Source organism: Amphiprion ocellaris, chromosome 6, assembly GCF_022539595.1.
Source record: "Amphiprion ocellaris isolate individual 3 ecotype Okinawa chromosome 6, ASM2253959v1, whole genome shotgun sequence".
NCBI lineage: Eukaryota > Metazoa > Chordata > Actinopteri > Pomacentridae > Amphiprion > Amphiprion ocellaris.
The window spans coordinates 11503986-11572131 of NC_072771.1; the positions used below are offsets into that span (position 1 = coordinate 11503986).

The window sequence follows — 68146 nt, forward strand, 5'->3', positions numbered from 1 at the left end:
GAAGTTTTTCAATTCAAATAAAATTGTGGTTGACAGTTGAATCAATGAATAGACATATACGTGTTTATAATTTAAAATTTATTTTTAAAAAGGAAAATGGGACATATAGAAAAAGGAGATTTTAATGACTTAAAGCCTGAATTTAGTTGTTTTTTCCACTGTATGGCACATAAAATCAGCATAAGTATAAGCATAACTGTACGACAGTTCAAGGAGCTTCAGAAAGTTGAAAATCCAGAGATTCATTCTGTTTTCATCTTTTCTGGGTCTGATAAATGGTCTAATTTTGATGGTTCTTTTTATAGGAATATCAATTTTTATTTATGTATTTTTTTATAAACAAAAAGTTCATAATTAAGTTATTAAAAGAGATATTATTGTTGTTTAGGTTATTCCTCCTCCAAGGAGGCAGAGCTTCAACGGAGTAAAAACTTAAACCACAAAAATGTTTCATTTCTATTTATCTGCATTTTTCATCTGTCTGCTACATTCACAGATTACTGTAAATCTAAGTGCAATTATTTTATTCAACATTTTAAGACTTTCTGTAAACTCAAACACTTTCTATAAAAGTGGTCTATTATGGGATGGCTACACCGTTAGCCGTTAGCATGACTCGTAGCTAACGTTAGCTCTGGGGCTAACAGCAACATATTTTACATTGAGGTGATACTGTCGGCTTGAAGTGCTGCAGTGATCAGAAAACTCTTTGTTGTACAATTTGCACACAACCAGGCTTTTATCCAAGCTGCCATCAGGAAGATTTTTTTTTGTCTGCATTTATTCTCATTGTTTAACTCCGCAAAAGAGGTGTCAACATTATGAGATTGATGCATATTTTAGTCTTGCAGCCAAATATTTTGTGTGACCATCACCAGCCCTCCCTGAAAGCTAAGCAGATATTCTTTATTAGAATTCCCTATTATGAGCCAGGGAGGGCAGTGCTACACCTCAGTGATGTGTGGGGGAAACAAAGACTGGACAGGACGAACAGGACGAACAGGGATAGAAACTAACAGGCGGTGCTATTGCAATTAAAAATTGTGAGGTAGTGTGTTATTCCCAACTACTAACTGCCCATCAATAAAACAGAAAAAAACCCAAACCCCCCCCCAAAAAAAACAACACAAAAAAAAGAGATTCAATAAATAAATAATTAAACAAACGGTACTGAGCACCATAATTGTGGATGTTTTGACAGTATAGAATAGAATAGAATAGAACAGAATAGGCCGGAAGAGGATACTAGTGAAAGAGAGAATGAATTTAGGGTAGAGACTCTGGAGAGATTCTCAGCACATTCTGGCGGGTCCGATCATTCGCTGACAATTCGCTGACTCGGCAGGAGCTGGCGAAACCTGATCGAACATGCAAGTGTGAAGGACCCCGAAACCCAGAACAGGGGGGAACTATCGACAAATACATTATGAAACATACAAGCACAATGAACATGGGGTAGAGAGAGAGGAAAGAGAGAGAAAGAGAGAGAGAGAGAGAGAGCGAGAGAGAGAGAGCGATACATACATCCATATATATAACCCTTTGGTACTCACAGAGAACACAATGACCACTGACACAGTATAAAGCATGTGACCATTTTACCAGCTTCAGCAGTAAAGGGCTGCCCAGACAATGTGCTAAACCATTAATTACAATAACAATATGAAATGTTTTGATGCCAATATATGTGTATTTTTACTTGTGCTCAATTAACGTATTTGTCAGAAAAATATCTACATTGTAGTTTAGCTACTTTTACTTAAGTAAAGCGACATAAAGATGCATTATTTTATTTTATGTCATGTAGGCCTAAGTCGATACAGAAAATATCCTCACGTCTCCTCACATGTGGACTCTTACATGTCCACATGTCTATAACAAAGGTTTTGATGAATAATGCATCTACATCGTGTGATGTAATTAACATTATAACATATCCTGCTTGTAACATTATAAGCAGGATAACACATTGCAGCTGGAAAATCTCATGTTGAGGCATCTTCTGTAAGGTCCAAGGCTATTGCGTGGTTTCAGTTACAGGAATTTTTGGTCTCTTCTTCTGGGATCTGGTCTCTCACTTATATGCACAACATTGGTATCCATTCAGCCTTAAAGTGCTTGTAATGCAGATCAAATGCAGACCATCTCTGGAGATATTTGCTCTTTAAAAGTAACAGCTAAAAGATTACATCTGGAATCTAGTAGAGTAACACCTGTCACGTGTGAGAGCGGATTGGAACCTGTTCCACTCTTACTGATGTGATATGGATCTTAGCCTGCAGGAAAATTGGAAAAATCTGCAGCCTGGTTCATCTGTGACGATCAAGGTCATATCAACAGTGTGGAAGAGACCACGGCGTCCTTGGCAGGACTCCATCAACAACACAGTTGTCATACTTTTTTGTGTGTGCAATCAATAAAGTCCCATTTTTGCACAGAGGTCTGTTCATGCAAGGCAGCTGTCTTCCCATGCTGCATCCTCGCCACAAACCCTGAGGGCCAGCAGTTGGCAGTCAGACATGCAAGAAAGATACTGTACACAAAAACCAAACTTAGATGTGGGGGTTAAGCGGTATATAGATGATGGATAGAGTGAATCCACCAGGCTGTTAGAGGCAATCTTGATTGGTTAGGGTCTTATTTTTAAGTTATGTTAAATCATGTGGTGTATAGACGATGGATGGATGTTTTCAAGAAACTGTAATCTTTGATGCTGTGCTTGAGTCCACTGCAGGCAGTTCAGGCTCACTACAGCTGTGTGGTTTTGATAGGAGGAGGCTGCTCTCTGCTGGTAATGCTGTAAAGTGCAAACCAGAGGTCAGAAAGATTTCACGCTTGGAGGTAAGATAATTCATATTTGGGCTCTGACTGAGATTTGGTGGCAGTCTAAATTAAACTGCAATAAAAGTGTTAGATGAATGAACTTTTTAATAATAGATGCTACTGAAATCAGAGTGACTGAAAAAATGTCACTGTCACTTAGCTCAGTCTGTTTTTGCAAAGTAGAGTAGGCAAATATTGCCAAGTAAAGATGTGTCATGCTGATAGACCCCTACCCAAAAAGACTGAGTGTTGTAAAACAATCAAAAGGTGCTTCAACAAACTATTTGTTAGTGTGAATATTTTTGCAACCACATAATTTTATTTTCATATTTTTACTTGCTCCCCATTAAAAGATTTCAGTTTATTTTTCAGTTGAGTTGTACAGGTTATAGGTCATGTTAAAGGCGGAAAAAGTTCTGAAATGATTTATCTTGTTCTCATTTATTTACATCACAATAACCTGCCATTTTAACAGGGGTGTGTAGACTTTTTCTATCCACTGTATAGGAGATTTTCGTCTGAGTTTATTATATTTCCTGCAGCATCATCGAGCAGCAGGATTGGGTGTCTCAGCGCCGGCAACTTTTTAAAATATGTATAATCGTAAATTACCCTGTAACATACAGAGTCGCCATTGATAATGTGCAGTTAGATCGTTTGTTACACAACAGCTCTCCTCAGGTTGAGTCCTGAGCTCCATCACAGTTCTTGGAATGTTTTGTTTTGTTTGTTTTGTTGGTAAAGCAGTGGGTAGATTCTTATCACACATGGAAAGAATTTACTATGATTTGAAAATCATAAATAGACTGTAAAAAGACTAGACTGTTAGTTATTTGGACTTAGTTATAAGCTGTTTAGTAATACGCTGCATTAGTTTAATTAGTTAGGCTTGTGTTTCCTTGTGCATTATTATTATTATATCATATATATATATATATATATATATATATATATATATATATATATATATATATATATATATATATATATATATATATATATATATATATGATATAATAATAATTTTAAATATTTATTATTATATCATTATTATACATTATTATATCATTATTATACACTACCAGTCAAAAAGTTTGGACACTTCTAATCCAAGTCCTTTTATTATTTTGTATTATTTTCTACATTGTAGATCAACACTGAAGATTAACACTGAAGATTAACACTTTTTTAATTACAACATAATCCCATATGTATTGTTTCATAGTTTTGATGTCCAGTATTAATCTACAATGTATAAAATAATTAGATAAAAACCAATGAATGAGAAGGTGTGTCCAAATTTTTGACTAGTAGTGTATATTATATATATTATCCATTACTTATGTACTGTTCAATCATATGGTAAATAGAGCACATGCAACGTGGGTTTGTTTGAATGTGTCTGAATGAAACCATGAGAAACATTAATGTGAACTGACCTGTCTGAATGTCAGAATCATTTTTAACAGACTGATGAAGCAGCAAAGTTACTTATCCCATGTCTTTAAAAGAAAGCTTCTGTTTTTCTGCTGCTTCTCATCAAGCCTGCACTGAAAAAAATAACTAATAACATTTACTTAGAAAAATCCTCGTAAGTTTTTGCACGAACAGATTCTTATTAAATTTTACTACTCTAACTCAAGTAAAACTCTCTTCCCTTTATGAAGGAAAATCTAAAAGTGATTTGTAAGTAAATCTTATCCAACATAATGGATTTTTATATATTTGGTTATATGAAATAATGAAGTAGGGTTTATGTGATTTTTTTTAGTATTTCTATGTGTGTGTCATAGAAATACTGAGTAAATTTTATGTGTGCTGATCACTTACAATAACGAATTAATTTAAAAAATGTTATTTATATTTTATTTGTTGTATCACTATATTTATTCTTATTACAAAATAATTTTTAAGCACTACATTTGAGTAATAACTACTAGTTTTGCTAAAGTCTATACAGAAAATATGAAAAATCAATAATATACAAATGACAATATTTAACAACTTTGTTTTATTGACAGCCTTTTTTGTCCAAGTTTTACACTTGAAAAAAAACAAACAAATCAGCAATTCTTGTTGTCATACTATTATAAACTTAAAGTCCTTTCTGAAGGCACAGCTGTGAGAAATGGCTGCATAGGTTTTGCAACTGTATTAACATTCATGAACAATTAACGACTTTGAAGCATGTGCAAGACTTACACAATAACAATACAACTTTATAGCATAAACTGCTATAATGGCAATGGCATACCAAGCTGAACAAAGCTGAATAATATGTCATCTTTTAAGTTTTGGACAGCAACTTCATTTTCAGAGTTTGTACTTTGGGGGATAGCTTTATTGCATCTAAATCTAAGAAAAGCTTCTGGAACACTTCAAAAGTGTAACGCAGTGTTGGAGGATAAGCAAGATTGAGGGAATATATCAGACCCATTAGCAGTGTACATGCCTTTGCAGTATTTCCACATCTAGTATAATCTAAATAATCTGTGCAGCAGCTGAATCTGTCCTCGTTTTAGGTCACAGACGCCTAGATTAGAAGTTTGAGGACAGTTTCACGATGCGTGGAATCCCCGCACGCTGCATCCAATTTGCATAAAGTAGAAGTCCAGTCTACTTTATGCAAATGAGCTGCAGCCCTCTCCAGGTAAACACACTCTGGTGTGCTGGAAACGCACCGCAACCGGACCAGCATGCCACATGCGGCGCATTTCCAGCTGCAGTCTGGTGTGTTTACCTGGAGAGGGCTGCAGCTCATTTGCATTAAGTAGACTGGACTCCAGCGTGTAGAGGGTAACAAAAATCGGATAAATCGTGAATCGGGATTTTTTGTGAAATAATCGGAGATTTTTTTTTAGGCCATATCGCCCAGCCCTAATTGATGCTTGACTGACTGAAAGTATCAGAAGTATTTTAGTGATGTCAGTCCCACGACTTTTCTGCTCTCCCCTTTCCTGAAAGACATGTTTTAGACCATTTCAAAATTGCTGAAATTACATTATTGTGATTGTCCGAAGTAACTGATAAACAATAATTAATATGAGTCGACATAAAGGTTTTGGAATTTATTCGTGCTGTTGAACAGAGACAGGATTCACTGCTTCAAAAAGCCACATTTAGAGTTTACAAAAAACATAAGACAGACGTAGCATTAATGTGTTATTTTTATTAAGCAATAGTCATATGCATCAGTTGCAATTACGGAAGAATTTTTTTTTGTTTAGAATAGTTACGAGAAAGTGAGACAGTCGTATTGAAAGGCATAAAAAACGAGCGTTGTGTTAATGCAGAAATTCAAACAAACCGGGGCACGAAGGGCCTAACGGGAGCACGCGGTCTTCTGTTCACCGCCCAGAGATAAGTTTTAGAAAAGAGAGCAAGCTCGTTACAGACCAAAATAAAGTCATTCTCGTGCAGTCTCAACACACCCGCCATCGTTGTTATGGTTAAGGACACGTGACACGGCAAAGCATGATGGGAACTGTAGTATTTACCGCAACAGTTGCGACACTTGCTAAAAGCGTATGGATTTGGACTTCGCGTTATAGAACACCAGCTATTCGTGAAAGCAGACAAGTGCAAGTTCCACATCCAGACAGTGATGTCCAAGAGGGATGTGAAAATGAACAGTGAGAAGCTGAGAGCAGTTGGGTGCAGAGGTTTTTGGGCTTTGCCAATTTCTATCACAAGTTTAAAGATAGTTTTAGCTGCATTTCTGCCCCACTGCCCTCAAAAGGGACTGCAGAAATTAGGCTTTCATATGTTCTCAGACTGTATGAACACCTAGAGACGTGTAAGATCAAGGTCACCAGTTCATCTCCCGGTTCTGGAAGGCATCTCCTGCACTGTTTGGTTCATCGGTGAATCTCTCTAGATATCACCCCTAATCCAAGGGACAGCCAGAGAGGTTCAGTCAGGAGTTGCTGCTGTCCGGCCTTCCATGACACTTACTCCTGGAGCAAACAGCTCATCCAACACTCTGCCCTGCCCCTCCGCCTGCTTCTCTACATTGCCAACCACCTCTGTCTCTGACCTGGATAAAGCGATGGAGGCTCCTTCTGCCGTAACCATGGTTAGGCATTGTAAGCACACCTGGACATGTGCCTGACAGATCCTCAAGAATGTTGCATCTCTACAAGTGGGCAGCAGACCACCATCAGACAGTTACCTCCCAGTCCAAGATGGGCAACAAGGTGTGGTGAGCTACCCAGAGCCTTCCTCTGGGCACTCATTCCCATAAGTTGATACCTTGTTTTGTTGGACCTCTTTCTGTGTGAAAGATTATTAATCCCTCTGCTGTGAGGTCAAAACTCCCCAGATCAATGAGGATCAATCCCACATCACATGTCAAAAGTATCAAGCTTGTTAAAGACAGTTCCCTGGTGCTGGCCCCTCAGTGTATATGAAGGGTTTGGAACAGAGTGGTCTAACCCACTTTCTGTAGTTGTTGAGAAAAATGGGTTCAAAGTTTTGTGTTTTCAAGAATGGTCTAACATTCAAAGTACCATTGTGATGCTATATTTGGGCTGTGGGTTAACTCAGGGTAAAGTCAGTTTGGATTTTTTGTGGGTTAGGCCACTCTGCTTCTAACCCTATATGCTCACCCTTTCCCTATAGTCAGCATCCCAGCCTTTTCCAACATGCAACACTTGGAGAGTTTCCAAGTGTTGCATGTGTTTTGTGATCCCGCCTGGTTTGACTACTGAGCTTGTGCTTGTCTGCCTCCAAGACTGTTTGACTACTAGACCTGTTTTTTGTGATTTGGATATCTCTGCCTGATTATTATGCTTTTGTACAAAAAACTCATTGGACTTTCTGTGTATCTTTGGAGTCATGCATTTGATTGTACTGTTTACTTGTCCAAATATGTCAAAAAGCCATCGATTTCCATGGAATGTAGTTATTTTTACATATGACTATACAACCACACATTGTGTCGTAGGACATGATCCTATTGGGTAACTCACCAGCAAATGTCGGTCGATAACAAAAGAAGGACATGTAGTTCTTAGGTATATTTCTTGATGGTTTCACAATTTGCTTCCTCTGCTCAAAAAGTTGCATCACAGTACTCAAAGTTGCATTTCTTCCATTTCTCATTTAAATAGAAAGATGTTTGAGTTGATATTAGGAAATGTGTTGTTCTCCAGAATTTCACCGGTCAGGAGAGTTCAGACTCAGAGATCTATGAGATACATTGGAGGGAAAAATACTGCTCTTATGATGAGGAAGTCATGTTACAAATACATTTTGATTCATAAAATGACAGAAGAGGAAATAGATGCTGACTCTGGCAATGGTTAAAAGGGTTGAATCATGACCAGTACATGTCTCGCAATGTAAAATATCAAAGCTGGAAAAGGGAGTGTAACACCTGCTTTCAAATTGCAAAGCATGCCTTTTTAAAGCTTTGAATAGTGCTTAAATTGTATCTTGTGTGAACAGAACCTACCATTGTTACACAGTAACTGCCAATATTATGATATACAATTAGTACATTTGTTAAACTAGATCTTAATCTAATACACTTTCTAAAATTTGATGGCAAAATTTAGGAGCACATAACATTACTATCAGCTCCATTAGATATACAACTGTACCATTATACTCTTGAACACCACTACACCTAATCTAACTCACAATCATACTCTCTCAAACATACTCTCTCAAACAGACAAAATCCTAATTTCTTTCACACACAACGGTTTCTCCATCCATCCATCCATTATCTATACACCGTTTAATCCTCAAGGTCATGGGGGGCTGGAGTCTACCCCAGCTGACTGAGGGTGAAGGCAGGGGACACCTGGACAGGTCACTAGTCTATAACAGGGTTACACAGGCAAACAATCACACTCACATTTCACATCTATGGAAACTTTAGAATCACCAGTTAACCTCAGCATGTTTTTGGACTGTGGGAGGAAGCAGGAGAACCTGGAGAAAACCCATGCATGCACAGGGAGAACATGCAAATTCCATGCAAAAAAATCCCAGGCCGAGACACGAACCACGGATCTTCTAAAAATGCAGCATGTGATATTTTATTATTTTTTATCTGCTTTTGAACAGATAAAGATTGGGATCATAGACTAGAAATCACAAATCATTAGTGAATTATTGCAGGTTAATAAAGGTTGTCGATGCTGCTTGTGGTCATACAGTCATACATCCAGCGCATCATGTGACAGGTCATCTGTCCTACACTGCTGTTTGAAATGGTTTCTTAGATGACAGGTGGTGGGGTTGTGGACATTCAAGTGCCTGGCTACAGTCCTAACAGACAAGTCAGCATCATACAAACAGCTCATTCTTGTCTTTCTTTTATCATCTGTGTCATTGTGTCATTTGAATAAAGCTGCATTTTAAGGTGACCTTTTTCTAGTCACTGGACAAAAGAGAGTCTGCGTGCTGGTCACAGTATCTGATCATTGTCCTTTAAAGTCACACCTGATTAGAGTGTACCGGTAGTTAAATTCAGTGGTCGAGAATTTGTCACAGGTTGTGTGACTCAAAAATTTTTGTGAACAATTGGCTAAATTGAAACCTTTCCTCAGCGGAAGGAGACAATATGCATGCTGTTTTCAAATTTTTGTGCATATTTGGATAAAAACTCAGAAATCCCTGTAACAATCAGAGCTTCTCTTCCTGAACATACAACACACTGCAACACCATGCGATTATGCATTAGCATTTGCATTAGATGGACTGACCCATGACTTTCCTGTCTTGAAGCAGAGCTCATAATGTAGTCTGAGGGTGGAGTTAAACGACAGGTCAGGAAATATTCATCCTATGCATATCTGACTGTCACAAAGTTAGGGTTATTGGAATTATTCTGTACTGTGGTACAGAGTGTTGACCCTCCGTCAAAAATACACAGTGGCCAACACATGGAGAACACAGGGATTGTTCTTTATATATAGTAGAAAAGGAAGTGAAACACATGCAGTATCATCACTAGGCCCAGTGTTTAAAACTACAAGATAAAACCACTGTGATAAGAGCTAACTAGAGTTGGATCATTCTACTCTAGCAACCTCTTCATCTTCATGAAAACTGAGGGCAGATTGGATTGCACAAATGATGTAGTGTTATTTTCCATTGTCTGGATGTACTTACTTTTTCATATGATTTCACTTGTCAACAATTCAAAAGGCAACAGCAGAATTATGAAATCATTTGAACAGTCATATAGTAATGGAGCTCAAATTTGTCCACTGATGACATATTTGTAGGAATTAGGATCTTTGGAAACAATGACAACAAACCTCTTTTGTTAAGAGTCTAAAAAAGAAACTAGTATTTATCAGTCAACCAATAAAAGCAGATGATACATTGATGTACTGGTATTGACATATATATTGTCCTATATGGACAAAACAACAACTTTGTATTTTACAGAATATAATGGAGAACTTTTTGGGTAATTAAGATATGGTGTCACCACAACATGTACAATGTTAACAACTCTCCCAGCACTGTCTGCAGCACATGTAGCAGAGCAACACCACAGCTAAACACACAGCGTTGTTGTGGAGTCAAGCGGTCTCTTAAAGGTAAGCTGCTTACTATTGCTGCTATACTACATTTTCTGTTTTCATTAGAGAAACACAAACAAAGAATATGGGCAAATATTAAGAACTTTTTACTGCCCCAAAAATCTAGTAACCTGTCAATGTTTTAATCCTGTGATAGACTGGTGACCTGTCCATAAAGTACCCCTCCCCCATGACCCTCAACATATGCTATGCTATACTCCATTGTATAGCTAATACATGAATGGATGGATGAGTGGATAAACTGGTTGCAAAATACCACTGCATTCATTCAGAGAAGCAGCATCTCGGGGTGCCATGTATTTCTCATTTACGCAACTTTCTTATAGCCTCTACACCAAATGAGTATGCGAATCTGTTCTGGTGTAGTCGGCAACATTGTAATACATCACTCTAATTGCAGTTATTATGACCCTGTTTAATTGCATTTACTGTAATCACTAAAGCATGTCATACTACTCAGTCATTAATGCATGGCTCACAAGGCCAACTGCAATAGTCTGGTTTCATTTCTCACCATTCACAAAAAAGATCTGAGAAGAAACTGGTTACGATGGCGCAAATCAGAGAGTCAGAAGCAAGTCAACAGAGACACGACAGACTTGGCATACAAGTAAAACACTTTTTTATTACAAAGTTTACAAAAATTACTACAGAATGTGACACTAGAGGGTCACCAAGTAGGAAGTACAAACTCAGGAAGATCTTAGGTTAACTGTAATCAGGCTTAATACACTAAACAGAACTGACCCAAAATTTGGTAACACCAAGGCAGGAAAGCTAAGCCTGTGTACACAGGATACAGAGTAACATTATTGCCGAGAGTTCGCCGCACGGCAACAAAAGCAAGAAGCTCTAGGAGCAGCACAAACTCGGGAACTAACCAGGAACTCTAAGAACTGGAATACACTAACTGAACTGACCCATTGAAAGAGCTGGGGACTTAACTGTCCAAGGCGGGGAAGGTAGGGCAGGAGAGGTATCGTGTGGCCATGTAGTGGTTGGTGTCCAGACAGGTGTTGCAGTGATCTGTGTGACATGAGTGGAAGGGCTGGCGTCTTCGCTGGTGCTGTGATAGAGGACGAATATCGATGGTGGTTCAGAGGAATCTGGACTGGCAGGGTGACTGAAAGGGAATCCAGGCAGGAAGGGTGAGCAGGCAGGAATCCACCTCGAACAGAAGGAACTATGAGCACAAGTACAACAAAAGGGAGCTAGACTGAACCAGGGCCAATACCGACTGGAGTAGTTCACGAACCGGCGACAAGTAGTGGCAGAGTCTGACTTTTATGGAGGGAGGATGATGCGTGGAGGATGATGCGTGGTGATCACTCCCGCCACTTCCACTGATTGTGATTGGCAACATCTGTCTGCATGCCACAAGCCACCTAGGAGAGGGAGAGATGGGGGAAGGGAAGGAGAGAATCTCTGCTGAGGTGGAGGGTGTGACAAAACAGATAACTGACAGATAGGCAGCACAGACATCATTGCTGCCTGATGAAGTCTGGCTCAATGTGGAAACACTATGAACAGTAGTAGTCTGGTTACCTGTGGTCATGGTGTCACTGGATCACACAGTCACTGTCTGACTGGCAGCGGTAGTTGTGCAGTCAGTGGATGCCAATGTAGCATCAACCTCCATATAACTGTGCTGTCAAACTAAAAGGAAGTCCAAAGTAAGGCAACAGTTAAAATAAAACACACACCTATGGCAAACGTGTGGGCTTGTCCCAGGGCCAACCAAGAGAGGGGTGTGTTCCAAATTAAGTACCAAGTGTTGCATCACATTATTTTTAACATACATACAGAAACCTGATGACCTGTTTTTGATGTGAATACTTGTGAATCATAAAGTCATTCAGTTTCTGGCCCTGACTCAACTCTGGTGAAATCAGCTTGAAATCCTTGTCTTGCTACATCAGGCTTCCGAAAAAGAAAAAAAATTCCCATCAGTCATAAACATGTCTGCTCAACCAAGTTAGATAGATGAATGAATGATGAATGAAGTATGACACAGATTTGAACCTGCTAAGTTGTGTTGCTGTGAAATATTCTTTCAGGCTGCTGCAGTTCATTCATAATCATATATTAGACAGTGTTGTGCTGACAGACTTGCTGCAGCGGTGAGATCAAACAGCCATTGATGATAAGTTGCTCCTGCTTTAGTGGCACAGGCTGATTCCTACAGTGATGTGAAGTTTCTCTGTGGTGGTCGCTCATTGGCATTGATTGTATATAACAGAAAAATTAATGCCGAAGTGGTTTAAACTTTCCATTCTTTCTAACAGCCAGTAGGAAGCAACTCCTCTGGTTGGAAACAGAAGTCTGACTTTGTAGAACTCTTTGAGACAACAACATTATTTCTCATTTGATCTGTTCGCTCAGTAAATACTTTTCTAATGTGTTTATAGTCTTACTTCTTAGCGTCAGGTGTCCTTCAATACTGTATGATGTTCATTTAGTAAAATATGGTCCCATTTAGAGTAAAATAGACAAAACAGAGTATATTTAGGTTAGAGCTGTATTGTGATGGATTGGTTGCCATCCTATGGGTGTGCATAATTTCCTTGAGTTCGCTGTCAGTTCCATGTCTTGCTCATTACATCTGGATTCAAAACAATAAGATGGCGATGGCCAAATTTCATTCTTGAGGCTTTAAAATGCTAGTCCACAAACAAGTGGCTAATATCACAGTTGCTATGTTCATTTTTATATACAGTCTATGATCACTGGCATTCCAGCAAAATAACTTTTCAAGAGCAGGTGCCAGTTGACACTGGTAGGCCACGAGCTGCGATTACATTGTCACATCAATATTACTAGAAAAGCACTCAGAGAGCGCAGTACTCCGCCAAGGCTGCTCAGTTGATGTATTTCTAATGGATGAAATCTTTAATAAAAAAATGACCTTGTGCTGAGCACAGGCATGAGTTATGCATGTGCATGTTGTGTATGGATACCGAATTGTGTGCAAATTACTCTTATCAAGGTCTGTTGACCAGTTCATCACTTTTGGCAAGCCTTTGTTTTGCTAGTGTTGAAATAACCATTCCCTCCAGGCTTTTATTTTACGTTTTGTTGCAGTGACAATGACATGAAATTGCTCTTGCTATATTCAGATGTGAGCTGCACAATGGATTGGTGGTTAGCACTGTCACCTTGCAGCTACATTTCACTCAGTTCTGCATGTGTACACCAACACCAAAAGGTCTTAATCTTTGGAGCAGATGTTCTGAGTTCTGTTTCAGTCAAACTCTCTCACACAAACAGCTATTCTCATTCATTTGTCAGATAATCAAACCAACTAGGAAGTTTCATTTTTTATTGTCAGTGTGCTTGCGTAGTTTGGTTCTTGGACTAAAAATAATGAGAACACATCAGAAAGTTTGTGGCACCAGAGGAGTGGAGGAATGTCACCAGACAGAAACTGTCAAAATAATATCATGTCTCTTTTAAGCACAGCAGACCCTTGCTCTTGTAAATAATAAATGTACAGCTCCTCTTATTTGCTCGATAAATAATCTGAGTTTTAAAGTGTCACGGACTGTCTAAGCAACAGGTTTTCCTAATTATTTAAGTGGGTACCTGTTCTGTGGTTGTGATGGACATTTGAATACTGTAGCAGTAGCGGAAAATGCGTCACACGAGTATCCACATGACTGCTGGTAAATACCGTAAGTGTGGCTAAAGGGACAGACCCGTTGACAGTATGTTATCATGCTAGTGTTATTACAGCCTCTTTGGGATGTGGATTTTGTCCTCCATTGCTGCACTGCAATTTTTTCAGAAAAGGGGCTCTGAGAAATTATTACAGAACTGAGTAGTTCCTTAAATGTACAAGGCTGTCCTCTTATCAAAAACATCTCATAGCATATTTTAGCTATCAGCTTATCACGACCAATAGCTACATTTCATCAATGCAAGGTCTGCACACGGATGAGGTTAGATTAAATTTAGTCATAATATTCCATAACTAACATGCTATTAATTATTAATGATGAAGGTCCTCTATTTTAATATTTCCCTCAATTTCTTGATTCTGATATTAGGGGTGAGTGCAGAGTGGTCACCACAGTCACAGTCAACATAGCAGCTTTTCAGTTAAGGTCCTTCATGAATGGAGCTTTGTGAAATGAATGAGTATCATAAATTTAAAATCAGGATTTACATGAACCAGGCAGGTTTCTATAGGCGACGGACAAATCCAGCTATCTTGTCTTTATTCCATACTACAGACTCTCTGTGAGTGTTCAGTAATTACATCTTTTTCCTCAGAATTTCTGTTGAGATTCTGTGGATGGAAATCCTTTCTTTGTCTATTGACCCACCCGTGTGGGATACAACTGCTAACAGTGCAGTTCTTACACTGATCATTCAAGATGTAACATGTAATTGTTGCGTGTCCTTGGCTTTTACACAGGAAAACCTCTAGACACTTTGTGCTAAAAAATAAAGAATCCTGGTTTGGCTTTTAAGTTGACTGTTGTGTTTTATGAAAGATTAGAAAGCAAAATTGCCTCTTTGTCTCTTTTATTGTATTGCTCAGTGTTGCTTTAACTTAAATGCTCCACCTACTGAGAAACACAAACTAACCCCGTGTCCTGAATTGTCCCAGTCTGTTGACCAGCGTGCACATTGGCCTTATTGTTTTCAGATGCTTTGTGCTTGCAGTGACTCCAAGCATGTATCCAGTGGGTGAGTGTCAGAGAGGCAGAGGAAAAAAGCATCCCAGCTGCTGCAGATGGAGCTCACTTTTAGTGTCTATATTTGGCAAACATTGTGAAACTATGATAGGTGATGGCAGCCTGACAAGTGCGGAAGTTACCATATGGCTCAAGTACTAATAGTGAGTCAGTCACAACGCTAAATGAGTCAAACTGCTGATTTATGGCTTTTAAAAAAGGCAAAGAAGAAGCAGCTAAAATTTCATCTGGCAGCAAAAGGTAGGAGATTTTAAACTATTCTAAGAAAATTTCTTTGGTCTGCCTGTTTAAATTACTTCTGAAAAGACCTGAAAGTATGTCATGAAACTTATTGTAGAAGAATGGAAGTTCAGTACTTCCTGCAATACTCGGTGGTATTCTTCCTGCATTCCTTAAAAGAAGAAGGGGCGTGTTGGGGCTGGTTTGGGAGCCTGGTGTAAGTTTGTTGTCAATGAGGAAGTGGCTGTGACAGGTCCAGGAGGGCCGGTGAAGGTGTGGCTTCACAAGAACAGCAGCACAGCATGCAGGTAGACAGCATAAAGACTGAGAAGAGCACTATCTGCTCTGTTACAGTGACTGTCTACACTTGGACAATGACACGAACACTCCTATTGTGGGTCCTCATCCTAAATGCCTCGCTCAAGCCCTCAGGTAAGTCACTGGATACTGTTACCTGCACTCAGCTCAGTGGCTAATTAATAACTAAAGCCTGGCTTAATCCTGTTCTATTTATTCAAAGCACTTTAAATTGCAGGCTGCTGTTCCTGAGCATCACGTAGTGCTTTAAAGTACCAGACTAAACAGGTCATATTGCATTTTATCAGAAGTAAAATGAATGTAGATGTTTTTACAATACTTGAATACTATAAAGATGTTTTCTGCTCATGAATGATATCTGCGTCCAGTTCGATGACTTTACAACTGTGCCCAGTGCAATGGCTTGTACAACATATGATTAGAAAGAAAATTCTCAAGTGTCCTGTTATTCTGCCTGGTGTAACATCCTCAACTTGTTACCTTCCAGTAATCCTTCATACCACAAACAAATAGAGGGAAATACTTTTGGTGCATTGTTGACACTGTGACACAATGTCAGAGCTGAACTTTGGATCACAACAAAGTCACCTCCCACTCTTCAGGTGCTACTGCGTACCAGGTAGCTGTGATTCAGGGAGTCTTACTCATTTCCTCTCAGTCAGTTTGTCTGATGGGGTAGTACAGTCAAAAAGTGTTTTTACTTTGGTGGGACAATGTTTAATAAAGATGAGGCAGAGGATGTGTTTGAACAAATTTGGTTCGTCGATGCTTCAGCAACTTGTGACATTGTTTGAGGTTTGTCAGAGAAAAATTCTGTTGAAAAGATTGTCAAAACAGGAACTGATGAAATATACATAGAAGACAAAAGATGAAGCAGGACTTCTGTTTTATTAATACGGCAAGCAAGGGCCAGTTTGAGTCCCCTGCAATTGTGAAACTGTGAAGATTGAAAAGTTCTCATGTACAAGTTTCTTCTGACTCATTCTGTGAAGTAACACTGTTAACCCTCTGAACTCCAAAAAGTTGCTTGGTATTTTTTTGCTCCCGTCACATTTTTACTCACCATGGACTCGGCTAACACTGCAATATAAAGTCCTGCACCTCTATGGAAAAACACAGCTCTGGCCAAATGGCAAAAAAAAATGGAAAGGCCCCACAGTCATCAAAAAAAGAAAATTTGACTCTATGGAGCATAGGTATTTAATGTTCATATTTTTACAACCGCTACAAACCCTGCGTTTTTACACTATTTTGCACATTCACTAGAAAGACATTTCATCGTGCTGAATGCATCTTCCAACAACTTACTGACAGCTTGGACCTCTGTATGCCTTTAAGAATCATACAACATATATTTTACTGATGATGTATGTTTATACTTCTCTCTCTCTCTCTCTCTCTCTTGTCAAATATTTGAATAACAAATGTAGAACAAAGTGATTTTGATGAAATGCCACAATTTTAAGCTTAATTTTGGTTATTTTTCCTGACAAACCCGTACATCATACATTCATGGACCTTTGAAAAAATTCAAATCCTTTTATCTGTTTTTAGTCTCTGGCTCTATTAACTGGTGTAATTTTGGTAATTTAAAAAACAAAACAAAACATGCCTTTCTAACTTGGGGTTCAAAGGGGATAATGTAGCAAACACATTTTAAACATACTATAAAGACAGTTCAGTTTTCTATTCCATTTTTCATATTATTCACAGTGAAATTAAATTTTAAAATAAAATCAATGTCAACCTCTACTGCTGTATTGCTAATGCTCATGTAGTGTCACTGACCGACATGATGTTACATTTGGATCATGCCTTATCCTTGCCACATTGTGTTAGCTAATGGTGTTGAAAGGCCAACTGGTGATTAGAAAACCCTTGTACAATTGTGTTAGCATATGAATAAAAGTATGAGTTTTCATGGAAAACATGACATTGTCTGGGTGACACCAAACCTTTGAACAGCAGTGTATGTTTTCAGCCTAAATAGTGTCTGCAGTCATTCCTTTCTGGCTGCTTAAACCTCCAGCAACCTTCACTGACAGCATGGACAGCCTGTCAGTAGCCTGAGGCCCAAAGAAAATCAGAAAGCAGTTCAGTACACCACATTGTGCTGCAGGGTGATGCCGTACAGGCAACTGTTGATAGCAATCTTTTTTTGGTGTTTTTTTTTGTTTTGTTTTTTTTTTTATCAATGAAGATTTTCTTTCATCTGGCCTATGCTGACGAAGAAAATACAAACATTAGTGATCAAACTGAATCTTCAGATGTAAGGGGACATTTCCACCTCGTTCCCACCGGAAATGTGTCTATGGTTTGACCAGTCCTGCATGAAGATACACAACTTTCCATTTGATAAGGGTATCAAAAGATCCCTTCACTGATACTGAGCTTCAGACATTGTGTTGATACTTTATACGCTTCATAATAATGTGGCATGAGTTGCTAAACACAGACAATAGAAAATCCCATAATTACACTGCCGGTTGGTTGCCCAAGTGTTGAAGCCAAAGCCACAGATACCAGAGGGAATGCAAGTAGTGCAGCAACAATTCTGCATTAATCTGCCCTTATCTTTTGTTTAGCCTGCTGTGATCCAAGATATCCGTAACTTATTCTTCAGGGTTTTTTTTTTTCTTTTCTTTCTTTTAAAGTATCAAGTCTGTCGTTTTGTACAAGGTACACATTAAGTGGGGTTAATAATTAGGGATGTAACCGATGTTACAAATATACTGTCTCTAGAATGAAGTTCTGCAACAGCACCCAGAAAATGCTTGGAGTTCAAAGAGTTAATCATGTGATTCCTCTGTTAATTATAACTGGGCTGCAGCTTTCCAGTTCAAACCAAGACTGGAGGGTGATGCCAACCAAAGTATTTAACTTTTTTGATGAGTTTGGAAGCCTGAAAAGTGGCTGAATGTATTTAGCTTAGTTTAACACAAAAACTGCAAATGAAGAGTTTGAATGGGTTTAACTGAAAATATCGCTTTAAATAAGTATGAACCTTACTATTTGTTAAATACACTCAAAACATTACAATCTTTCTTTCATGCAACAATAATGTGTGTTGTATCTCTACAGAGAGCCATGGTCCTGAGTTTGAAGAAGGGAAAGACTATGAGGTGGTCCGACCTGTCAGACTTCACACAGTGAGAAAAAGACAAGCTGAGGTAGTTTGGTTTTGCTTGTTATGATGACTACAGGAAATGTAGAAGGAGAATTATTTACTGACGGCACAACTTTGCATTTTTTTCCACAGCACCTCAGACCTCAGACTATTAATTATGCAATGACCGTGGGAGGAAAAGGCATTGAAATGCAACTAGAAAAAAATAAGTAAGTTTTCACTTCCCTAAAAGCGTGCTTATGTGGACAATAAGGACAAAAAGATACACATACACTAAAAGTATGGGGTCACCCAGACAATTTCATGTAGTACATGGAAACTCACATTTTATTCATGTGCTAACAGTATTGCACAAGGGTTTTATAATCATCAGTTAGCCTTTCAACACTAACAACACCTTTCAAGCTAACACAATGTAGCATTAGAACACAGGAGTGATGATTGCTAGAAATGTTCCTCTGTACCCCATGTAGATATTCCATTAAAAATCAGCTGTTTCCAACTAGAATAGTCATGTACCACGTAAACAATGTCTACACTGTATTTCTGATTCGTTTAATGTTAACTTCATTGAAAAAAGCTGCTTCCTTTCAAAATAAGGACATTTTTAAGTGACCCAAACTTTTGAATGGTCGTGTACTTGATGGTGATATAACCATCTGACAAGGTAATGTAACGATGTCTTTCTAAAATACTGATTGCTTGACCATGAACAACTGATACAGCAATTCAGAAGAGACTCTGAGTAATGTGTTGCTGATTCAAAGCCTGAAACAAAGCAGGTCCTAACATTAAGAAGTCTAGGTAATAGCTGAAGCAGTGCTTCACTGCAGCTTCCTGGTTTTACTTCATTTTTTCACCAAATTTGTGGTTAAGACATTTTTACCACCTCAGAATCTGTCACACACGTGTGTGAAATTAAATGTTGAATTTTTGTTATCCCATGTTTATAAAATAAGAGAGGTAAGCACATGGTATGTTCAGTTATTTTATATCTTTCCATCATCAGTGAATTACTCACCAAAGACTACACTGAGACTTATTACCAAGAAGATGGGACTCGAGTCACCACAACACCAACAGATATTGTGAGTTTGCATTTGTAAGCAAGTTTCAGTTCCACATGTATGTGATGTGATTTACCTCCAATGACATGCAACCATGTTTTCTAAACCACATGGTTTTAAAACATTTCTTTGACTGTAATTCAGGAGTAAATATCAGAAAGATAAACTGATTAAAAGAAAGTTTAGTCCAGTCATCAACTTCATGTCCTTACCAGGATTACTGCTACTATCATGGGAGGATTGTGAATGACAGTGAATCATCTGTTAGCATCAGCACTTGTGATGGACTCAGGTGAGCAGTTAGGTTATCCTGTCTTTAATCTTACTTTCTCTAAACTGTCATTGAATTATCCAAATGCATGACACTCCCATATTATCAGCATTGCAAACATAACCTCATGCTGACTTCACAGGTCACGTTGAACCACAAAGACTGAAGCCAGAGAACCTGTTTCTCTGTTTGTTTTAAGGATTAGGTTCGTAATGTAGATCTTATAGTTCTTGATATGAACTTAAAACTGCATGAACAGATTTTTGACCAGCTGAGGGCAGCAAAAAAAACAAAAAGATATGTATATATATATATATATATATATATATATATATATATATATATATATATATATATATATATATATATATATATATATATATATATATATATATATATATATATTACCTGCTACAATCATCACTTCTCCAATTGATACAACTTCACTGCCAAACAATAGCCTATTTTCACATCCACAGTATACATGAGGGAAATATCATATAAATGTTAAATGATTGAACTCAGGAATGAAAGGTGTGCTGTGTTTTGTGGCATTAAGTTCCTGCTGTGAGCCCTTTGTTTTATAGGAATCTTAAACTGTTAGCTTTTCAAATTAAGAAATAGCAAATACTGTTCAGATTGAGTAATGCAATTACAGTAAGGCAAAATAGTTTTGAATCACATTTAAGTGACATTTCATATTTTACTCTATTCTGTTGAGTACTGTAGACGATACAAGGGAACAAACGAGTCCACCTGACAAATCCAAACTCTTCTTTATCTCTGTTTGGCTTTCCACCACCCCCTGAGGGAAATATCTGTCTCTTCAGGTGCTAAATGCTCTCCCCTCATTGGATAATTCCAAATTTCTTGTGCCAGGCATGTAGCAGAATTTACTGTTTTGCTCAAAAAAAGTTGCTTGCTGTGTGTGGAAATCATAATGACTTCAACAAGAACAAAATATTACAATCACACAAAATCCAGAACATACTTGCTATGCTAGCCTATTGCTACAAGAACCCTCTGTAAAAGACTAACATGCATGATGTTGGTTTAGGGGTTACTTTAGAACATCTGCCCAGAGGTACCTGATAGAGCCTCTGTCTGGTGACGATGAAGGAGATCATGCAGTGACGACATTTAATGAGAAGAACTTCACACCTGCAGTGTGTGGTGTCACCAACACCACCTGGAGTGATGACTACGAACCACCAACAGGCCGCAGCCGCTCCAGATCAGCGGTAACATTACTATCTCGATACTCTGCATCTTCTCGGTTATCAGGCAATCTGAGGTTAAGTTTGGCATGTAACAGAGAAACTAAATGCCAACACATCAGTCTAGTAATGTTACGCTCAATAAATAACTCCAAATGAAAACATTAACAAAAGAATGCCCTCTTTTGCTCTATTCTTTTATCCTTCAGGGTATTTCTATTGTCCAGCAACAGAAATACATCAAGCTCTTCCTTGTTGCTGATAACCGTGAGGTAAGATGTAGATCATTTTAATAACAGGAACTTTTCTAGATATTTTTGCACCCTTTTTTGGGTAAATGACATGTCCAGGCTTATCTTTTTAAAACTGTACAATGTCAGCTAGCCAGCAGAAGTGGATTTTCTTGGGCAAAGTCTGTATTGTCATCAGTCTTGTGGGTAATTTCGAATGAATCCATTACTCAGACACAGAATGTGACTTTACTCTAACATGATAGCATGGTGTTTCAGTATGTGAAGATGAAGAGAGATCAGACCGTGCTGAGAAAGAGGATATTTGAAGTTGTCAACTTTGTCAACATGGTGAGTCAATGTTTTTATTTTTTTTTTGTGGCAAATTCCACAACACAAACCGCACAAAGCCACAGCTAGTAAGGAATTTAACATAGATACAGTCTATAGACTCACATCTATCTATATTCATCCAGCCCAATGTCTTCCCATCTGTATCCAGCAACAATCCCAAAAGTCTCTACATTGCCTGATACTGATGTAAATGTTACAATGGTGTTCTCATGGTTTGTTTTTCTTGATCATCTGCAGGCATACAAACCCCTGAGAACCTTCATTGCTCTGGTGGGACTGGAGGTGTGGTCCAATGGTGACTTGATAACGGTGACACCCCCTGCTGGGGCCAACCTGGATGCTTTCAGAACATGGAGGAACACTGAGCTTGTGAAGAGGAAAAAACACGACAACGCACATCTCATCAGGTCTGAATGAGCTCTATAAGAACTTAATCAGTTTGTAATTATATAATTCAATTTGAGATAAAGAATTCAAATATTCCTTGTGTGTAGTGTGCAAAATGGAGGATGCTGCATGGAGGAAGTTCATTGCTTGTATACTGTTTCTCACTTCACTTCATGTTGGAGGTTCTTGATATAAATACTCAGCTTTTAACAGTCAGCTGTCAGCAAAGACAATAAAATCTAGCATTCTATGTCTAAAGCTGTCATGTTTTCACAAGTTTAACCACCTTGACACATCAGATCTCAGTGTACTTGATGTTTTAGGTTTCAACATAATGCTTGTGGACCAAGATGGCTGAGATGTCACAAATTCTTCTTGTATGTTCATGTCTCAAAATTTGCGATAGCACAAGTAAGATTTAGTGATGATGTTAAAAAGACAGTTTCCATGTGGCACTGACAGCCTTTATACAGAATCCTGTATCACTCTAAGCTCGAGGAAGAGGTGTGTGAACCAAGTCGAAAGTTACGTTCGGACTACCAGAGCTGACACAGTAAATTTTACAATTTGCATTCCTGATTATTTCTGTCAAGTGGTTCCATACCTCTGTAGTGTAAGTTTATTTGATGTCAACTTGGTCGACCTTGCCATTTCAAATCATGCCTTTGTGACGCCCAGATGGCTCAACTGTTTGAGTGGATGACCCATAAACAGGGGCTATAGTCCCTGACTCAGTGGTCTGAGTTCGATTTCAACTCACGGCCCTTTGGCGCAGGACTTCTCCCCATTCTTCTCCCTGCTTTCCTGCCGGACTCGCAACTTAACCTGTCAAATATGGCAAAAAGTAACTTAAAAAGAAAAATTATGCCTTTGTGGAACTGACAAATTGCTTATGTTCCAAGTAAGCAACTTAATGGAACCCACAGAGCTGCTAATACCTCCCATCTGGTCTTGGTCCTGTAAAGTTTTAGTTTTGTTCAGATCGATGGATGAAGGGATGAACATCATGAATAGCATTTTGTGGTTTATAGTTAAAGTGTTTCTCATCTTCTTTTGCAGTGCTATTGACTTTGAGGGAGCCACTGTGGGTCTGGCTTACATTGGGACTCTCTGTTCGGGTCACTCTGTCGGGGTCGTACAGGTGAGGTTTTCCAGGGCTGCTGTATTTCATCATAGTTCATCATATTCTTGGCTGGGTGTAATGTTTTGTAAGTGGGTGTAAAGATTTGTGAGTTGAGGCTTTGCCCTTGTTGAAATAACAGACTTTATCCAGGAAACTGTATCTACAACTCATCATTTGATCAGATGAGTTTAATTAAATTTGTGAGGAACATTGTGATTCATATCCTGGACCATGATTCTACTCCCAACACACATATATGATCTTTTGGCCAAATCGCCCACCAGAGTACAGATACGCACAGCCCACAGAGGATGAACTGGAATGATGCTGATTGTGTCCTTATCTTGCTGTAGTCTTGCAATATTTTCAGATACCACTCACTGGATTGGAACAAAGTTTTGCACAGTCATTCATCTTTGCTAGATGATGTATCCTGTTGGATGGCGTGACCTAATTTTTAGTACAGGCCTTCATACGACCTCAGGGTGAATTGAGGGCTTTGGAGTTATCTAATTGCTTTGGAGATCCTCTACATTTTCTGCTAGCACCATCATAATAACAAAATTTGGATTTGCCTGATTCTTTGGTTTTGCCCAAATGCCTGCGCCTTAGCAATAAATATCAAATATTTTATTGTCAATTTTGTCATTGTTAGTGTAGCCTCACCAAGCTGCAGGCACACCAAGATCTTGAAAAGTGCCAGTGCTAAAGCAGTACTGTATCTATAGTCACATATTATCAATCCATTCTCTAAAAGGTTTCATTATTTGAAGTTCCTCACTATCTCCAACAAGTGGCCTTCTGACTCTTTGTTATGTTTTATTTTCAAGAGAAACATAGTGATTTCTCTTCATTTGTAGTGCAGCACATGTCCTTACTTTGCCATGAAAATAGAGGAATTCTGTCAAGAAATTCAAAAAGCCTCCACATGAAGCTAAGCCGATTGAGGAAACACTTGATCTTATCATTGATGATACCCTGGTGTGTGTTTGCTTTAAATAGTTGTGAAATTCTGATTATCATTTATAGATTTCCAGTAAAGTAACTGGTGCGATGTTTCCACTTAGGATCACAATGACCGTGCAATTGCAGTGGGAGCAACCCTGGCCCATGAGATGGGCCATAACCTCGGCATGGACCATGACGACTCCAGTACTTGTGCTTGTTCTGGGGATAGCTGCATCATGGCTGCAGCCCTCAGGTAAGAAAAATCATTATAAAGCCTCAATAAAAAAGATGTGTCTATGGAAGTAGGTCACCAGATTCTGTCAGGAAATTATTACTTTGTTTAACAAATGCAGCATTTACAGTAACAGACATGACCTCATTTTTCAGGCAGAAAATCCCCTCCTTTGTTGTATTGGTAAAAATAAGAGACTGCTGAAATTGATTTAGTTTCTTAGGTTTCACGGTGGCACCCACTCACTTGAAGGGAAATTTTTCACAAGACACATTTGCTCAAAACTTTTCTAGTTGCCAGTTTTGCCTCCACATTGTCTTACCCACTGTGGAGTAGTATTTACCCTGCAGTTCCCGCTTTTGGAAATATTCTAATCCCACAGACTTTGACTTTTATGATGGCACGCAGTACCCGTTGATGATTAATGGGTCAAGGTCTGCTCAGTTTCTTCTAAAGTCAACGATAGATTCTTTTGTTTTTGTGGAGTTCAGGACTAGATTGATCTCTGAACACCACATCGTCAGTCTTTGGACTCATCTCCTCCTGAGCTAAGTCCAACCACAGACATGTTATGGACAAACTTGTTAGAGTTGTGGATGGGGGCACAGTCGCATGAATAAAGGATGGAGCTCAGCGCACAGTCATGTGGGAAGCCAGTGCTGAGTGTGATGGAGGAGAGGTGGTTACCTATTCTGATTGTTTGGGGACAGTTGGTTAGAAAAGCCTTGATCCAGTTACAGGTGGTCTGAAAGTCCTAGGTCACTGCTGGGGATGACAGTGTTAAAAGCATCCTCACATAGCTCCCTGGTGTTCAAGGTGGGTCAGTGCAGTGTGCGCAGGAGTGGCAATGGCATCCTCTGCGGACCTGTTGGCTCTTTAGGCAAACAGTTGTGGGTGAAAGGTGGGTGGCAGGCTGGCACTGATGTCCTGTAGGACAAGCCTCTCCAAAGCATTTCAATTCAATTCAATTCAATTTTATTTATATAGCGCCAATTACAGTCAAATTGACGCTTTACAGAACCCATATGCCTGACCCCCAGAGCAAGCCAAAAGGCAACAATGGCAAGGAAAACACCCTTTTAACAGGGAAAAAAACCTCGAGCAGAACCTGGCTCTAATGTGGGGAGACCCATCTGCCTGCTGGCCGGGCGGGTTGAGAAGGACAGAAGAGGTAGAGAGGTAGAGATAGAGGGATGGAGGTAGAGGGGTAGAGGGATAGAGGTAGAGGGTTACAAGTGGAGGTAGACGGATCGAGGTAGAGGGATAGAGATAGAGAGGTAGGGGGGGACACAAGGACCATAAAACACACAGTTTAATACGTGCATGATAAGACAGATGATAAATGCAAAGTACAACTAACATGGAAACTAATTATAGTTTACTGCTATGGTGTACGGCTCTGGCATTATATATACTATATATATATATATAGCTGGGGGTAAATTCAAAAATATTTAGATGAGCAAATCAAGTATAGTAAGGGCAATGCAGAGTAGATCGGTGGAAATGGGCAGCTTGAGGTGGGAGAACAACCACACATCTGAAGCATCCAGCTCTGGGACCAGGGACACTCGGAGAAAGGACACAGGGAGAAAGAGAGTGAGTGTAATGCAATAATGGTATATATAGTAAATACATAGGTAGTTAGAGAAGGGCTCAGTGCATCAAGAGAGGTCCCCCAGCAGCCTAGGCCTATAGCAGCATAACTAGGGGCAGACTAAAGGGACGTCAAGAGGGGAAGTCAGTTGTGCAAATGAAAACACCAGCTCACCCCGTCAGGGTCCCCCAGTCAGCCTTAACTATAAGCTTTGTCAAAAAGGAAGGTTTTAAGCCTGGTCTTAAAAATAAAGAGGGTGTCCGCCTCCCGAACCCAAACTGGGAGCTGGTTCCACAGGAGAGGCACCTGATAACTGAAGGCTCTGCCTCCCATTCTACTTTTAGAGAATACTAAAAGTAGAGATACTAATCAGACAATCAGACGGAGGGAGAGGACGCTGGCGTGACTGTCGCCGCTTCTCCCCCACCAAAAACTGCTAAAAACCTGCGTAAAATGCGCAGCTTTTAATCGTTTTAAATTGTTTTAAAATTGTTTTTAAGTTTTAAAGTATGCAATGACTTTCAAGTAATGGCCTAAGCGACTAGGGACCAAGTTTCTCTTACCTTTGCTACTGTTCTCAAACCTCGACTAAGGACTGAGAACCCCTGTTGCTAACAGCCCCAGAGCTCTGCTACTGGATCCTCTGTCCCACTGTTGGAGATACCAAAGAAAATTTGCCGTGTCCAAGCCTCTGGATAACACGATCACTTGGGGGACACCAGCTAACGCCGACATTAGCCATCTCCTCTCGGCGGCAACATGCTCAGGTACTCGCCAGCACGTCTCCTCGCCATTAACACCCGTGCTTCTGCCTCGGTGGACTCTGCTGTCATCAAGCAACTGGGAATCCTTCGCCGACCCCGCTATGTACATAGGGGGTCCCGTCGTGGATACATTTATTCCAGAAACGGTGGTGAGTTCATACCATCATTCTGGTCCCGGCTCCCTGCTCGAAGTGGCGCACAGTCAAGACGTCATCGGAACACCGACAGCTATGGACCAATTGAAGCCGTGGTGAGGAGGAAGTTTGCTGAAATTCCTGGAGTGGATCATGGGACGGATTCTACCATCCTCTGCCCTTCTCCCCTGAACAGGATGAAGACAGGTGGAAAATCTGGAGTGGATTTTAGTGTTCTTCACCCACTGTCAAAATTGCCATCCCCTTCTCATACTAAGCTGGAACTGTGGAATGCCCAGTCACTGGGAAATAAAGCCTGCTTGCTTCATAGTCACATTCTGGAAAATAGGATTGACCTCATGTGTCTTACTGAGACCTGGCACAAACCCGAACAATACTCAGAGTTAAATGAGGCCTGCCCTACTGGTTATGCCTACCTGGAGAGAGCCCGTACCACTGGCCGTCAGGGATATGGAGGCCTGGCTGTGATATATCGGTCAGACATCCGATTGACCCCAGTGCCAGTACCAAATACATCTACCTTTGAGTGCCTAGCATTCAAATGCGAGCATCCCACTCAGGTAACAGTAATCCTTATTTACCGGCCACCTAAGCCAAATTCACTTTTTCTCTCAGAAATACATGACCTATTAATGTCATTCTGTTCTACAACAACAAATATTTTAATTCTGGGAGATTTTAACATTCATGTGGACTCCTCATCCAATCACACTGTGGAAGAATTTCTGCAAGTGCTTGACTGCTTTGACCTGAAACAGCACGTTGATGTGCCTACACATGACAGAGGCCACACTTTGGATCTGGTGATAACAGACTCTCTTCCAGTGAAGAGCCTCCAGGTGTTTGACATGGGTGTGTCAGATCACTGTGCGGTGTCAATGGCAGCATCCTCATTACTTGATAAAAGCAAGAGGCAAATCTGCTTTAGGAATTTAGATAAAATTGATCAAGCTGCCCTGTCTGCTGATCTCAAAGAACTGTCTACAGACTTCACTACTGCTGAAGAAGCTGTGCAGTATTATAACACTAACTTGCACAGTCTTTTAGACAGTCATGCTCCAGTAAGATCAACAACCGTCACTTACCTTCACTCAGCTCCATGGTTTACTCCGGAACTGAGGAAAGTAAAAACAGCTGGACGGATTCTTGAGAGACGCTATGTGAAATCTGGCCTTACTGTGCATAAAATTGCATATCGGGACCATCAGAAGCACTACTCCAGTTTGTTATCTGAAGCCAAATCCGTTTACTACTCCAATATAATCAACAAAAATTCAGGAAACTTAAAACAACTCTTTACAACCATAAATCATCTCCTAAAACCCAGAACATCCTCAATTATCTGTGCAACACAGGATCAGTGCAATAATTTCTGTGACTTCTTCTCACTCAAAGTGGACAACATTCGTGGACCTCTTTCCCGAACTATCCGCATGCCCTTAGCATCTGTTACTCCTGACCACAGCTTTGCAGATTTTGTGGAGGTGGAGGTGCAGGAGATTGAATCAATGCTTCGTCAAATCAAACCATCAACCTGTGCTCTAGACCCACTCCCTTCTTTTCTGATAAAATGCAACACTTCAGCTCTCAGCCCCCTCATTACCACAATTATAAACTCTTCACTCCGCTCTGGTCATGTTCCATCCACTCTCAAAACAGCGCTGATCAAACCACATCTTAAAAAACACAACCTTAATCCTCAAGACCTGGCCAGCTACAGACCTATCTCAAACCTTCCATTCCTTTCGAAGGTTCTGGAGAAGGTTGTAGCTGGCCAGCTCCACGATCATTTATCCACATACTCACTATACGAGAAATTCCAGTCTGGTTTCCGTTTAGCTCACAGTACAGAGACAGCCCTGGTCAGGGTCACCAATGACCTTTTGGTGGCCTCTGACCAGGGCTCTCCATCACTTCTCATCCTCCTGGACTTAACAGCTGCCTTTGATACAGTTGATCACAACATCCTTCTCCACCGACTACAATACAATATTGGTCTGTCCAGTACTGTGCTAGACTGGTTCAAATCATTCCTGGCAGGTAGAACTGAGTATGTGGTCCTGGAGGATGCCCAGTCAAGACCCCACTTTGTCACCTGTGGGGTCCCCCAGGGGTCTGTCCTTGGCCCCACCCTCTTCAATATCTACATGCTCCCCCTGGGCCACATCATCGGCAAGCATGGAATGTCCTTTCACTGCTATGCCGATGATACTCAGCTCTACCTGCACACTGACCCCACTTCCACTTCAGCACCATCAGCCCTGATAGCCTGCCTGGAGGAGACAAAGGCATGGTTAGCAGAAAACTTCCTTCAACTGAATGCTTCTAAGGCTGAAGCCATTCTCATAGGGACCCCTCACCAGCTCAAATCCTCTCCCATCTCTGCTATCTCACTCTCTGATTTCTCCATTCCTCTCTCTTCCTCTGTAAGAAATTTGGGAGTCATCTTTGACCCACATTTGTCATTTGAACACCACACACAAAATCTCTGTAAAATCTCATTTTTTCATCTAAAAAACATCTCAAAACTTCGTCCCACTCTCTCCCCCTCCGATGCTGAGAAGCTGGTTCATGCCTTTGTCTCCTCCAGGCTGCACTACTGCAATGCCCTCCTCGTCGGGATCCCAGCAAAAAGCCTCCTAAAGCTTCAACAAGTGCAAAACACCGCCGCTAGGATCCTGACGAGGACGCCCAAACACGCTCACATCACACCTGTCCTCCGTAACCTCCACTGGCTTCCAATCGCAAAACGCATCCAGTACAAAATCTGTCTGCTTGCCTACCAGTGTATACATGGACATGCCCCGGACTACCTTTCAGAACTCCTAACCCTTCGCACCATCTCCAGACAACTTCGATCCACTAATACCAACCTTCTGTGCACTCCAAGATCCAACCTGAGAACAATGGGCGACAGAGTGTTCCAGACAGCTGCTCCTGAACTGTGGAACACACTACCACCACCCCTGAGGGCCCCACAGTCCTTAGAGTCATTTAAGAAAGGGCTGAAGACATTCTTATTTAAGCTCTAACATATTTACCGTTTCTAAAGTGTTTCTTTTAAATGCATTGTAGCACTTTGAGATTTTATATGTAAAGTGCATTATAAATTAAAGGTATTATTATTATTAGAGATTCTAGGAACAAAAAGTAAACCTGCAGTCTGAGAGCGAAGAGTTCTGCTAGGATAATCCGGTACTAGCAGGTCTTTAAGATATGATGGAGATTGGTTGTTAAGAGCTTTTAAGAGCTATATTTCATATAGATCGGTGTGAGGAATACGGTCGACTTCAGGCAGGGTGAGATGATGGACGTGGGTAGGGACAGGTTGAAGATTTTAGTCAAGAATGTAGAAAACTGATCTGCACATTCTTTTACTGCCCTTCCGGTCACACCATCAGGGACAGCAGCTTCCCTCGGATTCACTGCTCTGAACTCAGCCTCATCTCACGCTGCTGCACTGTAAGGGTCTCTCTGAGACTGCTGAAGGTGTGATGTCAGCACTGCTGTGTTTACCTCAGTGTGCAAGAAGCAGTTTAGTTCCTCTGCCAGTGAGGCGCCACCATCGGGAGTTATGAGGTTGCTGGTCTTGGTGATGTGCTGGATGTCCTGCCACACCCACTAGGGGTCATTGTTCTTGAAGAAGTGCTCAGTCTTTCTTCTGCAGGACTTTTTCCCCCTGTAGTGGAACAACTGATATGTTGCTTAGATTTGGGGAGAACTCTCTTTCAATTTGCATGGTTAAAATCCCCAGTCAGGATATCAGCTGCCTCTGAATAAGTGATCTGGAGAGAGGTTTTGTCTGTGCAAGTAATCTAGGGCTATGCCAGCATTAGCATCTGGTGGAATGTAAACAGCTGTGACTAAAACAACAGTAAACCCACATGGAGGCTAGATTAGCCTACATTTTCCTGTCAAGTACACCAAATCACAAGAACATGGCTGTCTGTTATTTTGGCATTAGTACACCAATTGCTGTGAACATAAATACACAGTTGTCCTCCTTTGCTTTTGCTGGAGTTCGGGTTTCTGTCCCAGCAAAATGTTGTGTTGCCTATCTTGACACTGCTATCGTGGCATGTATCAGAAATGGACATTAAGATGAATACAGGGATAAGTGCCTTCAGTGACTGGAGTCACAAAAACTGCCTGCTACTCAACGCCTCAAAGACAAAGGAAATGATCATAGATTTCTGCAGATCCAAATCCCCTTTTCAGGCAGTGAACACTTGGTGTGGACATCGAGGTGGTGACATCGTATAAATATTTAGGTGTCCACCTTGATAATAAGTTGGACTGGTCTAAAAAACATAGACTGCATCTACATAAAGGGCCAGAGCCGACTCTTTTGCCTCAGAAGACTTCGATCATTAGACATCTGTAGTAAGATGCTGCAGATGTTTTATCAGTCTGTGGTAGCAAGTGTCCTGTTTTATGCTGCACCCTGTTGGGGAGGCAGTACAAAAAACAAGGATGAAAGGCGTCTGAATAAACAGGTTAAAAAAGCTGGCTCTGTGGTTGGAATCAAATTGAACTCATTGGAGGATGAGGTGGAGAGACGGGCACTAAGCAAGATGGAGGTCATTCTAAGAAACATGGATCATCCACTTCATTTCTGCCTCAATAAGCAACGAAACATCAGTGGTGAACAGCTCCTATCCCTGCGCTGCAGGACAGAAAGATTCAGAAAATCTTTCTTACCATCAGCAATTAGACTTAATTCTAAAATAAACAGATGAGACCCCAGACAACTGAATTTCCCTTCGGGGATAAATAAAGTTATTGTATTGTATTGTATTGTATTGTATTGAGTTATCTCCATGGCAACAGTCAAAACAAGTGGTTGAGGCCAAATCAAGTTATAAGCACTATGCAACAATCCTGCATGAATTTGTTGGTAATTGTTCTGCCACTGGTGAGAAAGATCCTCGGTAGCAGCAGTTTGTGTGGTTCTTTCCTCAGCCTTGCGAATAGACTAGACCAGCATCTACACTTCTGCTTTCCGTGTCCTCTCCATCTTCAGTGCTTGCCCGGGGTCGATAACAATCCACATGGAGCCCGGTGACCTGGCTATGTCCGCTGGTAATATTGTGTGCAAGTGCAGAAATTCATTTGTAACGACCTGATTACACTGTAAACCTACAATCAAAAGATCATGTCGACTGTAGGAGGGATTTGCATGTGAACAATTATCTTGATGGGATGTGAAGAATAAATGAAGTGAAGGCAGACTAGGCATTATGACATAAAAAAATCCAATTGTAGTACAAAAAATGTTACTTTGGAGTTAAATGTGTTGTTTCTCCTCAGCTGGAACGTTCCTCGGACTTTCAGTAGCTGCAGCAGCAACCACTATGAAAAATACCTGACAAACCGCAACCCCAGCTGCCTGCTGGACAAACCAGACTACAAGGGTATAGTGGCTCCTGCAGTGTGTGGGAATGGTTTTATGGAACAAGGAGAGCAGTGTGACTGTGGCACTGTGGAGGTAAATACACCTTTAAGCACTCATTCGAGACGCATTTGATCTAGAATTATTGCACTGATTCCTTTTAAAAAAGAAAAAAAATGTTATCACAGATCATCGCTCACTCACTTTCAGAAGAGTAACATAAATAACATGTAATCCAATCAAAGCATGAATCAGTGCATTTACACAGGAGAGTTTGCATGCATTTCTATTAATAGTGAAGAACAGGTCACAATCAGACTTTTTTGCCTTATGTCGTGTTCATAGCTATAGTTCTCTTTCATTGAGAACAACTAAATATTAAAGAAACTTGCAACACTCAACAACATACATGTCAAAACTGATTATTGATGAAGTTAGTAACAGTGAAGCTATTTTAATTTTCACTGAGAAGAACATTCCAATCAAAATCAGGTTCAGACCCGTTGTTGCTCCTGCTGGTATTCAGCATGTCCACAAACAACACCATGTTCCTGTGTTGAAAATAATAATAAAAAAAATCTGAACAAATGAACAAGAAAATAATACAAAAAGTAAACCCAAAAATACAGAAGTATACTGAGGAGAACAGAACAAAAAATAAGCTTAACACAGAAAACATCTGCTAAAAACAGCATGCTGTACTGTATGTGGTCTTTCTAGGAGTGCACCAACCCATGCTGCAACGCCACCACCTGCATGTTGAAGGAGGGTTCGCAGTGTGGGGACGGCGAGTGTTGTGAAAACTGTCAGGTGAGTCAGTACGAAACAATGTACCTGCTGCTTCCTGCCAAAACCTCCACGGCCTTCATGGACAGGTTCTAGGACCGCCTGCCCAAAGAGAAGGCGCCCAAGAACCAAGGCAAGAAGAGGAAGTTCGAGCCCCTCACTGGAGACTTTTCCAGCGAGAAGCAGAGGCAGCTGGAGCTTCTGAAAGTCATGGACAGCAAGAAGCCCAAACTTGCTGTGATCTGGTTGCTTGGTCAGTTATGGCCCTCTCTAGTGGCTGTTTGTGATTGTGTCTGTCTTTCTTCCTCCAATATTATTGCCAACATGTGGTTTGTTTTACTTGGAATTCATTTTTTTTTTGTTGCTGGATTTTTTTCCCAGTCTTATTTTATTTGCCAGATTGTATATACCCCACTTTCACGTGAAACAGTGTCAAGCAACTTTAACTTTACAGCAACTTTAAAAGAGTATTGATTAAGTTTAGAATTATTATTTTTATTTTTTTCTTTCATTATCATTATTATTACTCTTACACAAATATGAAAATGTGATAAGAGACATGGACACTGTTTTCTGTAAGAAACGAGAACAATTGGTTTGATCTTTAAAAATAAATTGTATTTTGTAAACTTAAATTGTTTAAAACTTAAATATTTCAGAATGATTTAACCAATATCCATTTGACACTGTATAATATGTTATATTACTAAAATGTGTGAAAATTGGCCTTAAAACTGGGTTAAATAAGATAAGATATTCCTTTATTGCTCCCACTCGCTTGCTCCAACTTGTTGCACAATGAAATACTTTCCATACAGGAGAAAAGTAATCTATGCCATTTTATGTAATCTCCTCATAGATTTCGCCTCGCTCCAGAGAGTGTCGCAGAAAGCAGGATGACTGTGATCTGGCAGAGTTCTGTGATGGGAACAGCGCCACCTGTCCTGAGGACGTGTTTGCTGTGAACGGGCTCCCGTGTGCTGGAGGTCTGGGTTACTGTTACAATGGTCAGTGTCCACAGAGGCCAGACCAGTGTGTCAAGATGTATGGATCAGGTGAGGGTCCTTATCTTACATTTACTTTGGACTAACTGATATTCTGCTGTCTGAAAACATGTTTGAAGGCCTGTTTTCTCATGTAATCTCTTCTTGCCATCAGGTGCTGTTGAGGCCCGCGCGTCCTGCTATGACCAGAACAAGAGAGGAGTCTACTACGGCTTCTGCAGACGTCCATCAAAGGAGCAGTACATACCCTGTCAGCAACAGTGAGTCTTACCAGAACATACAGTATGATAGTTCTCCTTTGTCTCTAGACTATCTCTTCACCCAGGTACAAATTTCATATATACGGGGAATGACCCCTCTGCTCGTCAGGATATCAAGGTCAAGGTCAAGGTTCACTTTATTGTCTCCTGTTGGAGAAATTTGTCTTAAACAAAGACAAAAGCAAGCTGCACTGCAACACATAAAAGAGAACACTTGCTACTAAAAACACATAAAATGCATGACATACAATAAATAAGTAAAAAAAATATATAAATGAAAAAAAAACCTAAAATACACACATACCCCCATATATACACAACTGTTCAAAAGTTTGGGGTCACTTAGAAATGTCCTTATTTGTGAAAGAAAAGCATTATTTTTAAAATGAAGATAACATTAAATGAATCAAATATACAGTGTTGACATTGTTAATGTGATAAATGACTGTTCTAGCTGGAAACAGCTGATTTTTAATGGAATATCTACATCGAGGTGCAGAGGCCCATTTCCAGCAATCACTCCTGTGTTCTAATGCTACATTGTGTTAGCTAATGGTGTTGAAAGGCTCATTGATGATTATAAAACCCTTGTGTAATTATGTTAGCGCATGAATAAAATGTGAGTTTTCATGGAAAACATGAAAATGTCTGGGTGTCCCCAAACTTTTGAATGGTAGTGTAAATACATACATCCTTATATACACAACATTTGGATACCTCCTTTTGGTAGCTGCACTTAACTGCTCACTAATGAGCATGACTGAGAGAGGGATAAAGGAATTTTTAAAACGGTTGAGCCTGCATAGCGGGACTCTGTGCCTTCTACCTGAAATCGACAGAACATACTCTGGAAACAGGGCATGTGATGAGTCTGAAAGAATATTGTTTGCCTGCCTGATGGTGGCCTGGACAAACAAGTACTTGTGGCATGACTGGAGCAGTGGTAGCCATGATCTCACTCGCCATCTTTACCAGGTTATGATTCTGAGTTTTTGATTTGACTGTCAGAGCCCCAAACCAGCTGGCCATCCTGTACTCAATGGTTGCACAGTAAAAAATCTACTGAATTTCTCTACAGACACCAAAAAGCCTGAGTCGTCTGAGAAAATGGAGGTGCTGATTTATTCTGGCACAAACACTTGCCACCTGTGCATGCTAGCTGAGGTTGTGATCTATGTGCACATCTAGGTATATAAATGAGGTGGCCTGTTTAATGTAGTTACCATGTATGGTCATTGGACTATGGTCACCCACTGATTTGGGGCCTAACAGCATCTCAACTTTTTTTCTGTGTTAATCTACAGTTTGTTGGTGTTACACCAGTCATCAAATTTATCCACAGCAGTTTTATGACTGCCTGGATTATGAGTGATCAAACTGAGAATGATGGTATCATCAGCTTAATGCACATGTGGATACTTCTTTAAGACACACGAGGGGGGTCATTCCCCGTACATATGAAATATGTAACTGGGTGGAGAGATAGTCTCTTCACTCAGAGAACCAAGGTTACAATGTAATTGTATGTTACTCTGCAGTGGAGCCTTCTTAGTATTGTTGTTGGTATAACACTCTCCTGCAGATTTTTGTTTCAAGAACAAGAAGTGTTGACTCAGAGGTTAAAGGAAACACAAACAAACCCTATGTATCCTTCACAGAGATGTGTTTTGTGGAAAGCTCTTCTGCCACAATGGCAATGAAAACCCAAACTACGGCCGCATGGTCAGAGTGGGAGACTGCAAGGCGGCTTTCTTTGAAGACTACACTAAAGACTACGGCCAGGTGGACACAGGGACGAGATGTGGAGATGGAAAGGTAACAGTCTGTGCAAATTATTATTTATTTATTTATTTTTGCTTTTTAATGCACTCAGGAAATGTCTATTTTTGCACTACAATCAGCTGAAAAATCACTTGTTGCTTCACTAAATCTGCAGTGTCTGTCAAAGTAAGTCACGTCTGTGTCACCGATTTGCCTTTTTCAAGGTGTGCAGCCAGAATCAGTGTGTGACTCTTGAGACGGCTTACCGAAACATTAACTGCTCCGCTAAATGCCCAGGCCATGCTGTGAGTACATCCTCATTTTAAACTGGTTGGCTGAACTACAACTCATGATTATTATTCCACCAAGGAACGTGGTGGAGCGACGATATGCGTCTGTCTGTCTCTGTCTGTCTGTCTGTCTGTCTGTCTGTCTGTCTGTCTGTCTGTTAGCAACATTACTCACAAACTGATCAACAGACCTTTATAAGAGTAATTTACACATGATTCGGTATAATCTATATAATCTTGTGTCTGGTGGTTTTAGTGTTTTAGTTTGTAGTGCCTACCGGAGGAGAGGAGAGGGAGAACAGTTTATGTCCAGGTTGAGTAGGGTCTCTGATGATGTTCCCTGAATGAATTAAAATGAACTACAACATGAGCAGCAGGAAGCAAAATAAGAAATAAGATTAAATAAAAAACTTGAATCATATTAAAGATACAAATGAGTGTAGTTATACTTGGTTCTGCAGGTGCACACCCATGAGGATCGTAATTATCAGCAGTAACAAATAGAGAGTTCAAAAGCTTGAGATTTTTTACATGTAAAACTCTGAAATCCAAGTACATAAACCAGTAGCTATGTTATGAAATAAAAGTCGTGACCTATTAATTCAAATTTATAGTACAGTACTTGAGTAATGTGTTTGGTTATGCATCACCATAGCAGAAGAATGGGGCTCCACAATTTAAGTCTTTTTGTAAAGAAAGAGAAAAGTGCTATTAGTGTTATTTGGTAACTAAACTGTAATAATAATAATAATAATAATAATAATAATAATAATAATAATAATAATAATAATAATAATATGTCCTGCTATAAAGAACTGGTAGCATCTGACAATGTTGTGATCTCCTTTGCGTCCTCCAGGTCTGTAATCATAGAAGTGAGTGTCAGTGTGAGCCTGGCTGGATGCCTCCTTACTGTGATTCAAAGGATGGGTCTTTCAGTTCTCTTTCTATGGGTATGATCCATGTACAGGTGTTCATTAACCCAAACATTCAATCTAAATTACAGTGTCATGTGACGCAGCCTCATCCCAACAAAACTGACCTCTGTTCCCTTTCTTCAGGAGCAACTGTTGCCGTCACAGTAACAGTTATATTAGTGCTTCTGGGTGCCATTGCTGCTGCGGTGGGGATAATCTGGAAGAAACGACAGAGTCCCCTCTTGCCAACGTAAGTAATCATCACCCTACTTTAGGTTTAGGTGTGACTTTTGCAAGGGTTGGTATCTGCAGATTAAAGGTCTCTTTTTATGACAGAACACAGACACAGAGGAAGCCTGTCGTGAGCAGCTGTGCTCGCCACCTGAACAAAGTGCCAAATCAGCCCAGGCCAGTCAGACAGGTAATGTGCTGAAATACACTGTCCTGACCTTGAATATGTTAAATATCTATTCAACACATTGTCTAACAGTACCTGAAATTTTAGGCTAGAAGGCCAAAACCCAAAGGAGCTCCACCTCCACCACCCCCTGCAGGAAACAGACCCAAACCTCCGAGTCAGAACTACATAGCTGCACGACAGGTACCAGAATCCCCTCAAATTTGTCCAGGGATCTAATGTGATACTCACAAATCGTAGGCCTCTGATCATCACAGCTGCAGTGTGTTTCAGTTACACTCCTGCAGTCTTATTTCTGTGATGAGTTTCATCGGGAAAGAACCATGATATTCAAACCGGCACCGAGTGGGTCACACAAAATTCACATCTCACTGTGAATCCACTAAAACTACATTTCTGGGAGGTTAGAAGTGAAAACAGTGAAAACATTTTGTATTGCATGCAAGGTGCAACATGCAAACCAGACTGATGCTTACTAACATATGTACCGCTACACAGCATACATGCATATATGATACATTTTATATTTCTCCCTTTCTGGTGGGTCCTTTGATTTAATTGGATGATTAGAAGACCCCTGCAGTTAATCACATGAAACTGACCAATTAGAACAAATTAGATTAAAAAAAAATACATTTTCATTGGTTTTCTCTAAAGAAGATGATTTGCATTACTGCAAATCCGCCAAGATATCAAATATATGAACTATTTTTTTCCTTTTTTAGTCACCTGAAGCAAGCATAAGAAGTCATTAACAACACTGGCATCAACATAGACTGCTGGTCAAAATTTTTAGAACGCCCCAATTTTTCCATTAAAAAAAAAATGAAATTCAAAGTAGTTCAAGTCCAATGGATAGCTTGAAATGGGACAAAGGTAAGCGGTGAACTGCCAGAGGTTAAAATGTAAGGTTACCCAAAACTGAAAAATAATGTACATTTCAAAATTACACCAAAAGGCCTTTTTCAGGGAACAAGAAATAGGTGAACAACTTAAAGCTGTTCTGCAGCAATGGAGGTTGATCAAGCCTTGAAAGTTGGTGCTACCAAATCCTACAGGAGTCCCAACTTTTCTAGATTACTTCCAACCCCCTCTGTCTGCATAAAAGTAGTGTTGCAACACACCGTGGCACCATACCCTCCAGAGCATTATCAAAACAGTATTGCACTGCAGAAAATAGTATGTTGCTATGAAAATGGAGAGGAAATGGCAATTAACAATAGAAGAGAAACAGATCATCATAACACTTAAAAATGGAGGTCTTTCCTACAGAGAAACTGTGGAGAAAGTCAAGGTGTCCATCCAGTTTTCTTCACCATCAAAAGGCAGTCAGAAACTGGAGGAAACTCTGACAGGAAGAGGTCTGGAGAACCCAAAGCCACAACAGAATCAGAAGAAAAGTTTCTGAAAGTCAACACCTTGATGATAGGCGGCTCACAGGACAACAGCTTCAAGCACAGAAGTCGTGTAAGAAGTCGTGTAAGTGGTCGTTGTAAGAAGTCTCAGTTCCAACTGTGAAGAGAAGACTTGGAGTTGCAGGTTTGACAGGTGGAGTTGCAGCAAGAAAGCTATTGTTAATATGTCAGAATATGAAAAAGAGGTTTGCCTGGACAATGAAACACCACCAATGGACTCCTGAAGATTGGAAGAAGGTATTATGGACTGATAAATCAAAATTTGAAATCTTTGGTTCATCAAGCAGGATTTTTGTAGCCATTGAGTAGGAGAAAGGATGGTTCCTCAGTGTGTGACATCAATTGTCAAACATGGAGGAAGAAGCGTGATGGTCCGGGGCTGTTTTACTGGATCCAGGGTCGGTGACCTGTACAGAGTGAGAGGAACCCTGAACCAAAACAGCTACCACAGCATTCTGCAGCACCATGTGGTATGTTTATAGTTGGTCAGGGGTTCATCCTACAGCAAAACAATGACCCATAACATAAGTCCAAGCTATGCCAGAACTACCTTAGGAACAAAGAACCAGATAATAAGCTTGAAAACATGGAGTGGCAGCACAGTCTCCAGACTTAAACCCCATGGAGCTGGTTTGGATGAACTGAACAGAAGAGTGCTTGTAGGTTGCAAAGCAACCTACAAGAATCACACATTTATGGGAACTTCTGCTACAGAGTTGGGAAAAACTTTCTAAAGAATATTTGATTTACATTGTGGAAAGAATGCCATGAGTGTGTTCAGCGGTTACACACGTGGACAAAATTGTTGGTACCCCTCAGTTAATGAAAGGAAAACCCACAACGGTCACAGAAATAATTTGAATCTGACAAAAGTAATAATAAATAAAAATTCTATGAAAATTAACCAATGAAACTCAGACATTGCTTTTGAACTGTGGTTTAACAGGATTATTTTTAAAAATAAACTCATGAAACAGGCCTGGATAAAAATTATGGTACCCCTAGAAAAGACTGAAAATAATGTGACCATAGGGACATGTTCAATCAAGGTGTGTCCTCTAATTAGCATCACAGGTGTCTACAAACTTGTAATCAGTCGGCCTATTTATAGGGTATAGTCGTCACTGGTGACATGGTCCAGAGGAAGCAAAGGAGAGAGTTGTCTCAGGAGATTAGAATGAAAATTACAGACTAGCCTGTTAAAGGTAAAGGCTATAAGACCATCTCCAAGCATCTTGATGTTCCTGTGACTACAGTTCCACATATTATTCAGAAATTTAAGATCCATGGGACTGTAGCCAACCTCCCTGGACGTGGCCGCAGGAGGAAAATTGATGACAAATGGAAGAGACGGATAATACGAATGGTAACAAAAGAGCCCAGAACAATCTCTAAAGACATCAAAAGTGAACTCCAAGGTTAAGGTACATCAGTGTCAGTTCGCACAATCCGTCGTCATTTGAGCCAAAGTGGACTTCATGGGAGACGACCAAGGAAGACACCATTGTTGAAAACAAATCATAAAATAGCCAGACTGGAATTTGCCAAACTGCATGTTGACAAGTCACAAAGCTTCTGGGAGAATGTCCTATGGACAGATGAGACAAAACTGGAAGGCACATCAGGTCTATGTTCACAGATGCAAAAATGAAGCATATCAAGAAAAGAACACTGTTCCGACTCTGAAACATGGAGGAGGCTCTGTTATGTTCTGGGGCTGCTTCGCTGCATCTGGCACAGGGTGTCTTGAATCTGTGCAGGGTACAATGAAATCTCATGACTATCAAGGTATTCTAGAGAGAAATGTGCTGCCCAGTGTCAGAAAGCTTGGTCTCAGTCGCAGGTCATGGGTCTTGCAACAGGATAATGACCCAAAACACACAGCTAAAAACACCCAAGAATGGCTAAGAGGAAAACATTGAACTATTCTGAAGTGGCCTTCTATGAGCCCTGATATAAATCCTGTTGAACATCTGTGGAAGGAGCTGAAACATGCCGTCTGGAGAAGGAACCTTCAAACCTGAGACAACTGGAGCATTCTGCTGAGGAGTGGACCAAAATACCTGCTGAGAGGTGCAGAAGTCTCACTGACAGTTACAGAAATCGTTTGATTGCAGTGATTGCCTGAAAGGTTGTGCAACAAAATATTAAGTTAAAGGTACCATCATTTTTGTCCAGGCCTGTTTCATGAGTTTATTTTTTTAAATAATTCTGTTGAACCATGGGTCAAAAGCAATGTCTGATTTTCATTAGTTAATTTTCATAGAATTTTTATTTATTATTACTTTTGTCAGATTCAAATTAGTTCTGTGACCATTGTGGGTTTTCCTTTCATTAACTGAGGGGTACCAACAATTTTGTCCACTTGTGTATATCTGCCAAAGGTGGTTCTTTGATGAGTCAAGACATTTTGGTTTCTAAATAGATTTTTTTTTATTTAATTTGTTTATTTGTTCTATGTTTTTATTTCAGAGTACAAATGAGACATTAACATGGAGAATTTACTATTAAAAACTGAAAAAATTGGGGTGGTCTAAAACTTTTGACCGGTCATGTATCTTCACCTTCGCAAAAATGTTAGCAAACAGTCATGTACTTAGCAACATTATTGTTTATGTAAAATCATGTTTTTGGCTATTTAAGTCCATTTAAGTCTCTTCTCTCTTTAATGGTCAATTGGTTATTGCGGATGCTGAATCAAAACTGTAAAATGACTGAAAACAAAGACAATGAGTTAAAAGTTGATACACAGTTAATAATTCTCTGTTTTCCAAGTGGGCCACACAGTCACGTGACCCAGTGTTCACATTAATTTGTATGTATGCAGCTTTAAGGTCTGTGAATTAATCCATGAATTTTCTCCTCCAGGCTCTGAGGCCGGTACCTCCACCAAAGGTCTGATGTCTAACACAGTGCCAAATATAAGCGAATCACTGGATGCATACCTTTGTCCTCTGTCTTCTGCTGCTGGAAAACCAGAGAAGCAAACATTTAGCAGTTCTTTACTGCAGTGCTGAAACACCAAGAGAGACATACATCCAGCAGGAGGGAGAGACTGGACTCTAATTATTACTGGAATGCCATGCACTGAGGACTTCAATGCAGAGATTCACTTTAAGTTATATAATTCACTTTTTACACTGTAAAGTTAGAGTTGGTAGTGATATCTTTTATTTTGTCACAGTAATGGTCTGACTGTATCAAGCTTATCGAGTATATTAGCATCTTCCTGATATTTTACAGTTATTTTTTTTAGAATCTTGAGAAATATCCCAAACTGCTCTAACGAGTGTGATGGACAAAAATTTCTGGTACTGAAGGGCATTGAAGTGCAATGTAATAGAAATGCTAACTCAAAGACTGCAATTACCCTGCCATTCACAAGTTCTGTCAAACGCTATATGTCTGCTTTTTGGTTAAGTCTCAAGGCAAGCCTTCTTGAAAATACATATATATATATATATATATATATATATATATATATATATATATATATATATATATATATATATATATATATATTAGTGCTGTCAAACAAGAAAAAAATTTTATCAGATTAATCACAGGGTTGCTGGGGATTAATTTCGATTCATCATTTCATTGTCCTTCGTTTTTAATCTAGATTAATCGCGTTTCATTTTGGATGAGCAAACAGATTCAAGAATGAAGCAAATATATTTGCACTTGGCATGTTTATTAAACACCTGTGCTTCGGTGAAAAAAAAAACTATCCTGCAGAGTGCGCATATTACTGTAAGTTGGTGGACTTTTCCGTCCGGGGTTTTTTTGTGTTCAAAAAGAGGGCCAACATGCTGTTTAGCGCAGTGGGATTCAACTAAAATTCAAAGCGGTCCAGTCAGAGAAAATGTATTAAAGCAAAGGTCCAGAAAATCTTAATTTCTAACTTGAATTAGTGTGATATATGTTGATGTAACCTGGCAGTTTAATTAGTGTATGCATGTAATCAATACCTGATCATCAAATCAAATAAATTCAGTACGGTTCGGAAACATTTTGACATTTATTAATTAATAACTTTTCTTTAAAAAGGCATCTTTATTGCTTTTTCTATTAATACAAGAAAAGTATAGTACAAAAAAATGAGAGTACCTCATATTACACCAAACATGGTGAACAAACATTCCCACACGGTGAAGACAGCAGAAAAAAAAAAGAAAAACCCAGATAAGCAAAAATGAATTCATAGAAGATAAGTATAAAGTGTAGAGATATGTAGCAATAAAATTTAAAAAAAACATACAACAGCATTGAAATCTCAAATTGACAATTGAGGGGGTATGTAAGCCGATATCCAGGCATTCGGTATTACTATATGGTGTTTGGCTGATACCAAAACTCAAGTCTGGTTCTTTCTAGGAATGTCTGACCAGATAAGTCCAAGAAGACTCTTCTGTAGGGTCTGCGCACTCCCCATACCAATATAGTTCAAAAATGGGTTCCAAGATTTATAGAATAACAGAGGTTTGTCCTTAAGTCAGTAGGTCATTGCTTCCAGGGGAATAAGTTCCATTATACCCCGTAACCACTGTGAGAGCTTAGGAGGTTTGTCAGAGCTCCACTGAAGTAGGATACACCGTCTGGCACTAAACAGAAGAAAATCGAGCAGTCTCAGCATACAAGGTTTTAGGTTCAGTGCCAGATGTAGTCCAAGGATGCAGGACAGCAGATTGAGCTCCAGGTCTTTACCAAATATGCTGGAAATTTCTTTGCCAACCTTTCTCCAGAAATTTTGAATAGAGGGACTGGTAGTATGCAATGTAGATGCAATGGTAGTATGATCCTTCTGAAATCTTGCATTTATTACAGTATTTAGAAAGTGTAGGATTAAATTTATTCCGTAGCACTGGTGTAATCTGGAGCCTATGGGTAATTCTGAACTGAGATTCCTTAACTTTGTTGGTGGACAAACAACCAGATGAGCTCAGCCACACATTACCCCACTCATCATCTGAGATTGTTATCCCCAGGTTGGCCTCCCAGAGCAGTTTAAGATGACCAGTGCCCCCCACTGAAGGAGACAGAGTATTGTAGAGCTTGGTTATCAGTTTTCGGGGTTCAGGGTCTTGCAGTACCTCTTCTATAGAAGAGCGAGAGAACCCACCAGGATATATAACCTTGCTTTTGAAGAGACAAAGCTACGGATCTGCAAATACCTAAATAAATGTTTGAAGGGGAGGTTGTGTTGTTCAATTAGCTGGTTAAAATATTTGACAGTGGCATCAGAGATTAAGTCTCCTATAGTACAAATACTTTTCTCAGACCATAAGAAAAATGCGCTGTCTTCAAGGCCAGGGGGAAAATCTGGGTTTAAATGAATAGGAGTGAATAGAGAGAGAGAATCCTCCTGAGACCCTATTTTATTAAAAATTCTCCAAACCTTTAATGTGTTTTGGAGGAGGAGATTGGCCCTTACTCTGTTTGCCACCCATTTTTTAGAAATATACAAAATATTACGAAGAGGAATTAGATCCAGAGGGGTGGCCTCAATGCTAAGCCAAGTGGATCGGGGATCATTCCTAAACCATTCCCAGAGATAGCGGCCGAGGCAAGCCAACTGATAATATTTAATATTTGGCAGTGACAACCCTCCCTATCCTTGGTGAAGTTGTAGTTTTTGTAATTTCAATCTGGCCCGTTTGTTCCTCCACAGAAAGGAAGATAATGAACTATTTAGGATAGAGAGTGACCTTCTAGTCAGAAGAACTGGGACCATTTGGAACACGTAGAGCAGACGATGAAGTATGTTCATTTTAAAAAGATTTACCCTACCTATAAGAGATAGTGGAAGGCTGGTCTAGCGTGCCAGATCCTCTTTAATTTTATGGATTAAAGGTATAAAATTGGCTTTATAAAGACCAGAGAGGGACGGAGTTATATGTATATGTAACAGTGTATATGTAATTAAATAATTCCGCTTGCTGCAGTTTGATCGTATTTATTGTTGTTGGCTCGGTGGCACCCTCTCTGGAGCTGTGGTGTGCGGCTGGTGTTGGTGGCACGCTGTCAGTTCCGGAGAGGCGTGCAAGAGTGAGCCTGCTGACCAGGGATCTCTGTATTTTGCCAGTTCCGGAGAGGCGTGCATGAGTGAGCCTGCTTGACCAGGGATCTCTGTATTTTGCCAGTTCCAGAGAGGCGTGCATGAGAAATAAACGGCAAAACAAGAAGACATGGCCTTCCGACTTTTCTATTCAAACAGAAACAAAATACACAACGCAGAGTCGAGGGGTTTGAACCAGCCAGCGACCGAGTGTCACTGTTCATGGTTACATTGGTGCCGTGACCCTCTACGTGACCACGGCGGATCGGGACCCGTCTACTTCCTGGAGGAACGCTGTTGTGGCGCGGAGCTGAAGCGCGCAATCGGGACAAAAGCGCGGGAAGTGAGTTGGGGTTTCAGACGGGTCACCCTCTCCACGGTTACGCCGCAGACTGTTGCTACGCAACGCCGTAGGGGAGGAGCAACGGCGTTTGGAGGAGCGACGCACGTCACAGTTTTCGCCGTGCCAGAGAAGTAGTAATTAGTTTGTCTGGGTGTACAACTGCTTTGAGCCACAAGGTTGCAGTATTGTCCTGCAAAAGACTAATGTAACTAAAGTGTATTTGATCTCATTTCTGTGTTGCTATTGTTACAAGGACAGGGTAATTTTGCATTTTTTTTCTTCCAATGTGTGTTTTGGTCAAATTAATGTTGACAGTGTGCTTAAGGTAAATTGCCCATTTTGTTGGATATTTTAGCCCTGATTCTATTTTCTATTTGATGCAAGACATCACTTTTGGTTTTTTGATTTTTTTTTTTCATGAGAGACTAAGAGGGATTTGCCACGTGTTTTCCTTTGTTATTGGGGAAATTTGACCTCCCCCCCCAAATGTATTGTCCTGCTTCTTAGTTTATCTGTCTTTCTTTGCTTAATTAGGATTCCAGATATGGAAAGTAGCCCAGTTTTTGGTAGAGGGAGGGGTTCTGTGAGTTTCACCCCAATACCATCACTTGGAAGGGGCAGAGCAAGAGTTTTGTTTACCCCAGTTTCATCCACTCCAAAACCTAGTTTTGATTAGAGGTCGACCGATAAGGGATTTTCAAAAGGCCGATGCCAATACCGATTTTTAAAAAAATTTTCAGCCGATGGCCGATATCTAAAGCCGATTGTAGAAGCCGATTTTTAAGACCGATATCCTTTTTTTTTAAAGCACATCGATGACAAAAGGCAATTTAAACACTAAAAGTATATACATGTATATATTACAAATTAAATACACTAGTAGAACTCTAACATTTATTGAACACAAAAAGTGAAAAAGTACAATAACATAAAAAAAATACTTAAAGTTTACAAAAAATACAATTAAAATGTAACCTGAAAGTGGTTAGGGTTAGGCTTGTTGTTCCTGGCTCACTCGCTCCGCTCATGCTCCGCTCTCTGAGTGCCGGGGGTCTTTCCAAGGGAAAAGCGGTCGCCGCAGCTGCCCATATGGGTGCCTGATCACAAATTGGCTTTTTATTTGTAAATATCGGCCGATATTGTTAAAGAAGCACCCCAGTGTGATTCACACACTCAAAGTTTAAAGGATGGGAATGAAACTAAGAAACTGCTGACCGGTATAGCATCAAAGATTGGACTCTCTATAGGTGAAAGTATAGCCTCTTGCATTGAATCTCGCTTAGGCTGTGGGATGGGGCCTAGCCTGGTTGGGACTGTGGGAAATGCAATGGCGGATTCTTCACTGTTGAATGTAATAGTGAGGCCTGATGTTAGAGAGCCTGTGAGCTTTAAAGGGGATGGTCATGACATACATTCAGTTCAAGAGTAGGAAGCACTGATGATGACTTACATGAAAAAGAAGGGAATTCCTGTAGCAGAACAAGCGGAGGAGGTTCTCAGTAAACTCATGGGGAGGGTACGTGAGGTGGTTAGGGTAGGTATACGTAGCCAGCCATCACTGTCATTGTCTGTGGGCCCAGAACCCATCTTTGAAATACTGAAGCAGCACTTTAGTGACACAATTTCTTCTAGTATACCTTTAGCTGACTTCTATGCCACATTGCCTAGGACTGGTGAAAACTGTTTTGATTACTGGCTAAGGCTAAACAGAGCCATGGAAGTGACAGAGGATTGCCTTAGGAGACAGCATAAGACATTTGATAATCTGTCTCAAGACCTGACTGTTATGTTCATACGCCACTGTCCTGACTGTGAGCTTTCCCTCATATTCAAATGTAAACCACTACAACAATGGACAGTTACTGATGTGCACGAGAGACTTGTTGAACACAGCAAAGACATGAAACAGGCGTCGCAGTTGAAAGTTACCACACAGCAACAGGGAGTGAGCCCTGGTGGGGGCCATGTGACGTCTGACAGTAATGTTGTGAGTCCAACAGTCTCTGTTACAGCTTTAGCTTCCAATAAGCAGGCAGAGGAATGCTCTGATCGCCTTGAGCGCCTCATAGCCATGCTAGAGCATGTTATGGAGCAACAACCAAAACAACTTGGACTCTTTAACAAGAATAGTGGACGGTCTCGTCTGAATCAGGCAAATAAACCCAAACCTGTTGTAATTTTGACATTTGTGGGGATGTTGAACACTCCACTCTTTGCCACTGTAGAGCCAATCACCTGTGCTTTGTCTGCTATGCACCTGATCACGCACGAGCTGAGTGCCCCAGGACGGTTGCCACCAGGTCCAAGGGTTCTAACCTCACTGCTCAGCATGAGGGAAACTAGATGGCCTACATGTGATGGGGGCAAGTGTTAGGCCTGAGTGTGACCCCCCAATGACTGTTGACAATGATGACTCAAATTCTGTCTATCACAGTGTATGTGAGGAGAGAGACAGAGGCCGCAGACCGGTCCTTCAGAACATTCAGAGGCTAGAGCAACATGAACTATTCTATGAGAATGTAACACTGGGTGGTAAGGTGTCGGTCAGGGCTATGCTTGACAGTGGCTCTATGGCTTGCACCTTGAGCTCGAACATTATGCCTCAGTTGTTACAGGAAGCTGTGTTGAAGACCACTGATTTGGAACCCACTGATGTCTTGATCGGATGTGGTGGATCAAAGACAACACCATCAGGCATGTGTGACCTGGAAGTGGAGCTCTACAGCTGTAGGGTGGTTGTGCCAACTCTAGTGGTTGATGGCCAGAGCGATGATCTCATTATTGGTAGCAACCTCCTGAGGTACCTGGTCAATAATCTGAAGGTAAATAGCAGCTCCACCTCACATGTTAGTGATTGTGACTCAGAAGAAACTTCTGAACTTGATGGCTGCAGTACAGGAGTGTACAGGACCCTTCAGACAAAGTTGGGTCCGTTAAGATAAAGAGAGCAGTTGCTTTGGAACCTATGTCTGAGCACTTGGTGTGGTGCAAGCTGCAGCATTGAAGTGGTGATCTGGCTGGTAGTGAAGTCATGATGGAGCTAGCGCTGGGCGATATGGCCTAAAAAAAAAAATCTCAGATTTTTTCACAAAAAATCCCGATTCACGATTTATCGAATTTTTTTTTTTTTTTTTTTTTACCCCCTACCTAATCTCTGCACGCTGGAGTCCAGTCTACTTTGTGCAAATGAGCTGCAGCCCTCTCCGAGTAAACACACCGGATCTCAGCTGGAAATGCACCACATGTGGCATGCTGGTCCAGTTGTGGTGCGTTTTTACCTGGAGAGGGCTGCAGCTCATTTGCATAAAGTAGACTGACTTCTACTTTATGCAAATTGCATGCGGCGTGCGGAGATTCCATGCATCGTCAAACTGTCCTCAAACTTCTAAGATAGGCATCAGTGACATAAAACGAGGACAGATTCAGCTGCTGCAGATTATTTCTCGCTTCAAATGCTTTCAGAAATACTTTTTGCTGACGTGTTTTTTGAAATAAAAGGGAAAGTTTGCGGCTGAGCCGCTGTGTTTATCCGACTTGTCTGCAGGACTGTCCAGCTGAAAGCTCGGTGATGTGACCACGTAGCGGCCCGCTGTTGCTCAGCGCTGTCATGTGACCATGTTGTGGTCCGGTAGTGACCGCCCGCCGTCTGTGCGATTTTCAGATGCGGTGCGTTGCCGTGCAGGAAAATCGCATCTAATGGACACGCACCTTTAGATCTGCAACGTTCGCCACCATGTTGTTTGTGTATCAAGCACAGGGGGAAGGGGGCGCACACTCTGAACTACAGGAGCCCAGCAGGCAGGCGCTGGTGGTGGATGTTGATGAGAAAATCGATTTTCATAAAAACAAATCGACATTAAGTACAAACTAGAATTAATCGATAAAATCGATTTATCGCCCAGCCCTAGATGGAGCCTACAAGTGCGAGGTCGAGACCTAGATCAGTCATAGGTGGTAGAACTGTGGCTTTGCTGCGAGATGGTGGGTGACTGCCACTGAAAGTGATAAATCCTTCTGAGAGGCCTGTCACTCTGAGGCAAAACTGACTGATGTGTATCTTTGTGGGGCACTGGAAAATTTCAGCGATCCTGGAGAGATATCAGTGACCCACAGCCCAGTGTGCAGCAAAATGTGCAACTGTCAATGACTAGCCCTGTTGGTTGCCATGACGAGCAGAGCCTAGTCTCAGCGATCTCCACACTGCCTGACCGTCCTTTGCGTAATGAACCAAGTAGCCAAGCTGACACACCGCACTCGGTGTTGCGCAACATTGGACTGGCTGACATAGACATTGATTCATGTGAAGTGTCACCTGCTTGCAAAGAAAGACTTGTTCACTTAATTGGAGCGTTTCAGTCCATCTTTTCCAGTGACAAGTTGGATTGTGGTAAGGCTACAGGATGCCTTCACCGGATTCGAGTTGTGGATGAGAAACTCACCATGCTGGAGGATACTGCCTACTCAGTATGAGAAACTGAGACAGGTGTTGGATGAGATGGAGGAGCGAGAAATCATCAGGAAGTCCAGCAGCGAGTTTGCATCACCTTTGGTGCTTGCTTGGAAGAAATCGGTTGATATGAGGGTCTGTAATGATTTCCGCTGGTTTAATGCTCGAAACATCAAGGATGCTCACCCTCTTCCCCATCCAGCTGATGCTCTGGCAGCTTTGGGTGGTAATGCCTATTTCTCAACCATGGACCTCACGTCCAGTTACTATAACGTTGAGGTGCAATGAAGCAGACAGAAAGTATACAGCATTCACGTCCCTTTTTGGGTTGTATGAGTATAATCGTATGCCCCAGGGACTGTGCAATAGTCCAGCAACCTTTATGAGGATGATGTTAAGCATTTTTGGTGACCAGAATTTTCTCAGTCTGTTGTGCTATCTAGATGATGTTCTGGTGTTTGCACCCACAGAAGACCTGGCTTTGGAGCGGTTAGGGATGGTTTTTCAGCGGCTCAGGGCTCATAACCTCAAGCTTGCCCCAAAGAAATGCCATTTCCTGCAGAAGTCAGTGAGATTTCTTGGACATGTTGTAAGTGCTGAAGGCATTATGTCTGATCCAGATAAGGTTTCTGCCATCACTTCCTTAACTGAGTCAGATCTCATGGAGCAGGGTACCAATATTCCCTCACAGTGGAAAGTTCGTTCATTTCTTGGAATGGTGTGTTTTACCAGCAGTTCATTGAGAACTGTTCCTCCATTGCCAAGCCACTGTTTGGGCTTACTACAGGCATGATATGTCCCCGTGGGAAGGAAAGGAAGAAGAAGTTTCAGAGGAAACTAAATGCTGATGATTGGACTGATGAGTGCAAACAGGCTTTTCAGCAGCTTAAGCAGGCCCTGCTGGCCCAAGTCCCCTTAGCTCACCCGAACTTCAGTGAGCCATTTCTACTCTCAGTGGATGCTTCCACTAGTGGTCTTGGAGCTGTGTTGTCACAGGTTCCTGCTGATGGGTTAACTGCTAGGCCAATAGATTTTGCAAGTAAATCTCTGAATCATGCCCAGTCCAGATATCCTGCACATAGGTTGGAGGTTTTTGCCTTAAAGTGGGCGGTGTGCGACAAATTCCATCACTGGTTGAGGGGTCATCGGTTCACAGTGTGGACTGACAACAACCCTCTGACTTACATCCTGTCGAAAGCCCGCCTGGACGCCTGTGAGCAGAGGTGGATTGCTAAGCTGGCACCGTTTCAGTTTGACATTAAATACATTCCTGGTCTGAAAAACGTGGTAGCTGATGCGCTTAGCAGGGAGCCCTTTGTGCAATCCAGCACCTTTCATCATTTAACGAGGGTGCCCTATGAGGACCTGCTGGCTGAAGCCGCAGCTGTGTGCCCGCATGGTGTTCAGGAGGTATTCCGCTGGTCTGCCCACCCAGTTGACAAGACCCCAGAGTGTAGTCAGCCTGTCAAGTCGCAGTGTGCAGCCATTGTTCAAGGTGGAACTGTGTCATCGCAGGAGGTAACAGTAGTTTTTCATGCACACAGCCAGCGGGACTCTGGTGTGCATCCACATGCCCTCTTATTACCCCAGTTTTCTCAGATTGTGTTGATGTCTGAACAGATTGGCTCAGAGATCCTCTCACATGATGTATTGGTGGAAAAACAGCGATGTGACAATGTTTTAGAGCGAGTGATCTTCTATGTGGAGAGAGGATGGAGACCATCAAGGAAGGAATGTGTTAAAGAACCGGTTGAAGCAGTCAAGCTACTCAAAGGTTGGGACAAGTTAGTAATGAGGGATGGTGTGCTGTATCGAGTTGTTAAGAATATTGTGTCAAAGAAGAAATCCTACCTGTACATTGTTCCATCCTCACTGTGGTTCCAGGTTTAGAAAGGTGTCCATGATGAAGCTGGCCACCAAGGGCAGCAGCGGACATTTTATCTTGTTAGGCAGAGGTTCCATTGGTTGGGCTTGAGCAGAGATGTGGCAGAGTATGTGAGGTGTTGCAGACGGTGTGTTGTGAGCAAGTCTCCAGAACCTGAAGCTAGAGCACCTTTAGAGAACATCAGAACATTTAAGCCTCTGGAATTGGTCTGCATTGACTTCTGGACGGCAGAGGACTCTAACAATAGGTCTCTGGATGTGCTTGTTGTCACAGACCACTTCACTAAGATGGCACATGCCTTCCTGTGTCCTAACCAATCTGCGAAAACTGTGACACACCAATTGTGGCACAATTACTTTTGTGTTTATGGTTTTCCCAAACGTCTGCACTCAGACCAGGGAGCCAACTTTGACAGCGCCTTAATTACAGAGTTACTAAGTGTGGCTGGTGTCCAAAAGTCCCATACAATGCCGTATCATCCCATGGGAAATGGATCCTGTGAGAGAATGAACAGGACATTGGGGAACACTACCACCCAGAGCAACGCAAAAATGGCCTGAGGCTTTGAAATCACTCACGTTTGCTTACAACTGTATGGTTCATGAAACAACGGGCTATGCACTGTTTCTGCTCATGTTCGGACGAGTGCCTAGACTTCCTATTCACATTATTTTCAGCTCTGTTATTGACAGCCCAGAGAATGCAGGCTATGATTGTTACATCCAGTCATTGCGACGGGACCTTAAAGATGCTATGGATATAGCACAAACTGTGGCAACCCAACAGTTGCAAAGACACAGGTGTACAACCGAAAGGTACGTGGTGCACCAGTGGAAGTAGGTGACTGTGTGTTGCTTGCCAATAAAGGGGAGCGAGGCAAGAGAAAGTTGGCAGATCGCTGGGAAAATGTGATATATGTTGTGGTCAGTAAGAATGATGAGAGTCACACTTTCAAGATCCAGCATGCCACCACTGGTCAAGTCAAGGTTGTGCATCGTAACCTGATAATGCCAGTGAACTTTCTTCCCCTGCATGATATGGCTCCACAGGATGAGAACCAAATGTCTACTGTGTCCAGCTCAGTGGATCCTGATGATGAGAGAGAGTTAGCTGCTGATGTCTCTGTAGAGTCTGCAGACTATAGGACTGGAGTGTGGGTGTCTGGTCCTACCATCTGAGAGTTCAAGATATCTTGAGGAGCTTGGGGACGTTGAGGTTACTGAGCAGTCTGACCTGGCTTCTGTCCCTCTTGCTGGTGTTAGTCCGGCTATGGCATCTGGTAGCCAGTCGTGCCTTGGTCCTTCACAGCCGGATTTCTCCATGGACATGGCTAGGGCAGTATATGGTGGGGATGCTGATTCTGACCTTAGCTTAGCTGTACCTGACTACTCACTTGACCCCACTTCACGCACAGAGACTCAGACCAAGACTGACACAGCTGTATGTCACACAGAAGCAGCTGTTAGAGATGTTGAAGTTAGAAGTCGTGCTAGATCCACAGGAGGTAGATTGTTGAGACCTGTTGCAAGATTAATTGAGATAATGCATCAGAGGACAGGGGTAGTGTCATAGGTGATGTTATATGTGTGAGTTACACATCTGTTTTATTGCTGATATGTATTTGCAGACAGTTTGTTTTTTGTATACAATATTTTGAGTAAGAGATGGGTCTTATGGAATCTCATGTTTTCTTTTCTATACTGAGGTGAATTATAGTTACAACGTATATGAAATATGTAACAGGCATATTTTTCCCCATGCGTGCTGAAGAAGTCTGGCCAACTTCTTTTCACACTGACTTTTCTAAAGAGTGGTATTACTGGGTGTTTGTGGCTGTAATTTTTTGAAACTGTCCTCACTGAACATGTATAAGAGTCACATGTGATGTAAATGTTTTTGTTTTCCGTGTTTTTCTGGATTGTCAATCCAACTGGACTTTAAGTCCAGTTGGATTGATTTAAACAACTTTGGATAACCATGACCTGGATGAATGAGAAACTACACGGACATCTGGATTGTTTATAGTTGAGGTTCTTGTGCCTGGTATAGCAGTGTGCTTTGTTGGTCAGAATTTTTTTTTCTTCTCTTTCTATTTTATTTTTCATAGGGTGCAAGTGGAATTTAGCAGGGGGGAATGTAACAGTGTATATGTAATTAAATAATTCCACTTGCTGCAGTTTGATCGTATTTATTGTTGTTGGCTCGGTGGTGCCCTCTCTGGAGTTGTGGTGTGCGGCTGGCGTTGGTGGCACGCTGTCAGTTCTGGAGAGGCGTGCATGAGTGAGCCTGCTGACCAGGGATCTCTGTATTTTGCCAGGTACATGTTCTGTTTTATTAACTTGATTCTATATTCTATAATGTATTGTATGGTTCTGTATGCTGTCAGTTCTGGAGAGGCATGCATGAGTTAGCCTGCTGAACAGGGATCTCTGTATTTTGCCAGTTCCGGAGAGGCGTGCATGAGTGAGCCTGCTGACCAGGGATCTCTGCATTTTGCCAGTTCCAGAGAGGCGTGCATGAGAAATAAACAGCAAAACAAGAAGACACATCCTTCCAACTTTTCTATTCAAACAAAAACAAAATACACAACGCAGAGTCGAGGGGTTTGAACCAGCCAGCGACCGAGTGTCACTGTACATGGTTACATATACTCAGATAGACGAACCCGGAAGGAGACCATTGAAAGGGGACAGCGTTAGAAGAGGTCGAGGGGGTATGAAGGGTGAGGGGCATAGCCTCTGATTTCGAATAATTAATCTTGTAGCCCGAAAACTTACCAAAAGTTTTAATAATTTCAATAATTCTGGCCATAGAGACTTCAGGGTTGCTTAGAAAGAGCAACACGTCATCCGCATAGAGGGAAATGGTGTGCTTTTGAGGACCTATAGTAATGCCAGCCACCTGAGGGTCAGTCCTTATCGCTAAGGGCTCAATAGTGAGCGCAAACAGGAGAGGAGAGATTGGGCAGCCCTGGCGAGTACCGCGCCCAACTGCAAATGTGGGAGATTTCCAACCATTTGAAATGATGGATGCACGAGGGGAGTCATATAAGAGAGAGATCCATTTGATGAAGCTATCTCCTAAATTTAATTTAGAGAGGACCCTCAACAAATATGGCCACCCGACTCTGTCAAAAGCCTTCTCGGCATCGAGAGAGACTACAACAGCTTTAGCTTCCAAATTGGTGCCATATTGAATAATATTCAGCAGTCTCCTAATATTATTACCGGAATTTCGTCCTAAAATGAAGCCGGTCTGGTCCATCCAAATAAGGTCTGGGAGAATGTGCTCTAATCTTCTGGCTAAAATTTTTGCGATAAGTTTTCTATCTACATCAAGCAAAGCAATTGGTCTGTATGAGGAGCAATCCTCTAATGGTCTGCCCTTCTTCAGAATCAGTGAGATGTTGGTATCCATCATAGTATTTGGGAGGTGGCCAGAGTCAAACGAGTGACATAACATTTTAAGGAGAGGGTCAACTAGCAGGCTCTGAAAAGATTTAAAGAACTCAGGAGTCAGGCCATCAGGCCCCGGGGCCTTGTTGTTTTGCAGTTCATTAATAGCAGCAACGACTTCTTCTCGTGAGATAGGACTGTTTAGCAGATCTTTCTGGGTCTGAGAAGCCTGAGGTAGATTGATGGCTGACAAAAAGTTTTGCATCAGGGCCTCTGTTTCAGATTTATATAAAGATTCCTAAAAGGATTGAAAGCGTCTGTTGATATCCTTACCATAATGAACTATTTTACCTGTCTCATCTTTTATGGCTGAAATAGCCTGTGAGTCAGACCTAGCCCTAACTAAATTTGCCAAGTATTTACTGGACTTATTCCCAAACTCATACAATTCTGTGTTTAGTAAAAAACAGGGATTTCTGAGCCTCTGATGACACGAGTGTATCCAGAGCTGCTGTTGGATTTGGGATCTCAAGTAATTGGAAGGGTTAATATCAAATTCTCTCTGAAGCTTCTTTAATTGTTGCTCCAAATTCCACTGTTCTGCCTCCTTCTTATGTTTGAGATGTGCAGAAAAAGAAATTGTAAAGCCCCTCGACACAGCTTTAGCAGTCTCCCAGAGCACACTAGGAGAGACTTCTGGGGTATCATTCTCAGCCAGAAAGAGCTTGAACTGCTCTGTAAAATATTCAATGAAATCAGGGATTTTAAGAAGATAGTTTTTAAATCGCCACTGTGGTGGAGGACGCTGCTCTTTACAGGACATGACCAAAAACAATGGAGAATGATCTGAAATAACAATTGAGCATGAGATCACTTTTTGAAGGGCATGACTAGGTGTGAAAAAATAATCAATCCTTAAAGAGGATTTATGTATCTTAGAATAGAAAGAATATTGTTTGTCTGTAGGGTGGAGGGCCCTCCAGGTATTGATAAGATCTAAATCTCTGCAGCAACCTAAAAGAGTCTGACTAGTAGCGACACTAGCTCTTGACCCAGTATGTGATTTATCTAGGCGGGGATTGAGACAGCAGTTAAACTTGCCCGCAATTACTGAGAATTCAGCAATCCAATCCGAAAACAAGGAGAATACTTTGGTGTGGAAGTCAGCCTTGCATTTACAGATTATCACATAGTGGCAAAATTGACATACTGGTGGAGCATAGACATTTAAATAAGAGACATTATCCCCATATAGCGTCCCTGAGATCATTACATAGCGTCCAAGTTTATCACTTTTGACCACTTCAGTAAGGGGCAAGGCTTTATTGATCAGAATTGCAACCCCTCTGCTTCTTGATGTAAAGGAGGAATAAAATATCTGGCCAACCCAATCTCTCTTTAATTTTTGGTGCTCTTCATTACTCAGGTGAGACTCCTGGATGAAAGCTATTTGAACCTTCTCCCTCTTTAACAAATTAAGAACTTTCTTCCGTTTAACAGGGCTCTGAATCCCTTGTACATTCCATGAGCAGAGTTTAATCATTGAGTTATCAACCATAATCAAGCAGATTTGGAATAGACAAATGCATGCCTGAGATAATCACAGAAGTATGTTTAACCCCAAATGTCAGCCTGGAGAAGGTGCTGAACATCAGACAGTCAAGAAACAAAAAAAACAAAAAACACCTGTGTGGGAGAAAAAAAGCAAATAATAAGACCTGATCCACCCCCCCAATGCTTCCCCAAACGAAGCACCAAAGTCCAAAGCTACTACTGTGCATCTAAACTGTGCACTAAACCAGTGCTCCAGATGTATACATGTGCATTAGCAAAACTACAATAGGAGGAATAATTTAACACAAGTACTTGAACTGTAAAAATATAAACAGAGAAGAGAAACAATATCTTGACAGGCCCCATGGTGGCACCTCACTCAGTTTGAAATGACAGATTGTCAAGCAGTTTAGTTGTCAGGCTTATTTTTAAAAAGAAAGACAAAAAAGAAAAACAGACCGTGGTCCACCACATAACAAGTAGAGCACAGATATTGGCTGCCGTGTAACAAATACAGCCGCCAGAGTTTGGAACATCATATGGCATAACAAACAGTTTGTGGAGCCAGTTTGTCAAGCAGTTCAATTCGTGAAGCCAGCAACATGTAAAGATGTAACTCACCCTGAAGCAGAAATCTCAGTCCCAAACATTAAGTCCACGGATTTCTACCTGGCCGACATGGACCCTGAGTGGAGAGATGAGCAGGACCGGGAAGAACTTAACCATTTGGGGCAGGTCCCGATTCCGGTGGCCGGGCTGGGACGATCGCTTCCTCGTAGTATTTTTCAGCAGCCTCTGGGGTGTTGAAGAAGTGCTTCTCATTGTTAAAGGTGAGCTGCAGCCATGTGGGAAACAAGAGGCCATATCTGACCTCTGCAGCTCGGAGTTTCTGCTTGATGCTGGTGAATGCAGCCCTCTGTTTAGCAACGTCCACGGTGAAATCTGGGAAGATGTGCACCTGGTGGCCGCGGAAGATCACCTGGGCTCTCTCCCTCGCAAGTCGGAGGATCCACTGTTAAGCCTGGAAGTGATGGACCTTGACGATCATCGGGCGCAAAGGGGCCCCTGATTTGGACTTGGGGGCCAGCGAGCGGTGGGCTATATCTAGCAATGGAGAGGCTCCGGAGTTGTCTATGCCCAGCAGCTCAGCAAAAAAGTCGGCCATAAATGAAGTTGTCTGCGGTCCCTCGATATTTTCCGGGATTCCCAAAACCCTCAGATTTTGCCGTCTGTTTCTCGACTCCAAGTCTTCTGTTTTAGACACAAGCATTGTGTTGCTTTTGCTCAGCGCCTCACATTTAGCCTTGAGTTAGGTGACCCTGCCATCAATATCTTGAAGTGTAGATTCAACATCAGTGAGACGAGAAGAAAATGAATTAATTGTGGACTGAAGGGTGCCCATGGAGGCGCGAGTCTCGTTCTGAAATGATTCAATCAGCCTGACCATGGAGAAGAAGGTCGGCTTCTCGTCTTCAGTGTCGTCATCGCCACTATGTGACCGAGGGCTAACACCGCTTTCAGCCTTGTCTTAATGTCGTGATGCCTCTCTCTGCTCGTTCCTGGCACGTACTGCCCTTACCAGTCATCTTGTGAACCTTTCTGACAGGACTTGGGCCGTTTAGGAGAGCTAAGAAGTAGTTTGCGAACTTATTGTAACAAAATATGCAGGAGCTGGTCAGGACGCATCAACTCCCTACTCATGCTTCACCACGCCCCCCAATTAACTTTTTAATATAACTGCACATCCAAAAACAAAGTGAAAAATAATGACTGAATAACCTGAACCAACTTATATACATCTTTTACAATACCTAAATCTCAAAAAATTTAAACAGTTGAACACTTTTACATTTCTTTTTGTCTTATATCACTCCCCTTATACCCCTGCTGCTTAATGGGAGAACTGAGCTGCCAGTATTCTGAATCGTGGTCTGAATGGTGTCAGGGTCATTTTCAAACACATTTGGAGCTCATTGGTGAGTCTGGAACCATATTTACTTTGGATTATATTCATGATTGAGAAGCTGGCTTACAGCTGTATGTTGATCCAAACATAGTCAACATGTGCAGGACGATGCAGGGAGGGAATTCCCTCTGTAGGGGGCTAATCTGTCTCTGTGTAGGGCCACTTTCCCTCCTCTCGGTGGCACCTGCACCCTATAGACCCCCTCAGACCCCCTGAGAGATATGGGGACACTGCAGATGAGTGTGGTGAGGCTTTATTCCTGTGTGGGAAGTCCCTACTGGAGCTTGACAGGATGGAGAACAGTGTCCTTGGCAATGCCCTAGAGGGAGTCCCAGAAGAATCAGAACAAGAGGAGCAGCCCAGCAACTCCAACATTGAAAGCGCCAACAAACTTGACAAAACTGGACAAGGCCCTTCCCAGGGACAGTCTAGTTTAGGACAGTGACCTCTCTTCCTTTGTGGGCTGTAGACCCACACAAGCTCACCAGCCTGAAAATGTCTTTACTTTTCAGGTCATAATTCCTTTTCTGTCTTATGCCTGCCTTTCCTAGTTGCTCCCTCGCGAAGTTGTGAGCTGTCTCCAGCCGGTCCTGCAGCTTTTTGGCATAGTCCTGGCCAGGGGGGGCTTCTGGAGCATTGGGGGGCCTTCCAAACACTAGCTCAGGAGGAGTCCGAATCTCTCTACCCAGCATAAGCAGAGCAGGAGTGCACATAGTGGAATCTTGCACTGCTGATCTATATGCCATTAGAATGAGAGGGAGGTGGACATCCCAGTCGCGCTGATGTTCAGCTGAGAGAATTGCCATTTGCTGAGCAAGAGTCCCGTTAAATCTTTCTACTAACCCGTCACTTTGAGGGTACAGGGGAGTTGTGTGTGTTTTCTGCATGTCCAGATGTTCACACAGGGCTGGGAATACCTTTGAATCAAAGTTTCTCCCCTGGTCACTGTGTATACTCTTTGCTGTACCAAATCTGCTCAGCATGCCCTCCACTAGCGCATCTGCCACTGCCTCTGCTTCTTGGTCTGGTATGGCATATGCCTCTGGCAATTTTGTAAAGTAGTCCATAGCAGCAAGCACATAACGATTCCCTCTATCTGTGTGAGGAAAGGGGCCCATGATGTCAATAGCTATTCTCTCCATTGGCTCTCCTGAGCACTGCTGTTGGAGCTGGGCTGTGACTGGTCTGGTGGCCCCTTGTGGGCAGCGCAAGTATTGCAACGCTGACAATAGTCCTCAACATCCCTTCTGTGCTGGCCCCAGTAGAACCCTTGGTGAAGGCGGCGGAGTGTTTTGTCATACCAAAGTGTCCCACCCCTGTGCTCCCATGGCAGGACTTTATACCCTCTTTTCGACCGGGGTGGAGCCCGTTCGGAGTTGGAACCAGCGCCTGACTTGGCGCCGGTTTTTTGTGTTTCGACCACCGGAGCTGCGGCTTCGGGCTCCAAAAACTGGGGCCGTTTCGGGCACCAACTCGTTGCTGGGCCAGAGGTGGCCAGAGTTGAGAGCCGAGCACGTCACGGGCAGAGGGCGGGGTGACATCTAAAAACATCTAAAAAGATAAACATAGATATGATCATCAACTTATTGCGCGTGTTTAACCGCTAAGTAATCAATGCAAGCGTAGTCGAAGCTAAGTAGCTAAGCTAACGCTAGCACGTTTACTGTTAAGTATCCAAACGTCTTTGATAATTACCTTTCTTCTCAAACGTGATCGCCGTTCCAATGAACGGCGACGCCGATTGGTAACCCCTAACAGAAGGTTTTGCTGTTCAGCGATGGCGAGACACACTAGCAAAGCCATGAACACCACTCCAATGAAGTCCTCCATTGTTGTTGTGTGTGTTTCCGTACGGCGTGAACGCTGTTGAACGGCTACGTACGCAGTACGTACACACGTTTTGTGGTGGCGCAATGACGCAGCTCCAACTTTGCTCCTTCTGAATGGAAACACAAACCCGTTCTGGGGCGGCACGAGATTTGAACCAAAAAAGCACTGGCTCTCAACTTTGAACCAACCTAGCACCTGGTGCTCTTTGGTCGAAAGCCCCTATATGACTGACTCTCTCAATTCCTTTGGCACCACAGTCTGCCACTTTTCCTCGCCAGTAGCTGGCTCCTTCCAGGCCCGCTGCAGCACATCGTCTTTTAATCTCAGTGAGGAAAACTTAGACCACAGCCCCTTTGAGGTGATGGAGAGCCCCTTGACCTTCTCTCATGCTGGTCTAACCCTAACCCTAACCACTGCATCACAGGCTGCAGGTCGATGTCTTGCTCCTGCTGAAACCTCCACTCAGCAGCATCTCTCAGCTGTAATGCTCCACAGAAAACCTGGGCTGTATTGTCCTGCTGGCTGAGCTCCTCTTCTTTCACCTCCCTCTTTTTACAGTAGTTGCAGTCCAACTTTGCACAAAGTCGGCAGGACAAGGCATCGGTGGTAGAGTGCTGCGCTCCTGCTCTGTGAACCACAGTGAAGTCATATGACTGTAGTTCCTCTAGCCAGCAAGCCAACTGTCCCTCAGGTTCTTTACATGACATTAACCACTGTAATGCAGCGTGGTCTGACCTGACTGTGAAAGGAACCCCACACAGGTAATATTTAAAGTGTCTTATTGCCCAAACCACCACCAGGAGTTCCCGTCTGGTGACACAATACCTGTGCTCGCTCTTGTTCAACACCCGGCTAGAGTAGGCGACGACCTTCTTCCCGTCTGGCCTGATCTGGGACAGCACAGCACCTATTCCAATATTGCTGGCATCTGTATTAAGTACAAAAGGTAGTGCAGGGTCAGCAGGAGAGAGCACAGGGGCCTCTGTCAGTGCCTGCTTTAAGGTGGAAAAAGCCTGCTGACACTCTTGTGTCCAGTGAAATGTTCTGTCTTTCTGAAGAAGTTGGAAAAGTGGGGCTCCGATGGATGAAAAATTCCTCACAAATTTCCTGTAGTATGAGGCTGGCCCTAAGAAACTCTTCAGTTGTGTCTGGTTAGATGGGGAGGGCCAGCATTTTATCTCCTCAGTTTTTTCACTCAGTGGTGCTGATTCCCCCCACCCCCAGCTTGTGGCCCAGGAACTCCACCTCTTTCTTTATGAAATGACATTTATCTGGGTGTAATTTCAGGCCAGCCTTAGCTATTTTGGTCAACACCTGTCGCAGTGACTCCAACGCAGTGACAAAAGAACTGCCATGGACCAAGAGGTCATCTAGGTACGCCAGGCACCTGCCGCGTGGGACACCAGCGAGTACTTTATCCATCAGCCTTTCGAAGGTGGCAGGTGCATTGCAGAGGCCGAACCTGAGGACCTTGAACTACCAGAGCCCTTGGTTTGTGCAGAATGCTGTTTTAGGTCTTGCCTCTGGGGCTAGGGGCACCTGCCAATAGCCGCTCCGTAAATCCAGTGTCGAAAACCAGGAATAGTCAGCCACTGAACCAAGACAGTCATCCACTCTTGGAATCGGTAAGGAGTCTTTTTTTGTGTCTTTGTTCAATGGTCTGTAATCCACACAGAACTGCATCCGTGGGCTTCTTCTTTTTCCGTGGCACCATGACAACAGCTGTGGCCCAGGGGCTTTCAATAATACCTGTTCTCAGCATCTCTTCCAGCTATTTGTCTGCAGCTTCCTGGTGTGCCAGTGGGAGCCGGCGGGGGTGCAATTTTATGGGTTGGTGTGTTAATTTCATGCTGGACAAGGTGTGTGAGGCCCATTTTGTTCTCGCTAAGGACAAAAATGTCTTTGAAATCCAGCAGAGTCTGCCATAACTCCTCCTGCTGGTGTTGGTTTAGTCCATCACAGTTTTTGGCCCAGATGTTTTTTAAGGCTGACAGCATCTCGTACTCCCTTAGTGTTTCTTGCCCTGTTTTGTGGTCTGTGGGTGGTGGCTGTAGCATCGGTGGGAGAAGATTTGGTGCCGGGTGGCTGTCATCCACTGTGTTTGCTGACTGCACCTGCGGGACCACAGCTGAGGTAGGAGGAATGAGCTGTACACAGTGTCCTCCGGGCAGTGTCAGAAGCCCTCTGCCCAGGTCCAATACACACTTAATGGCTTTCAGGAAATCCAGCCCCAGTATACATGCATCTTGCACTCCAGCCACCCATGCATTAAATAAAACACTCAGGTCGCCCACTTTGAACTGAAGGCTAATTTTTCCATTTATAGGAACCAAGGTGCCGGTCGCTGTTCTCAGTTTTACAGACGTCAGCTCCACCTGCACTCTTGCTGGAATTATGTCAGGTCTCACTATGGTTGCATTGGAGCCTGTGTCCACTAGGGTGATGCATCCCACCCCAGCAACTTTGACAGGAACATGGCAAAAATCTCCGACATGTGTCCACCCCACAGTCACTTCATTTCCTTTAGCAGTTGGTTGGTCCATCGTCTCCATCTCCTTAAGCAGTCGCCATTGGAAGACACGGGGACGTGCTTTGTGGGCCCGCGTCGTCCCAATTACACGGCTTGGTGGTCGTTTCACTGTGCTGGGTTGTTGTTGGGGCACTGCCTAAGGAGAAGGCCTGATTGTCCGCATCCCCAGCAGTTCATCGAGCAGCGGCGAGGTCTCACATCTTTTCCGCGGCGGGGCGATTGCATAGTAGCAGCTCAAGTGTTCACAGTCGCTCCTACGTGAGCCTCTGTCAGGGGATCTGCTGCGGACCCCTTACATCGGGTCGTTTCAGACAGCAGTCAGGTCTCCTACCCACAATCTCTCTCTCGAGGGCCAGTTCCAAAGCATCATTCAGTGTGCCAGGGTTAGCCAGCTGGGTCTGTACGCAGAGCTCGGTTGGACTGAGGCCTGAATAAATTGATCTCTGGCCAGCTAATTCTGTACTGTTGGCGACATGGACGCATAGACACGTCTGCACGTCTCTATGTCATTTGCCAAGACTCGCAGTGACTCACCAGGTTGTTTACGCCATTTGATAAATTCTGAGTGTAATATGAGGGGTTGATTAATTTGTCCATAACGTCTCTGCAGGGCCCTGACCAGAGCTCCATAATCCTTCCTCTCCTCCGGGCTGAGGAGCAGCAAGCGTCTGCATCATCGGTGAGGCACATGGCAATCTGCAGACCTTTGGTGCTCCTCTGACCATCCAGCAGACATGGCCATCAGCTCAAAACGTGCCTTAAAAGCCTCCCAGTCTGTCTTACCGGAGAACTTCGGCGCTTTGATGGACAGCGTCTCCTCTTTGCACTGCGCTCTGCCATTGCCGGTCCATGCTGTGAGGCATGTGTGTGCCGTGCATCATTCCCGCCTCTACTGGGCTAGCCAGACGTCGGGGAGCTTCTCTGCCATGCATCGGCGTTCCGGGCACCCACCAGGCCGCCGCCGCTGGAAAAATAGCGGGCTCCATCAGGCAAGTGTTCTCACGGAAAGCCCATGCGGGTCCCTCTGGCGAAGCGTCCAGCCACAGGCCACCAGCCCCGTCGTCCGCCGCCATCTGCTCGGACTTGGGTTTAGCTCCACTAGCCTCCGTGTTCGGCTGTAGCATTCTGTAAACTGTCCGGCGCGGGTAAGAAGAGCACTTCTGACACCAATGTAATATTCAGCTGGTGTGAAATAATCACACTTCCAGTGGCTGAGCCTTCACGTTTATTCACTAAAGTAACCCACGCCAGCTCAACGTAACCAGCCTCAGTTCCAACCGAGAAGAGGCAGAACACACACATTAACTTCCTTAAACTTGCCTAAAAGTCCTTTGTGACCGACAGCTGCCAGTCAGCGTGCACGCTGTCTTAAAGGCACAGAACATGATTAACTCAGAGCATTACTATATATGTGTGTATATATATATATATATATATATATATATATATATATATATATATATATATATATATATATATATATATATTAGGGCTGGGACTTTAATACGTTAATTTCGATTAATTAATTACAGCGCAAATAACGCGTTAAAATGATACCGCCATTAATTGCACCCTCCTCACATTCCCTCAGATATATTATGGTCCAAGGGACTTTATTATCTGAAAATGTAAATTTGATAAATGTTTACGGTCCAAATGAAGATGACCCCAAATTCTATAATAATTTATTCCCGACAATTTCAAATCTCTCTGGACACTATGTAGTAGCTGGTGACTTCAACTGCATGCTCGAGCCATCAAGAGACAGATCATCAGGCTTTGATAACACTCGTAACAGGTACCATTTTATGAAAGAGTTAAATTTATTGGATATTTGGAGATATGGAAAACCAGATGCAGTGGAATACTCCTGCAATTCTAGCACTTATAAAACCCATTCACGAATAGATTTTTTCCTAGTTTCAGCATTACTTATTTCCAAAATTAAAGAGTGCCAATATAGCAGCATAGTTCTATCTGATCATGCAGCAATATCCTTGATATATGAGGATGTTAAGTTTATAAGAGATCCTCCAAAATGGCGCTTCCAAACAGTGGTTTATGGACCCTGCATTTGTAGATTTCATAGATAAACAAATTGACCTGTATTTTGAATGTAATACTTCTGAAACATCGGCTAGTATAGGGATGGGAGGCATTTAAGGCCTTCATTAGGGGTCAAATCATTTGTTTCATTAGTTTAAAAAAAAGAGCACAACTTGAAATGAGGACGCTAGAAGGAAAAATTAAAACACTTCAAATTGCTCTCTGTCAAAATAAATCTAGCCCACCAGATAAGCTTAGATAGACCCTCAGATCCCAGTATAATGAATTATCAGCTAACAAAGCAGCTGCCAACCTATTGAAACTTAAACAAACATACTATGAACAAGGGGAAAAATCTAGGAAAATATTAGCATGGCGCATTAAACAACAACAAACAGAAAGGTCAATCAATTATATTGAAGCTCCAAATGGGAAAACTGTGGTGAACCCTGAAGTGTTTACCAAGTTTATTTGGCAAAATTAATGTCCAAGATTATGTTTATCTTTAATATATCTAATATATCTATCTATATCTATATATCTATCTATCTATATATATATATATATATATATATATATATATATATATATATATATATATATATATATATATATATATATATATATATATATATATATATATATATATATGGAATTTTAATGTTCTCCCTATACATGTGTGGGTTTTCTCTCTGGGTACTCCAGCTTTCTCCCACAGTCCAAAAACATGCTGAGACTGATTTGTTAAATTGTCCATAGGTGTGAATGTGAGTGTGATTGTCTCTATATGTATCCATGTGATAGACTGTTACCTGTCCAGGTGTCCCCTGCCTTCACCCTAAGTCACCTGCGATAGACTCCAGCCCCCTTGCAACCCTAATAAGAATTAAGCGGTGTATAGATAATGAATGCATGGGTTTGGACTAATATTGTTATTGACTTGGTTCATGTAAATGTATACTTTTCTGTGACACAGACCCATCATGCTGCTGCTTCTCTTACGCGAGTTCACTGTGCGAACATGTATATAATGTAAAAAAAACCCAAAAAATACCAAAAACAACTTATTGTAGAGGTTTCACACCAGCGCTGGGCAGGTGTATGATGATAACCAAAATCTACTAAATACTCAACAGTGGGGATACTACAAGCAGCAAGAGTTTGAGGTTACTGTAATAATTCAGTAAAAATCTGAAAACAACATTGTTTTGTCTTGTGCCATGTTAAAGGAGGCCAAAAACCCATGTGGTTGAATTGGAAGGCCTTTGACTTAAGTATCATCTGTTTCAACATCTTGCCCTGATGCAAGGTATTATCCTTGGACTACCCTAGTCAGGGATGTCAAACTCATTTTAGATCAGGTTCCACATACAGCCCAATTTGATGTCAAGTGGGCCAGACTAGTTAAATCTTAGCATAACATATAAATAACAACTCCAATTTTTTCCATTTGTTTAAGTGCAACTAAACACAGTTCTGAAAATGTTCATATTTAAGGAATTATGTTTTTTTTAATGAAACATTATGAACAACCTGAAATTTCTTAAGAAAATGAAGGAAAATTTCAGCAACATTATGGATCATTTTATCATTTACACATTACAACTTACAGATCACAGTGTCTACAAAAGAACAAACATTCAGTCACAGGTATCTCGAACTGAACAATAGTTTACTTTATGATCAAAACAACTTGTCAAGATCTAGAAAATATTTTAAATTTATAGTTAATGTCTTCTCTGTAATTTTTACCCTTTGGAAAGTCATCCCGTGGGCCGGATTGAACTCTGTGGCAGATGCGTTTTGGTCCGCGGGCCTTATGTTTGACATCCCTGCCCCTAGCGAAGGAGGTGAGGCTCTATCAAATGTCACCAGCCAGTTTTTCAAATCGAAACACCTAATGTGAATTAATGAGTCAGAATACATTTGTATTTGTACAAATGGACACCAAAAAATAATTACACCTTGAAGCTGTGTCGGTTATTATTATTTTTTTTTTATTGTTTTACCTGTGTTTCTCATGTTGGCGGCAGCAGAACGGGCTGTAAACAGCTGGAAGTTAATGAGTGCCTACCTGACCCATCAGAATCAGCAGATCTTTTATGTTCAGTACCTTTAGTATATTTGATGAAACAATGCAAATTGTTGTCTTCTTACTATGAATATTTTACAAGTTGCAGACCTTAGAAGTACATAAGAGTGGGTTAAAATGTCATGTTAATTTTTCCAGCATTTTTGAGCCCTCATGCCATCATAAGTACAGGAAATACAGACATGAAATTTCAGGTAGGAACTGCAGTCAAATTAATTTTAAATGAGCTTCACGTGTCATGTTCCAAAGCTATAAAGTTTGTTCTGCACTTTTTTTTCTATAACCAACTTTGAGCATCAACATTTTGGGATATATTATAGTTGCAACCACAAAACTGCACCAGTCTCATCATGTGGGATAGGTGTTCGGTTAAAATAACTTATGCTGGGGCGCCCGTATAGCTCAACGCGTTGAGTGGGTGACCCATGTACAGGGGCTGGTCCTTGACGCAGCTGGCCCGGGTTCGATTCCCACTCGCGGCCCTTTGCTGCATGTCTTCCCCTGACTTTTCTCCCGTTTCCTGTCTCTCTCTCACTGCAGCTGTCCAATAAAGCTGATAAAAGGCCAAAAAAAATAACTTTAAAAAAAAAAACAAACAAACAAAAAAACAACTTATGCTGGTGTTGTGCCAGTGCTTGTATCTATGACTATGTCATGGAC

The 68146-nt window shown here is 41.7% G+C and overlaps 1 protein-coding gene across 2 annotated transcripts; it reads left to right on the forward strand.

The window, feature by feature from the left end:
• Nucleotides 1–15152: 15152 nt before the first annotated feature.
• adam28 (ADAM metallopeptidase domain 28) lies at nucleotides 15153–42798 on the forward strand. Of its 2 annotated transcripts, XM_035956299.2 has the most exons (23): nucleotides 15155–15328; nucleotides 15662–15739; nucleotides 18707–18795; nucleotides 18885–18961; nucleotides 19762–19840; nucleotides 20035–20111; nucleotides 21148–21331; nucleotides 21517–21579; nucleotides 21817–21888; nucleotides 22129–22298; nucleotides 23338–23419; nucleotides 24469–24602; nucleotides 32408–32585; nucleotides 33210–33299; nucleotides 34135–34330; nucleotides 34434–34539; nucleotides 36198–36354; nucleotides 36525–36605; nucleotides 37450–37543; nucleotides 37652–37757; nucleotides 37844–37928; nucleotides 38013–38108; nucleotides 42209–42798. In XM_035956299.2, exons 1-23 carry the CDS (start codon nucleotides 15253–15255, stop codon nucleotides 42239–42241), a joined length of 2403 nt encoding a protein of 800 aa, XP_035812192.2. In that variant the 5' UTR covers nucleotides 15155–15252; the 3' UTR covers nucleotides 42242–42798. The 2 variants fall into 2 exon arrangements, with proteins under 2 accessions (XP_035812194.2, XP_035812192.2); XM_035956301.2 differs by lacking the exons at nucleotides 19762–19840; nucleotides 20035–20111 and having other exon boundaries at nucleotides 15153–15328.
• The last annotated feature ends 25348 nt before the right edge of the window (nucleotides 42799–68146 follow it).

Coding starts and splice junctions, on each gene's coding strand:
- adam28 (XM_035956299.2), top strand. CDS start 15,253: ATGAGTCAAACTGCTGATTTATGGCTTTTAAAAAAGGCAAAGAAGAAG. Junction 21,580..21,816: donor TTGTTGCTGATAACCGTGAG/GTAAGATGTAGA, acceptor ATGGTGTTTCAG/TATGTGAAGATGAAGAGAGA. Junction 23,420..24,468: donor ACTCTGTCGGGGTCGTACAG/GTGAGGTTTTCC, acceptor GTTTCCACTTAG/GATCACAATGACCGTGCAAT.